At 47.0% G+C, this 71,086-nt stretch overlaps 1 protein-coding gene and 1 long non-coding RNA gene across 3 annotated transcripts; one reads left to right on the top strand and one right to left on the bottom strand.

The window, feature by feature from the left end:
- Window positions 1–5,778: 5,778 nt before the first annotated feature.
- On the bottom strand, window positions 5,779–8,367 carry LOC113925251. 2 transcript variants are annotated; one of them, XR_003520960.2, is made up of 3 exons: window positions 8,235–8,367; window positions 6,947–7,066; window positions 5,779–6,727 (listed from the first exon to the last, which is right to left on the bottom strand). It is a non-coding gene; the product is annotated as an uncharacterized LOC113925251 (long non-coding RNA). The 2 variants fall into 2 exon arrangements; XR_003520961.2 differs by lacking the exon at window positions 8,235–8,367 and adding an exon at window positions 7,788–7,911.
- PRAG1 (PEAK1 related, kinase-activating pseudokinase 1) lies at window positions 8,101–58,315 on the top strand. The gene is made up of 6 exons (XM_027599881.2): window positions 8,101–8,318; window positions 12,534–13,000; window positions 15,067–16,898; window positions 36,808–36,965; window positions 48,615–49,372; window positions 56,808–58,315. Exons 2-6 carry the CDS (start codon window positions 12,692–12,694, stop codon window positions 57,975–57,977), a joined length of 4,227 nt encoding a protein of 1,408 aa, XP_027455682.2. The 5' UTR covers window positions 8,101–8,318; window positions 12,534–12,691; the 3' UTR covers window positions 57,978–58,315.
- Window positions 58,316–71,086: the final 12,771 nt, after the last annotated feature.

Raw genomic sequence — 71,086 nt, forward strand, 5'->3', positions numbered from 1 at the left:
TTAAAAAAAAAACTTTACAGCAGATGGCAAAAGATGTGTTCTTTTTTAGATAAATAAAACAGGAAGGTGTCTTTTCTTCTACCATTGAACATTCCTTGGGAAAACTTGATTCAGAACATTGGCTTGCCTTTGTAAGTAAAAACCCCTTAGATACAGTCCATATAATGACATTCACATGGCTGGGTTTTGGCAAATGATGGCTAGGTCTCAGAGGTAATGTTACACAGAAGCCTTCCGGTAGAAGTCAACAAAAACAACGCAGAGGTCAAGACATTCAGAAGCCTACAGACCTAACAAAATGCAAAACCGAAGCTGCCTTGGGGGAGACAAGGGGGGACAAGGGGAGACAAACGTTCAGCAGTGGGATGGTTGACGGTGAAGCATGTGATGTTTTCTCATCCATGATTTATCAGGCGGCAAATAGGCCTGGAGTTTCTGTGACCTTATAGAATTATGGATCAAGGTGTTTCCTACAGGAGTTTAAAAACTGATGGTCTTTTGAATGACTAAGGCTCACTGACTTGGAGATAACATGAGATTTGGGGCACCTGGGTGACTCAGTCAGTTGGGCATCTGACTCTTGATCTCAGTTCAGGTCTTGATCTCGGGGTTGTGAGTTTGAGCCCTGTGTTGGGCTCCACGCTGGGTGTGGGAGCCTACTAAAAGAAAAAAAAAAAGAAAGAAAGAAAGAAAAAGAAAACACGAGACTTCTCAGACCTGTTTCATCTTTCAGACATAGGCAGTTCACTTACAGAAATAGAGGTGTTTCTCTCAATCTCTCTCTCAATTATATGAAATATACACAACATAAAATATGCCAGTTTTACTTTTTAAAATGTAGAGTCCTATGGCATTAAGCACATTGAAATTGCTGTCTATCATCACCATCTGTCTCCAGAACTTTTTCGTCTTCACAAAAGAAACTGCACCCATTAAACAGTAATTCCCCACTCACGCTCCCCCCATGCTCCCCCCATCCCCAGCAACAACCATTCTGTTTGCTTTCTCCACGAGCTTGACTACTCTAGGGACCTCACATAAAATGGAATCATACAGCAATTTTCCTTTTGTGACTGGCTTATCCCACTTGGCGTAACGTCCTCAAGGTTCATCCGTGGTGTAGCAGGGGTCCGTTTCCATCGTTTTTAAGGTCGCATCATATTCTGTTCTTTCTCTTTTCATAAACAACTTCATTGAGGTATAATTTACATCCCATCAAGTTCAACCCTTTTAAGTGTACAATTCAACAATTTTAGTCAGTTTTTCAAGTTGTGCAATCACAATTCACAATCCAGTTGTAGAACACTTTCATCATCAGAGTAAGATCCCCCATGCCTACTGACACTTAGTTTCCGCTCCCAGACCCCATTCCCACTCCCCGCCCCAGGCAGCCGCTCATCAACTTTCTGTCTCTATCAAGTTATTTCTCCTGGATATTTCCTATAAATGGAATCACACGTGGGTGCGTGGGTGGCTCAGTTGGTTAAGCAACTGCCTTCGGCTCAGGTGATGATCCCAGGGTCCTGGGATCGAGCCCCGCCTCGGGCTCCCTGCTCGGCGGGAAGCCTGCTTCTCTCTCTCCTACTCCCCCTGCTTGTGGTCCCTCTCTCGCTGTCTCCCTCTCTCTGTCAATTAAATAAATAAATAAAATCTTTAAAAAATAAAATAAATAAATAAATAAATGGAATCACACATTAAGTAATCTTCTGTGCCTGGCTTCTCTCAGGTAGCTTAACCTTCTTGAGGTTCATCCGTGTTGTCACGGGTATCAGGGTTTTATTGTTTTATAACTGAATAGTATTTCACTGTATGGACAGACCATGTACTTATTCATTCACCAGTGGATGGACATTTGGGCTGTTTGTATTCTTTAGCTCTTACGAATATGCTGTGCGAACATTTGTGTGCCCGTTTTTGGTGTACCTAGTTTCATTTCTCTTAGGTAGATGTCTAGGAGGGGAATTGCTGGGCTATAAGACAAAGTTTTGGTTAATTTTTTAGGAAACCATTTAGGAAAACTGTTTTCCGAACTGGCTGTACCATTAAGAGGTTTTCTTTAGGGTAACGAAGCAGATCTTTCAAATGGGTTTGTTTTTCCTTTGTGACTCTTCCTAAAGTCAAATATTCTGCTTCTTTCCAAGCCTAGCTCCGGCTCAGTCAGAAAGCCAAGCAGTGGGAGTCATGAATTAATTCCTCAAATAGTTCTCATTTTCACACCCTTAACTCACAGTGAGTCCACATTAAAACCAAACAACCTTGAAAGCTCAGAAGAACAAGGTTATGAAATGGCTCAGAAGACCCTGGGCAAGTCATGTCAGTCATTGAGGACCTCAGCATCTCCATTTGTCCCTGAAGGATTAGACCTGGATGATCTCTCCTGTCCATTAACGACAACTCTGGAATGTATGTGAACCCAGAACAATCCTTTGATGGGCTTTGAGGTACATCTTAATTCATACTGTCTGGGTGCGGAGGTAAAGAGTTTCTCAACCATGCAAATGCCAGCACAGGTAAGGAACCAGGAATTCTAACTGTGAGCCCTGAAACCAGAGAAAGAGGGAGCTAACAATGAAAGAATGACCATTGTCTTCCTAGGGCAGGTTGAACAAAGGGACATGCTGACCTTATTATAGAAAACTGGCCTTATATTCTTAGTGGACATTAATTAACATGTCTCCTGTATGTCATGCTCTTTGGAGCTGATTTCTGAAAAATCTTTATCTTCCATCTAGAAGCAATAGTGTGTATCACTCAGTGGCACATTTTCATTTTAGTAACCGTATTATTTTCCTAGGGCTGTTGTAACAAAGTACCAAACACTGGGTGGCTTAAAACAACAGAAATGTATTGTTTCAAGGTTCTGGAAGCTAGAAGTCTGAGATCAAGGTGGAGGCAAGAGCCAGGCTCTCTCTGACAGCTCTGGGGTAAAACCCTCTCTTGTCTCATCTAGCTTCTGGTGTATGCTGGCAATTGTTGGCCTTCCTGGGCTTCTAGAAGCATCGATTTAGTCCCATGGCCTCTTCTCCCATTGTGTTTTCAAACAGTCTTCTTTTTTTGGGTGTCTGTCTCTTTCCTCCTTTTTATAAGGACACCAGTCACATTGGGTTAGAGACCACCCTAATGACCTTATTTTAACTTGATTACCTCTTTGTAGACCCTACTTCCAAATAAGGTCACATTCTGAGAAGCTGGGGTTAGGACATCCATCTATTTTTGGGGGGGGAGTGCGAGAACACAATTCAACCTATAATAGTAACATTTTTTTTAAAAAATTGGGTTTGCAATAAGGTATCTATCACCAAATGCACATCTAACTGTGTTTATGCTATAAAAGGAAAAGAAGAAAGTGTTTTCCTTCTTCAACGCTTGACATCTGAGCTCTGTGGCACTTGGGCACAAAGGAAGATCATAACAATCTTGAACCCTTGGCTCTCGGTCCCATGTGGTTTGAGATTCTGACATCCAGCAGTTATTTAAATAATAGCTTTCAGTTTGGGGGAAAAATCTATTCAGTGCTTGGAATATGATACTGTAAATTATTTAGAATGTTTTATCCTGTGGAGAACTGCCTAGGACTAAAGTCGGGGGAGAGGATGGGACATTGGGAAAGGTTTTTAAAAAAGTTGGGACACAAGAATGTGGTGCCATAATCACAGGACAGGGTTAACCGATAAGATTACTTGAATTTCCACAGCTCAGAGAAGAAAGAGATAAGTTGGGCTGGCAACCGAAAGAGCCGATTATCACTTAGGGAGAAAGAAGGAGGGGAGTGGGGCTGTGTCTGCTCGCCAGACCAACCTTTGGCTGGCTCACTGAGAAGACCAGCCTCCAGCAGCACCGAGAGAACTCAGATGAGCTCCTCACGGCAAATTTTCAGAAGACCTTTTTCCTTCCCTTCTTCCCTGTCCAATCCCCTCTGGGGTGGTTTTGGGCACCTGCCCGTGGCTTCCAGAGATTCCATCCTATCTCATCTGTGGCCCGTCCTCCTCGCCCTGTTAAATGCCCTTTTCTGGACTGACAGCCCTATGGAGGAGCCCACCTTTCCCATCCCATTTCCCCCCCACCCCCCGATTTCCTTCTTCCATGGGGTCCATTGGAACTTCCTGCCGGTGTACGCAGAGTGACTAAGAGTTTAAGCTGGTCTCGGACACTCCCCGCCTCACACAATGCACTGCAGCCTGAATTCCCTTCACGTCACCTGCTCCCTAGCTCTTCTCCCTCTTCACACAGCTCTGGGTTTCAGAAAGTCTCACAGAGAGGGTCCACACTCCTTTCCTCCACGGCCTCTTCTAGATTACCGTGTTTGCCAATGCTTCACCTCTTCATATCATCTCTTCTCCAACGTCCTTCATTTCCTCTATGGTTCCACATGCCACGGCTGGCAGGATACCTTCCTTCCCCGGTTGGCTGCCAAACACACCAGACTCAAGAGACCCACAGAGTGAAGTGCCCTGACTTCCCTAGTTGTACCAGCGAAACCATTAGTCTACAAGTCTCTGGAGGCTAAAATTCTGCTGGTTATCTTTGATTCCTTCCTCTCCCCCATGGCAGCACCTACCTGGAAATTTCTGTGAGCCTCATTTTAGAAAAGGCATGCAAACCCTTTAGCACACGGGGCCTGACACAGAGCGAAGGCTCCACAATGTAAGCTATTATTTGTAAATATCTTATTGCCCTCAGTGAATTCCTAAGTAGCCAGTCCCCAGAACTCCCTCTTCATGTCTTTCCAAACCATCCATCCCGCATCCCTGTTTTCCATTCCCACTGCCACCTCCTTTATCACAGCCCCCTTACCTCCCATCTGGACCAGAGATAGAAACTCCACGCCAGTCTCCTCGTCTCTGACCTCCTCTCCCACTTCCTAATCTATCTGGGATAGAAGATCCAGGTAGGGCTGATGAAAAGCTAACTTCAATGACATCATTCAGTTGCTCAGAAAAGTCAATGCTCCCCGGTGGGCAGGTTCCCTCCTTCCTGCCAGTCCCACACTGCAGTTTCAGCCTTGTCTCCTATAGCCACACTCCAGCCAGACCAGATGGGAAATCTCTGCAAAGTCTCCCGCCTCTCCCATGACCATTCCTCTGTGGATAACATTCTCTCAGTCTGGAAAGTCCCCATTGTCCACAAATCAAAATCCTTCTTATCCTCCTAAGCCCCCCTGGCTCTGTGAAACCACTTTTTGGGTTTCCGGCTTTTCCTTCTTTGAGCCCCCACTGCCCCTGCATCATCTCCAGCTCACAGACCTATTTTCCCCACAGGACCTCATCCAGCGCTTCGTAAGTAGAAGGCGCTCAATAAATGTTTGTTGACTAAAACTGAACCCCTTTCTCCCTTTAAGAGGAGAGACACCTCTCTGTTGTTTGGGGTCTATTCTCCGACCAGGGAGAGATCAGGCATGGGATTACTTTGGTCCAATCCTCCCACTGTCCAACACCTCCAATACCCCATCTAGCCTCTTCTCAGTATATTTTAATGTGGACACTTCCTCATTCTGCCTTTTTGCCTTTCTAATTTCAAACAACTCTAGCTTACCTACCCCCAAAGCACTACCTGTCCCGGCCTTTGTCCTAATTTCCCCCCAATTTCACTGCTCTCTTAAACAGACTGGTGCTCATGGACTAAAACCCTGAAGTGACTCGCTCTTCTTCAAGGTCTGATCTGTATCAGGGAACCCGAGCGCCGCAGTTAAAAGTGTCATGAAATGGACTGGTAAGTAGCTAGAAGCAGAATGCTGTGTACACACAAATGACATTGCATGGCAGGATGCAGTTTGCAAGTTCAAGCAAGAATTGTTTATTTAAAATGCATAAGCTTACCGCAGCTTTACTGAGGAGATAACACACTTAACAGTCACTGGTGGAGAACTGCATAAGAGAATGGGTATTTTACGTGGATCTAAGTGGGTCTTTTGAAGTATTTTTTGATTCTTTTCATTAGGCAAGATGAAGCCATCTTTAAGGCCATGTCGCTGGCATAAAAAGATGCACGTGATATGCCAGCAACTACAGTATAATGCATTTATTTTGTGTGAGCACAGCAAAACACTTGGGAACATGGTTTATTTTGCAGAAAGACTAAATTAACCCTTCAATTGTCGTCCCATGCCACAGAACTGCCAATCCCGTCATACTGTTGCCTTGGCTTCTGATCATTACTTCCTCAGCCTGTCTGTGTCTTCAGGATACAGTAAGTAAAGAGAGGAAGATCAAGTGGGAACAAGAATGCCTTCTGTATGCTCGATCCTGTGAGGTGGGTGTCCCCACTCAGGCCTTACAGAGGAAGAACGGTCGCATCCAGCCTGAATCATGGGAACCAGGAACTCCTCTGATCCCGGGCGTGCGCCATCTCCCACTGTAACTAAACCGCACGCACATCCTTATGCCATTTTTGTATTTGTCCAGTGCAGACCACTTTGTATCTGTCTGCTTATCAACACCCTCCTCCCCACCCGGTCTTAGTAAAGAGAGGCCTGGCCCCTCCCGTTTTGTTGGATGCTGATGGAGGTCAGCCAGAGTTTTCCCTCCACGTTCGTTCACGTGGTTTCCTCTCACTTTAAGAAGAAAGAAAAATTGGGCTGGACTGCCAGAACTTGGGAGAGGGCAGCACGGCAGACTGGGATTGTCCACCAGTGGACCCATGCGGTTGTTGCCTCTGATCCCAGTGTTGCCACTGTTCAGCTGATGGGCCTTGGCAAATTATGTGGTCCTCTGCATGTCGGCTTTCTTCCCTATAAAATGGGGATGATGTCCCTCTCATGGGGTGGCTTGGCACAGGGTAGGTACTTAACCAATGTCAGCCCCCCTCCCCCAAATTCTATTCATAGTAAGGAGAAATCCAGACATTGGAGCATGAGGAAGTATTCCTTATATCCCTCTACCTTTGCCCTTTTCTTACACCCAAGCCAAACCTCAAAAAAAGGTCTTCTCCCTGTCTCCCCTCCACCTACCTCCTCACCCGCTCAGGCCTGTTGTCACTGCCAGAGCTCATGGAAAGCACAGGAATCTCAAGGGAAACCAGTCTTCCTCCTCTCCAGCTGGGTGGAGGCTCAGCGGCTCATCCCTGTGGACTGAAAGGCAGAGGACCTAATTGGAGTTACCTCTCTGGGGAGCAGGAGGGGCAGAGAGGAGGTGTTTTTCCAGGGTCTTCTTCCTAGACCCTTTCGCCACATTGCCCCCACCCAGGCAGGCTCAAGGTGGTGACTCTGGCGCTCGCTAACTCTCTGAGGAAACACCCAGGTCAAGGTGCGAGCCTGTCACAAGGCAGCTGGAGGAAGGGAGGGGACTGACTAGGTGGTATGCTGTCATACTCTCCGTGACAAGAGTTTTTAGCCCGGAGACTATCTCGAACTCAGTCTATCTCTGTGAGTGAGTCACTAACGGGAAACTGTAAACACAGGTGTAATATTGGCCCGCGGAGGACCGGGATGTCGGTCCGAGCGAGGTGGAAGACCAGCTCTCTCCAGTCCAACCCTTCATTCTATATCCAGAAAACTAAAGTTCCCGGGGGTGAAGCAATTTGCCTGACGCTCAGTCCCAGGATTGAGCGGGACCTGGAATCCGCCGTCGGGATTCCCAGTCCGGCTCCCTCGCGCCCCACGCTCCTCCCCCGCCACCGTAATGGACAATATCGGTGCCCACGCAGCTTTGGCGACCCGGCTTGGCTCCCGACCTCACTATTTCACTCCCGACCTCTCGCTTTCTCGCTCCCCCGCCCCAGCTCTCGGGCTTTACACGCCCCGGGGTCTCGCAGAGCCGTCTGGACGAAGGGAGGCAGGACACCTATCATACCTCTACAGACATTGTGGTCAGAGGAAGCCTGCGAGCACCGATCACCGCCCCTGGGGCGGGGGCAGGTGCGGGCTCGGCTCGCGGGTCGGAAGGCGCCCAGTCCCGGGCGAGGGGCGGGGCCTCCCCGCCGCGAGAGGCCGGGCGGGTGGGCGAGGGAGGGGAGGGGCGGGGCGGGGAGAGTTTGGAGCGCTCGGGGCGGGAGAGCCGCAGCCCGCCGGCAGGCAGCCGGAGGCGCGCGGGCCTGGGCGGGGGGACGGGGGGGGCGGGGTCGCGGGGCGGCGGCGGCGGCGGCGGCGGCGGCGGGGACTGCGGAGGTGCGGCGGGGGCCTGGGCGCGCGGCGTAACCGGAGGCGGAGGGGGAGGAGCCGCGCTCGCAGCTGCCACCCGGCCTCCCGGCCCCGGCAGAGGACACCCGCCCGCCGCCGGGCACGCACCGCGCGCACTCACTCTCCAAACAATGCTCCGAGGCGCCCGGCGGGGTGGCTGGCGGCTAGGCGGCCGACCGCGAGGCTGGGGGAGCGCGGCCCCGAGGTGAGCCCGCGCGACGCTTTCTCCAAACCCAGTCCCTTTTTGTCTTGGCGAACGTGGCCGCGGAGGGGAGCTCCGGGGGAGCGCCGCGGTCGCCGAGAGGGCGACCCCCCTGTCGGCGTCCCCCGTGGTGACAGGCGGCCACTGGCGGAGGGTGGAGCGTCCGGACCGCGTGCGCCCGGGGTTGTGCTCCAGGGTGGAGGCGCTGAGCCGGGAGCACACGGGAGCCGGAGGGGTGTTTTCGATTCCTTTGGAGAATCGCGCTTTTTTAAAACGGGGGAAACTTTCCTTCGAGTTCGGGGAGGGGAAACCGATTGTTCAGCTGGGCTTTCTGGGCTTGCTGTTCTGTTTGGGGCAGGAGACTGAAGCGCTTTGCGAGTTGCTAATGGGGAAGACTTCATTCCTGCGGCAGGAGTACTGTCAAAGGAGCAGAGAGGGAGAGGCCCGCCCGGCTACTGGGACCGGGATCCGGGGGGCGAGATGGTTTGGGGCCCCAGGGTGGCCGCCTCCTGTGTTGCCCCGAGTTAGATGGCAGCCTCTGAGCTCCCAGAGGGAACAAGATGATGCCTTTCTCGAGCCCTGGCTGAGCCCTCCGAAAGGCGTACTGTGGACACGTTCTTAACCTTTGCTTGTGCTGCTTGTGTCCCCAGCCGGACAGACGGACACACACACACACACACACACACACACACACACACACACACACACACACACACACACACACACACACACACACACACACTGAGAAAATAGAACCTCTCCACCTGTCCACTTTCAGGTCCTGTAAATGGGAATGGAGGCAGGGCCGGCTAAATGTGTTTATTTTTCTCAGGTAAAGCTCAGCCAGCGAGGGCATGGCTTTGCAGAGCTGTAAAGGGAAGCCCAAAGGTCTACGGGCCAGGAGTTTTGCAATGAGATCAGGGCAGAGTCAGGTTCCACGGACCTTATTGATCACTGGCCCAAATTATGGTAGCGGCGTTTTTTCCTTTTTCAGAGGGAAATTTGACAGGAAGCCCTGGGGAATTCTGCAGCTACTTTGTTATCAGGGGATCCTGTGGAATTCGGCTATCCTCCTTACAGGTTTAGGCTGTAGGAGGTCTAACCCATGAAAATCACATTCCTACTGTTGAGATTAGATTACATTGCATTGGAGAAGGAAAAAATAAAATGAAAAGTTGGGCGAATATCATGACACCCTCTGGGTATGTGTGTGTTGGGCGGGTGTTGGGGAGGTGTGTTGAGGTTGTCACTTTGTTCTTTCTGCCTGGGCAACCCCTACCAGTGGAGTATTGAAATCCAGACATTTTCCATATGTACTTTTCTTTTTCAGTGTTGCATTAATTTAATTTATATATATATATATAAAACAATGCATACATATATATTTATTTATTTGATGAGTGTTTTCTGGGATTCCATCCCTTCAGGGTAAGGCATTAACAACCTTTGATGCAAGTGTGAGGGGCATTTTGAGCCAAAAGGTTTAGTTTTTTGTTGTTGTTGTTGTTCAAAAGGTTTAGTTTTATGGATCTGGCCACCGTTCTTCAGATTCTTTTTAAATGGGATGGGAGTGTGTCTGACAACTTCAGTCTTGCAAATTGTAGCCACAATTCTAGTGAAGTTTGCAGAGGCAAAGCTATTTTTCATGACTTGAATCAGAAAGAATGCTGGGATCTTTTTCTAATCTTACACTGCTGCCTCCCACTGAAATGGGGGAATTTGCATAATTCTGGGGGCTGCCTCCCCTCTGAGGTAAAGGATGTGGGCAGGAAGGTACCATTCCCAGGCTGTGGAGAGTTGGCACTGGTAGGCGAAGCACTGTTGCTGCTTTGTGTGTGCCACTTGAGTTTTTCACCATCTCTCACTGAAAACAAATAGGAGATAATTCCAGGCATAGAGCTCTCTAGACAGAACTGGAAAAGCATCTTTTCTGGCTTGACGTGGTGGTAAATTCTGTTTGCTGTGACCGAGAAACCAGTTTTAACAGGGTGCAGTGAGTCAATGATGGTGGAAGGATAGCGCTTCATTCTGTTCTCTTATTCAAAGCCTTCCCCTAAAAACTTTTGCCCCTCTGAACCATCGTGTGGAGAGCTGTGCCTGCGTCAGAGAATTTCAGAGCTGGGCATGGGAGCAGAGAGAGTGTGCGTAAGCTGGTGAGGGTTCTGGAGGAGGCTTCCCATACCTCAGTCATCCAGAGCCGACCCAAAGTCCTGGGGCTGTTGTGGGCCATTGGGGACAAAGAATGGGGAGCTCTGGCACCAAGCAGACATGACAAGTTTGTGCTCTCGGTTGCCTGTTGGGGGAGGCAATGAAGGGTGGCCACCCCAGCCTGCCTCTTTGTCTGTGGTAGCCGTGAGGAAGTGGTTGGACACCCACCTCCACAGAGAGCTCAGCCTTATAAGGAGCTGCAGGAACGTGAAAGGCCCACACAGAACGGGTTTCTGAGTTTTCTTTCCCCGTCCCATCAAGGGAGCTTGGGAGCCTTTGCCTGCAGTAAAGGGGAGCCTCTCTTTCCAACAGCTCTCTAGGAAAGGACCAGCTCCCCACCTTGGGGCAGGGATGTGGACACCTGCTTTCTGAATACCAGTGTGCTTCTTCCACTCCCCCTCCCCCCCAAATTTAGCAGCAGAGCCTAAAGCTCTCTGTGGCTCAGGACTGTGGGAGGAAGGAAAATCCTTGCTATCCTCCTCTGCTTGTTGAAGCTTAGTGACCTCTTCTGGGGAACTTGGTGAGGCATGAACCTGCTACTTGGGTGTATTTAGGGGAGGAGAAGAACCTAACCCACAATCATCTTAAAGAGAGGGATGCATAAAGCCCCTACCGACAGTTGCGGAAAGACAAACACTTGTCTTTTTCTCAAGAGTGTTTATTTAGCTTCAGGATGCAGTGGCTTCACGGTGAACTTTGGAGGGAGAGGAGGTAAATTTAGCTCCGGTGCTTGTTGAATAAGCACCCCTGTCTGTGAGTGTGGGACGCCGGAAAGAGAGCACTCGCCACAAAGATGCTGGAATGGGCTCCTGGCTCACTCCACCCGGTTAGCCCTGTTGATAGTTTAGAGGGCATCAGCCGCAAAGCAAGTTCTCACTGGAGGAGAGTGGAGAGCAAACCCCAGGGCAAAGCTCCCTTTTTGATGAGAATCTGATCGCCTGAGGTTTGTAGAGATGATTTTCTCATGAACATTTTCCTTATGAGGAGGTCAGTTCATTTAAATGAGGAAAGAAGAACGAGGAGCAGCAAACAGGTGATGGGCAGCCACTCTGTATAATGAATGACGTGATGAGTTGAGGGGCTGCCAGCACAGTTGGCCTTGCCTTCTACAACCACCAAACTCCCTGTGTCTGTTGGACAGGTCTTAGTTATGTCATTGCCATTGTTTCTCCATCTCTAAAATGGGGATAACAGCTACCTGCCGGGGTGTTATTCAGGCTAATTGGTTCATATCTGCAACCCTTTGAGTTCATCTTCAACAGGTGAATTTAGTAGGTTCTCTGGGCAAACTCTCTGCTCCCTATTGGACTGTCAGAGGCAACTCTTGCAACAAGCAGACTGCCTTTACCCCCAGGGCTATCGTAGGGAAAATAATTGCGTGATGATCTCTTCCCTTTGTTGTATTTTACCCAGCCACCCTTAGACCAGAGGGTTGTGGTAACAAGGCATTTCTCTTTCTGTTTCCCTCCTTGGCCTACAGCCTTGGCTCTGGTGACCTGACTGAGCATCCGGTTGAATGGTCTATGAAGGAAGGGGAGGAGGGCGGATTCTCAAGATGCCAGACCTCCTGACACAGTTCCCCTGAGGGGCAGGCTGGCCCCACACCTCTCCCCTTTCTCATCCATCGAGTGTCCCCCTGGCCAGAAGTATGGCTTCTAGCGCTGGGCTCAGGGCCCAGGCCTACCTGCCCGCTCACACAGTCCTTGGTGAAAAGTTGTGGCTTGTCCTCTGGAAACCACCATTTTTTATTTGCTCTACTACTTTGTAGTTCTTGTCCCAAGCTCTAGATCCCTTCAGCCCTGGGGACTGAAATGCCTACTCTGCTTGGTACTCCCGTCACAGAGTTGTGTTTAGTTTTCACAGCTTCTGATAAGGCCGCACCACCGGAGAGTGACTTAAGAGCCTTAAGACAAATAGGTGAGGGCCTCCGAATGTATGGAATGCTAATCTCTACCTTTTTCTTCTTCTTTCCTCCTTCCCCCACCTACTACTCCCCCTTGAAATACTCAGCCTCTCGCTGGTAATGCGGCCATCCTCAGGTCGGGCAGCTCTCTGATGGGCCCAGTGTTCTGCTGTCCCGGGAAGCCGCTCTGCGACCCGCATCTGCCTCCCAGAAGACCACGCCGGAGAGCCGAGCGCAAGATGAACCAGCACGCCGTGGGCTCAAGATGCACCAGACCGTCCGACTGAACCCCGAGAGCCCGAAGATGTCTGCGTGCAGTGACTTTGTGGAGCACATCTGGAAGCCTGGGTCCTGCAAGAACTGCTTCTGCTTGAGGAGTGACCACCAGCTGGCGCCCGGCCACCTGCCCCCTCCGCCTCGCCTGCCCCCCAGGCCTGACAACTGCCGCCTGGAAGATGAAGGTGTGAACGGTTCGCCCTACTCCAAGCCCACCATCGCCGTGAAGCCCACCATGATGAGCCCCGACACCTCCGATGTGTGGACAGAGGCGAACCTGAGCGCCGACGTCTCGCAGGTGAGGCTGACTAACCCCGGTGGTATTTTTACAGGGGCTGCTCTTTGTTGTAACACTGGGTGGCTGGCCGGCAGCCAGGGAGGGCTGTTAGAGCATGGCTCCCCTGGGACGGCCTCCCATCAGCCTGCCCCACGACTGCTCCTTCCTGACTCCTGCCCTTCTTTCCTATCTGCCCTCCCTTCCATCTGTCCCTTCAGGCTGAGAACCATCAGTCCAGTCCCTCCAGTGGCATCAGAGATTGTCTTAATTATATATCTGGAGGCACGCAAAAATGCAGCTTTTTTTTTTTTTAAAAGGTTTTTAAAGTTTTCTCATCGATCGTTTAAAATGCACACACGAGTAGCAATGATTGCATAACAAATGCCGTGTCCACAGATCAACGCACGACCCCATCTTGCTTCCTTTTTGCCCCCAGCCCCCCCTCCCCCCCCCCGTGATTTTAAAGCAAACCCCAGACGCCGTGTTATTTCCGCCCATGTCTTTAAAAAAGTAAAGTCTTCCTAAAAAAGAGAACCACGATGTCATGATCCCACTTAACGTGTTAGCAATAATTTCTTCATATCCAGTTCCCAGCCGGGGTTCATGTTTCCAATGGTGAAGCTTGGATTTTAGCAGCTTTGGCCTGGGATCACCGGAGACAGTTAGATCCCTACAGATGAGACTGTCCCGCTCATTGCACAGGTCCCCCTTACAAAGGTATCGTTATTTGGAGGGCACGTAGAGCCTGCTGCCTCTGGACGGGGGCTAGGAAGCTGGAAGTCTAGGACATCTAAGAACTGCTTAGGACTTGTTTGACCCTTTTGCCTCTTCTAGTTTTCCTAAACCGTCATGTTGAGTGAATCAGGAAGGCTGTTTGAGCCTATGTGAAATCAGAGGTCAGTTTTAAATTAGAGGAGGCTTCACTGAGGAGAGGCATTTCCTGTGGTTCTGCTTAGCTCCATGTTCTTCCGGAACTGCTCCATTGGTCATAAGCTGGTTACACCTATGCACCAGGCTGTGCTCAGTACCTTCGGTCTTTACAGACATGAGCTAGGGACTCCCTCAGCTCGGAATCATCTTGGAAAGGAGGCAAATGCTGGCCCAACTTTGAGGCTGCTTCTAAAAGTTTTGGGGTAGGGGGAGACTCTTGAAGGGAAGGACAAGGGGACCATGACTTCAGTGATGGGAATGACCAGTCCACATCTTTTTTTTTTTTTTTGACCAGTCCACATCTTAAGATTTTACTGATTTGAGAGAGAGAGAGAGAGAGAGAGAGAGAGAGAGAGAGTGTGTGCACCAGTGGGGGAAGGGGCAGAGGAAGAAAGAGAAGACTCTGTGCTTAGCATGGAGCCCAATATGGGGCTTGATCTCAAGAAATCAAGAGTTGGATGCTTAACCAACTGAGCCACCCAGGCGTCCCATGACCAACCCACATCTTTGTCTCGGGGCTCAACTAGTCCAGCCACTTCTGCAGGCTCGGGCTGAGGTCACTGCCTGTAACTTGGAGAGGGAGTAGCTCTTTGGTACGGCTCAGGGAGCGCCAAGGGAGCTGGGGACCCAGCTCAGAAACCACCCCCCGCTCTCCTGCCCCAGCACCCACCCGAGCTGTTTTAAAAAGCCCCATGAGTTTGGTTTCTTCAGGATTGTACTGTGACATGGTTATCAAGACAACTAACAAACATAAAACAAAAATGCATCCAAACTCAACACTCTGTTTTCAAAGCTCTTAGGAGAATTTATCTCATTGGGCCATTTTGAGGGAGAAGGCAGAATATTCTTTTTTTAGATGTTTGGGTTTTTTTCCTCCCCCCCTCCCCCCACCCCCACCTCACAGACCTTAAGCCAGCCAGACCCCGGGTGGGAAATGCAGCTCAGTGTCTGGGAAGACCGCTGGCTCTGGGGGGAGGCGGGGTCCCAGCAATGATGAGAGTCTGTGGGGAGATCAGAAGGTAGGCGTGCTGCAGGGCTCCCTCCCTGCAGCATGGAAGACCGTTGACAATGTCGTGGCACTCTCCTCTCACGGTTTCTCTCTTCCTTTTTTCTCTGACAAGGTCTAATGTAAGTCTTTTAACCTTGGGGCTGTGTAGGTCATCTGGAGACGAGCCCCCGGCAAGCTCCCCCTCCCGAAGCAGGACGACGTGCCGCTAGTTTACCTGGGCAGCTTCCGTGGTGCCCAGAAGCCGGCCGGGCCCTCTGCCTCCACAGATGGCCTCGCTCGCTGCCCCCCGGCCTATGCCGTGGTGGGCCTGCACAGCCTAGAGGCCCGGGGGCAGCGGAACACTGCCTTCCACCCAGTGAGTTTCTCCAGTGAGAAGGTTGGGCGAGAAGATAAACCCATGTTTCCCTACCAAGAGCTGACCTCCGCTCAGGAGAGCTTCCGCCAGAAGGTAGCTGCCTTTGCTGGCATGACGTCCGGTTGTCACAAGGGCCCCGGGCCCTGCCCCTCTCCACAGCCCCTGCGGGAGTCCCTGCCTTCGGAGGACGACAGCGATCAGAGGTGCTCACCTTCGGGGGACAGCGAAGGGGGAGAATATTGCTCCATCCTGGACTGTTGCCCCGGGAGCCCTGTTGCCACGGCCACCTCACAGGCTGAGAGTTCTCGGGGCAGACCTGGCAGAGGGGACCGCTCACCACTGTGCTGGGAGCAGGGGGTGTGTGGGGGCCCCCCTGAGGAGGAGAAGCAGGTTCTGAGCTTCCCGAGGGAGTGCTGTAGCCAGGGCCCGGCCGAGAACCCGCCCCGCCTGGGTCCCAAGAAGCTGTCCCTTACCTCAGAGGCCGCCAGTTCTTCAGATGGCCTCTCCTGTGGGAGTGCCAGCAGTGGGGCCAGCAGCCCCTTCACCCCCCATCTTGAGAGTGATTACTGCTCCCTCGTGAAGGAGCCTGTGCCAGGGAAGCAGCAGGACTCAGGCTGCCACGTGCTGACCTCTAACAGGCGCCTTGGACTGACAGGGGAGCCCCAGCCTCCAGCCCACCCCAGGGAGGCGGTACAGCCTGAACCCATCTATGCTGAGAGCACCAAGAGGAAGAAGGCAGTTCCAGCACCTTCCAAGCCACAGGCCACAGCAGAACAGGCCGCAGCTGCTCGGGGCCAGGGCCAGGTACGGACAGCTAACGCCCGGGCTCAGAAGGCAGCGTCTGGCTGGGGCCGGGACAGGGAAGGCCCAGATATGGCTCCCCAGGTGGCAGCCACCATCACAGTCCTGGCAGCCCATCCAGAAGAGGACCACCGGACAATCTACCTGAGCAGCCCCGACTCCGCCGTGGGGGTCCAGTGGCCACACGGGCCTGTGAGCCAGGACTCTGAGGCAGGTGAAGAGGAGGCTTCAGCTGGGCAGGGGCCGAGCTCCAGAGAAAGCCACCGTCCCGACGCGAGTGAGAACACGCCCAAGGGGAAGCCTGCCATTCCCCCCAAGCTGTCCAAGAGTAGCCCCGGAGGGTCCCCGGTGTCACCCTCTGCCTCCCCACTGTCTGACCTCAGCGAGGGGAGCTCCGCTGGTGGTACGGGGCCCCAGACTTCCTCCAGGGGCCCCAATGACTCTGCTTCTTCCTGCCGGGCGAACAGCGTCGCCGCCGGTGACTCTGTCCGGTGCCACCCCCCAGCTGCCACCGCCTCAGCCTTGGACCAGAGGCGGCCCCGGTACCAGACGGGGGCCTGGAGCCGTCAGTGCCGGATAGAGGAAGAGGAGGAGGTGGAACAGGAGTTGTTGAGTCAAAGCTGGGGAAGAGAGATGGAAAACAGCACCGCAGACCCCTCCAACTCCTCCGCCTGGCACTGTCTCCGCCCCACCGACGGCTGCTCTGGGCAAAGCAGCAAAGTTGGGACCGGGATGAGCAAATCTGCCTCTTTTGCCTTTGAGTTCCCCAAGGACAGAAGTGGGGTTGAGGCATTCTCACCTCCGCCGCCGCCTCCGAAGTCACGGTGAGTATGATGGTCTGTGTGTAACTTGGGGCCCTTCCAGAAACCTTTGCTGTTGCCCTCTACCGAAAGCCCTCAGGCCCAAGCCCTGAGTCCTGCGCTCTGGGCACCAGCGTCTGCCCAAAGGCCCTTGTGCCTTTATGTAAGTTCTGGGTTGTTCGTGTTCTTGCTCAGCAAATAAGCCCACAAGCGGTGCCCTGCCCGGGATTGGCTTTTTGAAGTGACTCTTTCCAAGAAGCACTGCCAAGCTGTTCCTCTCTCCTGGTGCTCAGAGTTGTTGAAGCTGGTACTCTTTTCCTCCCCGTCTCTCTGAAGTCTACCTAGCAGGCTTTTTCGGGCAAACGCTGAGATTCGCCATTTATTTAGACACGCAAAAGAAGGCCAGGGAAGGCTGTGCTGCGGCATTTGGAGAGGCAAAGAGACGGGGAGGCCCACGGGCACCGCCAAATGTGTGCTCCAGAAACAGTTAGGCCTTGGAGCCAAGAGCAGGGTAGTAGGAGGCTCTGCACGTGGTTAGTAACCTTCAGTTGTGGGTTTTTACCGGGGGGGGGAGGGGGGGGGCGCGGTGTAGAAAGGAGTTCATTTTAGCGTATGCTGAAATCAACAGCTTTCTCCATTGCTTCACTGCTGTCTCCTGCCAGTTTAAAGTACCTTTCAAAGGCCCAAGAAAAACAAGTGCCTTTTTAAAGGTATTGCGTTGTGCCTGGAATTTAAATTCTGGGGGGTGGGGGGAGAAATTTCCCTCCCATTCCAGCAAAGTGGATTCCTGTCAGGGAAAGGAGAAACCTGCTGTGTGTTTTGTTTTTGTTTTTGTTTTTTAAGTGACAGCCTTTCCAGCAGACTTTTTCTAGTTGTGTCGTTTCCAGGGATTCTGTTTTAGCTCATGTGCCTCCGGGCTGTTGTCAGAAGCAGGGAGCTGACCACAGAGACATGCAGCTGTGACACTTGACTTTGAACATCAAGGCATCTCAGGCTGTGATGCTCTCTAACATGGGCTTTTTCCGTGACCACTGCTTTGTTCTGGTATTGCACTGGCCACCTGCCATGTGGCGTAGACATCCTCCAGATCCTCAGGTGATTTGCAGACTCCTTTTGGCTACAGTTTTTAACTTCCCAAGTGAATGAGGGATCCAGCAGCTAAGAATAGCTCCCGTTTATATGGCGCTCACTATGGGCCCATTGTGGATCTAAGGGAATTCGACCTATTAATTCATTTGATCCTCAGAACAGCCCCAGGAGGTAGGAATTACCATCCCCAATTTACAGAAGACAAAACGGAGATAGGAGGAGCTGAAGTCACCTGCCAAGGTCACAGTTTTATCTGGCTGACTCTGCTCCTAAACACATAGGGCACTTCAGCAGGTGGTATAGGAAGTGAACAAGGCATGAGAGTAAAACATGGGCATTGGCTCTATTCTGCCTCAGGCCTGGGTAGATTAGTGGGAAGCATGGGCTTTGAACTTGATCAGAAAATCAAGTTTATACTGCATCTGTTTTAGCTATGGGCTAAGTGATCTTGAGCAAGCCACTTACCATGACTGAGTCTCCCTAAAACTGGGTGGGAATAACAATGCTTTTATAACACCCTGTTGTTCAAAGACTCAAGTGAGAGGAACAGACTCCAGTAGAGGGGTTAATTATTATGCAGGCAAGGGCCCCCTGGAGCTATTGTCTGTACAGAGACACCTGCACCCTATGGGAACCTCCTGGCCCACTCCTAGGGCTACCACCTGAACACTGCCTAGTTCCTTGGGGAAGAAACTAAACCGTTCTCATGGAAGAATTAAGGGCTTGGAGGAACCCCAGTCACCACAGCAACCTGACTCAGGTAGGGTTTGCATTAGTGTCTGGGTTGATATCAGAATTTTTTGGCCCAGTTTGTTATGATAAAACCATTGGATTATATATATAGCTCAAACCAGGTGGGAATCTCAGAGGTTCTGGGTTCCAACTCTTAAAAACAAACAAACAAAAAACCAAGCAAACCAAAAAAGGTCTTATTTTCAGGACTTTTGGGGAAAAAAATCTGGGAAATAAAATTAGCTTAAGGGAACCCAGAAAAGAGCAAAGAGCACCTAGCACTATTTAAAATAAAACAAACTCATATATATTTTCATTTGGGGAAGATGTTTTAAGCATTACTGACATCTCTTGAATCATCACATCTGCCCCGTGAGGGGATGAGGGTGGGCTTGGGACCATAAGCTGACCTTTAATTCTGGAACTCAGTACTTACTGAATCCCTCTGAGGAAGGTGCCAGAAACCCACAGCCTTCGAATCCAGCAGGCCAGGGTGATGGCAAATTGGACTATTCATGGGAATGCAGCCCACAGTTGATCCAGGACCAGTACCAGTACCACACTGGTAACTATGGCAGGCTGATGTCAATTTTCCAAGATGGAAAATATTAGAAGGTCTTTGAATGACATTGAAGATTAACTCAGTTTCTTTGCACGGCCCATCTGTGTGTCCTATTTCAAAGAATCAGCCTCACCCGCAAACAAAAATAGTGACTCTTATGACGCGTATTAGGTACACTCAACGGTCTGGAGAAAGGGGTTGTGTCATGCAGGACAGTGTTACTTTTCACTTACATGCACTTAAATCCTTCTGCTTTCTTGGGCTCTTAGGGGAGAACAAAGAATCATTTTCTGGTTTGCCTAATGGTCCTGCTTTACAAAACTGACTGTGGCTTGGAGTTAAAAAAAAAAAAAATGATGTTGAGAATGACGTGGCTTTCCTATGGTGTTGTTTTGGATATTTGGCAGTAGCTTCTCTGTCTGAGATACTGTCCTTTGTAAGCTCCCATTAGGGTTCTGGAGAAGACTTCTGCTGTAATGCCATGAAGGACAGAGGCTCTCAATGCCCATTTCATACCCTTCAGAGGTGTTTAAGCGCACCCAGTGTACCTCCTGGCAGATGAGGCACGGTCTGGGGCCACCAAGGATCCGCCTACACGTTCGGGCTCACCAGCTTAGACTGACGGACCTCACCGAGTCTCTGGGTCAATTTAGTGCCCCAACTTAGGGCAGAGTTCGGAGGTGAGGGTTGACAAGTCCTGCTGGCTAGGAGGCTAAAACCTATGGGGAAACAAGTGTGGACTTCTTAGTTTCAATGTCACGTTCAAGACTTAAAGGCAGTTTCTTGAGAGCGGCAGTGCCTGGGGAAATAATTAAGATGCAGAAGAATCAAATTTATTTCTGCCTTTTATTTCATTGCAGATGCAAACCCTTTTTTAAAAGACTTCGGCTTTTGAGTGACAAGGTCGGTTGAGGGAGACTCCTCTGATTAGTGTGGACAGGAATTTCACAGAAAAACCCCAAATTAGGATGAGAGGCCTGAACTCAGAGGCGGAGTGAGAGCACTCAGGTGAATAAGAACTAAGACCGGTTTGTATGGTTTCAGTGGCCAAAGGTCTGGCCCCAGGTGAGGCTAACCAAAAGAGAAGAGTTTCCCCAAGAAAGTGAGAGAGTTTTACTTTTGAAGTCGTCACTCATGCTCATCGTCATTTTAACCCACTACTTAGTTCCATTCTCCCGATCCTCTGCAGGGATTCTGGGGAGCAGAGACTGCGTCTCTCTTTGGGCTCTTGCTCATTCTTGATTCCCCGCTCACCCTCCCCCGTCACTTCTCGGCAGACAGGTGCTGACAGGGTCACAGGTGGAGCTGTTCTGTCCACAGAAGTGGCCACTGGGCCGTTGGAATCAAGATCAAAATGACTTCATTGTGTGGTCTCTTGGTAACATGGTCTCTCAGCATGAGCCCCAAGGATGGGAGTAGAATGATCGGGATTGCTATTTATCTCCAGACTCCATATCCGACCTGAGTAAAGCTCCGGACGCTTTATTCTTGAGGCATTTTCTGCTACAGTGGATTCTGGTAGAATGGTAATTTACTAGGAAATCCTATAGTCTTGATGTGTAATGGGGCTTTAATGTGTGGCATTTTGAAATTCACAGTTTGTATTAGAAAGCACTCTATGTGCTTTGAGAATCTTCTCTATGTTTAGCCTCTTTGACAAAGCTGAAATAAGTTGGCTGTTGGTCGGATCGATCCAGGGAAGAATGAACACTGGGGATACTTCAGGCAGAGAGATTGCTCCCGCATGTACACACAGAGTTTGGCAAACAGAACAAAGCACATCAGCAATGCACGTTTATATTCTGCTCCCTGCCAGGGGCAAATTAACAGTTGGCCTCTTCCCCTGAGTTTGTGGATAGAACCTGAAAACACTGGACAGCGAATGATGCTGTCTGGACCAGGGAGAATTAAAATTGATTTCTATGTTTCTAGTCTGTAATTTAAAAAAAAATCACTGAGTTGAACAGTAGTCTATATCAAATATGTTGGATCTTCTCTCCATTTTGGAGCATACATCCACGGCGAAGGCTAGGGATTAGATTTTCTTTCTGTAATTCATCAAGCAGGCACTTTGCCTGCTTTCCATTATGCTCTGTATAAGGTGCTAAAACGTCAGTGACTGGGTTCTGCCCCTTAAGGCCCCTGAGGGTTGAGTGGGTATAAATTAAATCAGCAGATGTGTCGTATGACCACCGTGGGCTCTCCCCCTGTTTTGATTCCCTTTGATGAGATTGGTGATCATAGCAACTGGATTCTCAGCACATTCTCATTCTGTTGGGTAACACAGAGGTAAGTTCGGCTCGGTGTCCAGGAGGAACACCAGGAATGGTCCTTCCTTGAAGTGTCTTGTGACCTGATTCAAGACCAAGGTTAGTGTAGGTATATAGATAACCATTTATTTTTAGAAAGGCAGGGTGGGGTGGGGAGGCAGATGCTCCTTGAAGGTCAAGAGCACGCTTAGCCATCTGTAATAACACAGTATCCTGTTTGGTGCCTGGTACGCAATAGATGATCAAGAAATACTTGTTGAATTGTAGGCAGAGACCATGCTCGGCTTATCTCACTTTCTCCAAAAGCACTATGCTTCGCACATCAGGAAATGTTGAGAAAGGAACAAGTAGCTTTAAATTCTTGTATCCAAGTATCTTTCTGAAACCCAGGTTTCTGGATTGCCCCAGTACTCTGTTTTGGCAGTGAACACAGTATGTCTTGCACCCTGTTAAATTGGATCCATATTTGTATCTCCTCAAGAAATTGTAAATTCCTGGGAGAACAGGAACCATGTTTCATGTATTTTTCTTTGACTTTCCCATAGGCTACCTTAGCATAGTACCTGGGACACAGGAGGTATCAGTAAAGGATTATTTTTTTTTTTAAAGATTTTATTTATTTATTTGACAGAGAGAGACACAGCGAGAGAGGGAACACAAGCAGAGGGAGTGTGAGAGGGAGAGGCAGGCTGCCTGCGGAGCAGGGAGCCCGATGCGGGGCTCGATCCCAGGACCCCGGGATCATGACCTGAGCTGAAGGCAGACGCTTAACGGCTGAGCCACCCAGGCGCCCCTCAGTAAAGGATTATTGAACTAGGCGGGGGATAAAAGCCCAGAGAGAACTACAGATCTTGGCCTGATTTTTCACTGGACATCCCATTATAATTCTGAGCCTAGCCTTGCTCAATAGAACATTATATCACCTTGAGTAAAAGAAGCCGAAGTTAATAATTATTAATGTTTCAGGGTGGGCAAACACCCTATAGGCACAATGTATCCTTTCATGGATTAATTTCTTTCCAATGGTTATACATTTCAGTTTTGCAGCTGGGCTCATACTCTGCTCTCTCTCTCTCTTTTTTTTTTTTTTCCCCAAGCTGAGCAGCTGTGTGGAGCCAGCCCTCTCTTGCCACAAGAATGTTCCTTTCAGGTAGTCATCACCTAAGGACCTTTCTCCCCACCAGTGAGTCTCAAGGAATTCTAGGTGTGGTTTCACTTCTCTTGGGAAGAGATTTTTCATGCTTTCTGAGGTGGGTTGAAAAACACAAGTGCGGGCCATTTGCTCGAGCCCCCGTTGTCCATTAAGTGATCAAAGGGACTTTTTCCTAAAATGGCCAGCCTACTTTTTGGGTGTAGAACTCACCAGTTGGTGAGAAATTATCTATGTGTGGTGTGAGTCATTTGTTACTGTGTTAGGATGGTCGATGTGCTCACGAAAGGACTTCCTTTTATCAGGGTGGATAGACCAACTGCAGAGAACACTTGGCGGCCCTTTCTGCAGCTGATAACCTTCAGAGTTTAAGATCGGTCTTCATCCCCTGCACTAGAATTGCTCAGTTTCTTTATATCGACTCTTGGGCACATCCCTAAAACTGTCAGTCGTTAAAGGGTGTTTGTGCTTTTTCCGTACAAGTTGGTAAAACTCCCTGCTTCGATGAGCTTTTGTCTAATGCCTTGGATGGCTTATTCTCTGTGCTTCTCTAACGGGCTGACTCACAGAAGCAACTGTCCTTCACTGGGGGTGGAAAGGGGAACTGACAGCTTTAAGAACTCCTTCCCTTTTTACTCATCTTACTGTCCAGTACCTGTCACTGTCAGATGATCCCCTGACTTCCTGGTAGTTTGGTTTTTGGCCACTTCGTGCTCATTTATGCTTGTGCTATAAAAACTTAATCTGAAGTCTAAAACCTAGGCAAATAATGGGCGGCGTTACCATGTATGTTCCTGGGTTGTAGAACACCCTTCGGAATGGCTCCTGCTCTTCAGGGAGCTCCATATAGCAGTCAAAATGGATGCAAAAATACACCGACACTGGATAAACACAAGAATAGTTGGGCTAACTGGACATATTAGTAAGTAATATGACCTTGAAGATCAGGAAAAAAGGGAGGAAGTTTTGGAATTTTAAAACTAGTCATAGAGGGGATGTCACTTAAAATAATGCTTATTGATATGTATAGCTCAAAAGGAAGATTTTGTGACAACTTTTTCTTGAACCCTGAGGGCAATTCGGTTGCATTCTCCACACCAGTTCCAATCAATGGGAGTAGCAGCCTGAAGCTCCACGTGGAAAACGGGGAGACCATGTGCCCTCCCTGCGGGAAAGTTCACCATGATTTTTTTTTTTTTAAAGATTTTATTTATTTATTTATTTGAGAGAGAGAGAATGAGAGATAGAGAGCACGAGAGGGGGGAGGGTCAGAGGGAGAAGCAGACTCCCTGCTGAGCAGGGAGCCTGATGTGGGACTCGATCCCGGGACTCCAGGATCATGACCTGAGCCGAAGGCAGTCGCTTAACCAACTGAGCCACCCAGGCGCCCCTCACCATGATTAATTAGTACTGTCTGCAGGTCATGCCAGCAGAGAGTGTAGACTCGTGTGCCAGATATTTATCAATCTAGGTTTCGAATCTAAAATTTACCGTCTATAATGCAAAATCGTTGATCGTCAGTAACTATTCCCTATACTAATCCAAGGGCTTTATTTTTGTTTGTTTGTTTGCTTTTTAAGATTTTATTTATTTATTTGAGAGAGAGCATGAGTGGGGAGGAGAGGGAGAAGCAGATTCTTAACCTGAGCAGGGAGCCTGTTGCGGGACTCGATCCTGGGACTCCAGTATCATGACCTGAGCTGAAGGCAAACGCTCAGTCGACTGAGCCAGCCAGGCGCCCAATTCAAGGGTTTTATACCTGGGAGAGGATCTGTGTTCTGTCCAGCCCAGGCCATCCTAAGCAAACTTTGGCAGACTGTGGTCCTCTCTTTGATTATAACCTCAAAGTTCAGACTGTAAGGCCAAACGTTTTGTTTTCTCTTAATGAGTGATTATGAATATCCCATGAATTGTAACCTTTTTGGAGCTCTGTATTTGAGTAAGTAAGAGTTAACCGTTAACGTCTGTTACCCAGTAAATAATGTATGTTCACTTAGCCTTACCCTCTCTGGTTTGTAGCACTGGCTTTCAGTGCTTCCCGATGGGAGAGACGGGGAGTAGGGGCAAGAAATATGTCTCATCTTTTAGAGGGATAGTTTGAAAATGAAAATTCCATATTATAACTATATAAAGATTATAATAAAAGTTTATCATATACATTTAATATGAATATAATATAAGTATATGTTTTCATAATACATAGTACCTATAATTCTTCTGCATCTTCTGGACTGGTGCTGAGCCAGGGTGTCTGTTTCAGAGATGTTCAACTTGGGGACAGAGCATGTCGCCCGAGGAGCAAGTACAAGAAAAGCCAGGGCAAGAATACTCACTGATCTGTCACATTTACTTTGTGACCTCCCTTCAAATCTCTCAAAATGCCTTCCATATCTTCATGTCCTCTCCAAAACTTGAAACAGAAATTGTCTCTACCAGTGAATCCTAAATCCAGCCCCTTGATTCCACTTCTTATCCTACTTTCAGTGCTTGTCCATGCCTCTTATAAAAGCAGAGAAACATAATGAAAGAGACTCTTACAGTTCGGAGTCTGAAGTTTTCTTGGTCTTAGCAGTCGTTTAATCACTAAATATTGAGGACTCAGTGTAGGTGGAGCTAAGGTGAGTTATTGAGTAAAATTCAGTATAAGAATACATTATGCCCCTGCAGTCTCCATTCCTCAGTGTTTGCCTCGGAGAAACACTTGGGTCAATAAGGGAACGCATACGATGAAGATCATCACAACAGTGTTCACAGTAGAGGGTAGTTGGTGCAACCCCAGGTATTCGTGTCTAGGAAAACAGAAAAGTAAAATGTCGTGAGTATGAAATGAAGTACTTAATAGCAGTCAGACATTATGGACTGGATGTATATACAGAAACATGGATGACCCTTAAACTAGCTTTGAGTGAAATAACTAAGAAACAGAACACGATCTGTAACACAATGTAATTCTGTAAATGGAAGACACATAAAGTGACAGCATTTTTTAAAAGATAAATCCAAAGATATATATCCAAGGAAATACCCGCAAGTGGGAAATCGGGAAATGGAGAATTAGTGTAGAGATGGGGATGAAGGGAAAAGCTAAAACAATGCAGATCAGCGTGAAGGTGTATCATTAATCGAGGCAGAAGGTGATCTCACCTCTCTGCACTTGAAGTAAATAAGAACATAAAGAAAGACTGAATCATGGAGAAAGAGGACTTACGTGCAAGAAATAAGAATGGCAACTAAGAGTATCAAGAAAAATGGTGAATGTTTGAAATAGCTGCTTTGGAGAGTTGGGAGGTCAAGTGCAAGGATTGCCAGGGAGCCCCAAGGGCTAGCTGAAGGCAGGAAGCACGTATTAATTGTGGCCCCACGCTGCATGGGTTATTCACTTTCCTAGAGAAGGAGTAGGCTGCCTGGTGCAGGAGTGAAGATGGAAAGTGTTTGAACTTACCTAGTACGATATTGTGATTTATAATAAATAAACCTTTGGTCTCCATCCCTGTTTCTGGCACAGAGCTCCTAAAACCCATGGAGTTTGCTAAGTGATGAATTTCCTAGGAGCCATAAAAGCGTGTTTTATTATGTTAATGAGGTGACTTTTGAACCCACCTAAGGATGGGGGCTGGTTGCCAGGAAATCAGCCCTGTGATTAGAGGGTTGGAACTTTCAGCCCCGCCCCCGCAGCCACTGGGGAGGAGTGAGGGGCTGGAGGTTGAATCAGTCTTCTGTGGCCAGTGCTTTAGTCAGTTTTGTGCCTCTGTAATGAAGCGAACATAAAACCCCCAAAGGATGGCGTTTGGAGAGCTAAGAGGTTGGTGAACCTGGGGAGATGTGCGTGGAGTGGTGTGGTGCACCTTCCAAGGTCATGGAGGTTCTGCGCCCTTTCCCCACACCTTGCCCTGTGCGTCTCTTCCATCTGGCTGCTCCTGGGTTATATTCTGTAAGTGAAATGTTTCCGTGAATTCCGTGAGCTGCTCTAGCAAATGAATCGGACCCAAGGAAGAGGTCATTGGAACCTCCGATCTGATGCTGTCTCCGGGTCCTTAGTGTCAGAATTGAGTTGTAGAGTACGACACACCCAGCCGGTGAGAATTAGTGATGTAGGGAGCCTCCCCCCCCCCGCCCCTCTGTTGCCCACTGCCACGTTGGAATTGGGTGACCAGAACCCTTACCCAGGTTGGGGGAGGTTTCAGCCAGGACTAAAGGAGATGGGAGAGAGCAGCTAGCAGAGGGCTGAAGAAGTGACCTGGGAGTGGGAAAGAAACCTCATCCTTTTTGGGCAACAGACTGGGCCAGAGATGGGAGTAGAGAAGATCATCTAGTGGCTGTGTTACAAATAGCCTGACTCTCCCAAGCCAGGAGGGTAGGAACAACATCTAATATAGATGTTAAGCCAATAGTTGGGCTCAGAAACTGGGTCAACAAAGTGGACTTGGAGCATTTGCTGAATCAAGAGAAAGAGGGGAAGATAATTCTGAAAGCGTCGTTGCCAAAACCAGTAGTCTAGAAACAAAATGATTCTGGTCAGGCACAGACTGTATTGGTGGATGGGTTCCAAGAGGGATAGGTCAGGAGTAGAAGAGCAGTGATTCCCAAGTCGGTGAGTAAGAATTTGCTACTGCTTTGGTTTACTTAATCACCAGAGCCCTCCGTTGGGGGTGGAGAGGTGGTGTGAAGGGGGTAGGAATCATGGGAGGTTCTTTTTTGCAGAGGAGAGGCAAGCGAATACCGTAAAAGAGGTTCTTCCGTTTCTTAATTTGTGTGTAATGGAGCTAAGCAATCTGGTCAGCTGTGGAGTACGTCAGCCCTGAGCCTGGGGCTACACTACAAATGAGCAATGTCTTGAATCCTAGATTTCACACTGAGGTGTGGCTGATGGACCCATCAGTGCTTCCTGGTTACTTTAGAATAATGCGTATCTTCAAAGCATCATCCTGATGAACTTTCTTCTTTGATCTCTTTATTTTTTTATTTAAAGATTGTATTTATTTATTAGAGAGAGAGAAAGTGCACATGCGCGTGAGAGAGCACAAATGGGAAGGGGCAAAGGGAGAGGGGGAGGGAGAAGCAGACTCCCCACTGAGCACAGAGCCCAAGTCCGGGCTCCATCCCAGGACCCCAAGATCATGACCTGAGCCGAAGTCAAACACCCAGCCAGCTGAACCACCCAGGCGCCCCCTTTGAGTCCCCTTCAAGTATCATAATAAAAGTAAAATTATCAGAGTGAAATCTGTAACCCATGTGCTCTTTTCTGCTCCTATCCAGGTAGCAGAATTACTCAGTTTACTGGAGGCTGCTGAAGTCTCCCCTCTGTCTCTGTCCGTCTGTCCATCCCTCCATCCCTCCCTCCCTCCCTCCATCCATCCATCCATCCATCCATCTTTCTGTATAAGTAACACTTTCTGTGCACCTGGTGCTGTTTCTGGCACGTAGTAAACATTAACTCATTGCATCTTGCCCACAGCCCCATGAGATAAGTGTGATTGTTATCCGCATTAGGAGAAATGGGCTGGATGGGCACTGAAGCACAGATCGCTGAAGTGCCTTTTGTCAGGCACCCAGCCAGAGACCAGGGGGGCCAGGACCCAAGCCAGGCAGCAGAGCCCCCGGGTTCATGGTCTTAACCACCCCATCAAGAAGCCCTTCCTAGAGGACTCGGAAATCCATCTGGGAAGTTCTGGAAACGCTTGCATGGCTGCTCTTCCCAGAGGCTCCTGCAGGTCCTCCCACACTGTGCTGGCTTGGAGGTGGGCCGGCAGTCAGGGTACCCCTCTGTGGATTGCAGCTGCTTGGTCGTCCATTTGTTTCTCATCTTGCCATCTTTTCCTTTCCACTGGCGTGTGAACACCTGTAAGAGCTTCCTCCTTGACTTTCCAGGCCAGGACTCGGGGCCTCTTTACCTCTACTGGAGATAAAGTGTAGTAGTACATTGGTGACGGGGTCTCCCTTACCTGCTCCCAGACCCTCCTGGCCTGTCGTCAGCCTCAGCTCAAAGCTCCCCAGGCCAGGTAACTCCAAACCTCTGCCTGCCTTCCTCCGGCACCAGGCAGCCCAGAACTTCTCCAGGAACGTACACAAAAGAGTACCATGCTGCCTGGGGCCACAGATTAAGGAACTTGAATTTTCTGAGGCCTGAAAGGTGATCTTTAAAAAACATTCATAATTTCTCAATGCGAAAGTAGATCTGTATATAGTCAGGGCAAATGCCTTCAGATTTCCATTTGCCCAATTCAAGCACTTTTATCCTTCCCTACAACTAACGACCGACCTAAATGTTTGCGTGTACACGTCCCTGTCTTTAAAAATAAGTTTGGCTTTATTCCTATCTTTAAGTGGTTTCCACTGAATGCAAACTGCATTCATCGTCAGATTGAACCAAAGGGTTTTTCAGCTTGCAGAGCTATGGAAGTTACTAGCGCATTAACTGCAAATGCAAATTAATAGGCCTGCACAGTGGGGAACATTGAGGTCATCTGACTGAAAATGAAACTGATTTCCTATCTTTATACATGCTAATAAATCAGGGGGGAAATATGCCCCCAGAGTAGACTGGACTTATTAACCCTTTCAGGTGACACTAAGATACTTGGAAAATAAGTCCCTTAGCATTTTCATCAAAGAGAATCAAAGATAAAAGCAATAAAAACCTTTCAGCGTAGTTATCTGTCTTTCTCATCCCATCTCTTGAAAAAAAATTTTTTTAACTACAAGATTTGTAGAAATTCAGGATATTTTGGAACAGCTGTGTTTTGTAAATATGAAACAGGTTCAGCTATTGAATCCAGCTTTTTTGAGGGGTGTTTGCTCAGGGTTCCTGCCTTTTGCAAGTTTTGCTGGACAAGTGTAATTCTTTACCGAAAGGAAACATTTGTGCTCCCAGATGCCACCGAGTTATTGAAACAGAGGCAGATAAACTTAGTCAAGAAGTATTTAGTAATTACTGTGTGTTCCAGTATATTCTGAGTGTGACACAGCTCCTCAAACAGTTTATAATTTGGGCATGGTAACAAGCCTGTTTCACATGAAACAATTAGAATAATCTAACCAGGATTATAACCGAGTGCCCAGTGATGTGAATCAGACTCAGTTCGGTGTGCGTTCCAGAGAAGACGGGTCAGTCAGAAAAGACTGCAGTGGTTTGGGAGGGATTTGTAGGTAAGTGATATTGACCCTGGGTTTTGAGGGTGTAAAGGTTTGAAAGGGAGAGACAGTTGTTTCTTCAGAGCTAGGATGGGGAGGGGACAGTAATGCAGAGTGATTTGGGGACAATGAGAGATTAGCCCAATTGGAGCAAAGGATTTATGAGGAAAAGTAGTAATATAAAAACAAAATGGTGATACTTTTTCTTCCCAAATGAGAAGTCTAGCTATATGTTCTAGTATATAAACAGTGGGGGAAGATGTTTGAAATTGAGATTGGCAAAGAATATCTGGGGTATGTATTTCAGTCACCACAGAGAACCCAAGATCCAGTATGGTGGCCGAGGTTAAGAATACTTACAAGAGCTCTGCACGGGGCTCAACAGGGTCAACCATCATTATGAGAGCAATGTTTTAGAAAGATCTGGAGTCAGGATGCTCAACCCCCAAGGCTGCAAATCGATTCTGAAGGTATAGATTGACCCCTCCATATACTTTTTTTAGAGGAGCTTGACAAGTATTTATCTTCTGGGTCGTAGGTCTGTGGAAGCAAGGATGGCATCATCTCTATGCACTCTTGTATCCCCAACACCTAACACGGTGCTCACCACAGAGCAGGCAGTCAAAATTTATTTCTTAAAAAACCTGGGAATGCTCTTCAGGACAGACAGGATGGGGGACACACTGCAGGTAATAGAGGCATAGGATAAGTAAAAAATGAGGTGCTTTTATTCACCCAGCAAGCTCAGTGTTTCAACTTGAATCATTTAATGATTTTGACCTTAGGATGTGGCTACCTAGTAGAGAATGAGTGGGGTGAGGCTGACTGTGTCTCAGAGTGTATCTGAATTGCTGCGAGCATTGGCGCCCAGCAAGACAATCGGAGATTGAAAGCTGCAGGTCAGAGGCAGAGCCGTCCCTATTTTCCTGTGCTTTGGCAGGAAGTGCATTTTATAGAAAAGTCAGAGAGGAACTTAGGGGAAAGGAGAGCTCTGAGCAGTGAATTCACAGCTGGCTGACCAGGCACTGCCGCCACCATCACCGAAGCTGGCCCTCCTCCTCAGGGCTGCTCCATGGGACCCCGCAGTCACTGGTCCAGCCCGTCCCCGGGCTCTGGGGGGCCCTGCCGATGAGGATGGCGTGACAGGCCAGCGTCAAGGATGGTAAGGGGTTCTTATTCTTTGATTTAGGCATGACTTGACTTACTTGCATCTAAAACTAGTCTGTTTTCACTTCTCGGCAATTTAAAAAATGGGTGTAGCATCTTCTAACCTGTGTGTGCTTTCAGAGCTAGCTCAGAGGTCTTCTCCGAGTCATCACCCAACTTAGCAGTGAATTTGATCAATGTGAAGGCTTGGTGTGCAGCTGTACCCGGGTCTAGAGTCCCGAGACTGAAATTGCGCACTAGTGTTCTTTGGGTTTTCATAAGCTTCTGCTCCGGAGGCAAAAGGCTCTCAACCGAATGCGTGTGAACTAAACACAAGTCAGGGCAGTGAGAAAGAACCTTGGTCCCCGTCACACTTTACAAACTGTGCCATCTGATGAGGATCCTGGCGGCCATGCGAAGCTTGAGATGCAGTCCCCGTCACATGCTGGGGCCGGGCATCCATTAAGAATTTCGGACATTCTAAAAGCTTGGGGGTATTTTTAGATGAGGCTTGTTCCTATGAATGAGGAAGTCTGGCAGATGGCTCTTCCGCCTGGATTTTTTTTTTTTTTTTTCCCCAGCTTTCTACCAATATAGTACGGAGAAAACTGGCAGGGCTTCTTTCTCTAAGGACAATGGGGGGAAAAGCCATTCTGAAAACACTGGGCGGCAGCTGCAGAGCTCAGTCTCTAAGGACACCGGGCCTCTGGCTGCGTATTTCATCGTACTCTCCTGTGACTCTGGCTAATCAACGGGAGGCAGGGAAGGAAGTCTGAGTAAGAACAAGTCGTTTATCACGCTGCGTGAGCAAAGACATCTGTGCAGGTCCTGCTCTCCCTGCAGCTGATAAGAATGTTATTCACCACCCAGAGAGGAAAGACCGGAGTATGTGGTTTCAGCCCGTTGAAGCCACTTCCTTAAATGACATGACATCAGATTGCATCTTCTAGATGGTTGGCACCAGTTTTATGAACAGCAGATCAAACTATCATTAATGAGGGGAAAGTGCCTTTAGAAGCAATCAGTAGAGTCTTGCTGTGCATCGTTGGGTGCCCTTGGATGGTCATCTGGCCTTAGGTTTGACAGAACAATCCAGTAGGGCTCAGAAAAGTCACCTTTGGAATAGTGAGCCTTGCCCGGGGACTCTTAAGAAATCTATTGCATGCATAGATGGAACACACAAAAGCAACTTGTCAGTCTCTGCTCTGATGATAAGCTTTCCCTTTCATTATGAAATCTGAGGTAGTTTCGCTCATTCCCTACTTAAGATGGCAATTCTCTAAGAGTGCAGATAACACGGGCTTCCAAGAAAGACGATTTTTGATGCAATTTATATGAAAGAGTCATCACTCCCAAGATTTTGCTATTATGAGAAAGGGTTACCCCTTTCTTCCCCATTTACACCAGAGAATTCCGAATGTTTACTGGGCTTTTGTTACCTGGTGGGAGCCTGGGCTTCTTGAGCCCTTTTAGTAGAGAAAGAGTAATATTCCCAGAGCCGTGGAAACATGAAAATTCCCCCTGTGCTTAAATACTGAGATTTACCAAGGTCTACTTTTGGAGGCTTCCCACTCCCCTACCCATACACACATGTTCAAGCTGCTGAAGATTTATGCTGCAACCCCAAGAATAAGCTAATTTTGTCTGCATTCACTTGGTGAGTTCAAAACTGTGACTTCTCCCTCATAGTGACTAGATTCGGAAGAACTAATTTCTGAAGTCTCAGAAGAGTGGTTAGGTCTGAGAAATAACTTTTTCCGTCTATAAGGCTCTTTTGTGGTTATTACTAACCTTCACTGAATCTGCCTGTCCCATGGTGTGGCCTGGTGGAAGACCTGCTGGGTCATCCTTTCTGTCCCTTGCCTTTCAGAGGCTCTGTAGCAGGTCAAGAAGAGTGGCCATCCCTGGGCTCTTGCAGGCCCTAGTGACTTTCTGTCCTTCTAGAAATGTTTGTTTTCGATTTATCAAATATGTCAAGCCTACAGTGAAGTTCAAAGAATAATTTAACTGTCATGTGTCCTCCAAAGATTTTTCAAGTATTATTAACCTTTTGCCATTTTAGATTTTGAAAAATAAAACATTACCGGTCCAGTGGAAGATCACTTCGTATTTAGTTTGTTTCCTTTTCCCATTGTTACCCAGAGTATTCAGTATCTTGAAGGTGATGAGTATTATTTCCATTTTACTACATATATATGATAAACAAAAAAATTATAGCATCGTTGTGTATTTTTAAAAGATATTTAAACGGCATCACAGTGTACTTGAGACCTTTTCCAAGTTACTCTTTTTTTTTTTTAATTGAAGTATAGTTGGCATACAATTTTATATTAGTTTCAGGTGTACCAACATAGTGATTCAACAATTATGTACATTATGAAATGCTCGCCATGCTGTGTAGTTACCATCTGTCACCATACAAAGTTATTATAATACAATTGACTGTATTCCCTATGCTGTACTTTTCATCCCCGTGATTTATTTATTTATTTTATAACTGGAAGTTTGTACCTCTTAATCCCCTTCACATATTTCAACTCTCCCCTCACTTTCTTTCCCTCTGGCAACCACTAGTTTATTCCTTGTTTTTATGTGTCTCTTTTTCTGTTTTTTGTTTGCTCGTTTTGTTTTTTAGATTCCACATGTAAGTGGGATCATTGGGTATTTTTGTCTTTCTCTGTCTGACGAATTTCACTTAGCCTGATGCCCTCTAGGTGCATCCATGTTTTTACAAATGGCAAGTTCTCATTCTTTTTTATGACAGAGTAATATTCCATTGTATATATGTACCATCTCTTCTTTATCTGTTCATCTATCGGTGGACACTTTGGTTGCTTCCATATCTTGGCCATTGTAAATAATGCTGCAATAAACATAGGGGTGCATATTATCTTTTCAAATTAGTGGGTTTTTTTTTTCAGGTAAATACCCAGAAGTAAAATTACTGGATCATATGGTAGTTCTATTTTTAATTTTTTTGAGGACCCTCCATACTGTTTTCCACAATGGCTGCACCAGTTGGCATTCCCATCTACAGTGCATGAGGGTTCCTTTTTCTCCACATCCTCACTAACATTTGTTATTTCATATCTTGATATTAGCTATTCTGACTGGTGTGAGGTGATTATCTCATTGCAGTTTTGATTTGCAGCAACGTACTTTTAACATCAACATTTAAGAGTCATTTCAATATTAGTATATTAAAATCAAGTTCATTTATTTTGAATTCTATATCATATTCCATTATAAGACTATACCACAATGTATCCATTATTTTCTTGATGGACCCTGGACTGTTTATGATTCTGTTTTTGCTATTAGTAACACCATGAAGAGCCTTGTTCATGTATGAGAGTTTCTTTAGATCTCCACTGAATAGTACAATAGCCAGTAGCTTAAAATGTGGCTAGTCTAAATTGCATTGTGCTGTAAGTATAAAATACACACCAGACTTTGAAGACTTAGAATGAAAAAAAAATGTAAAATATCTCATTAATGATTTTGTACTCATTGCCTATTAAGATGACAATATTTGTATATATTTTATTAAATAAAAGATACTATTAAAATAATTTCACCTATAATTTGGCTACTGAAATGTTTAAAATTATATATATGACTTGCACCATAATTTTGTTGGACAAGGCTCGTCTAGATCAGGGATCAGTAATCTACCATCTACAGTGTGGTCATCTGTGTTTGTAAATAAAGTTTTATCGGAAAACATGTCCGTTCATTTACATAGAGTCTATGACTGCTTTCCTGCTCCAACAGCAGAATTGAGTAGTTGTAACAGAGACCATATGATCCATAAGCCTAAAATATCACTCATCTGGCCCTTTAAGGAAATGTTTGTTGAGTACCTATTCTAGAGCAATGATTTTTAGCCTTTTTTAAACAACGACCCACAATAAGAAATATATTTACTATCATGATCTGACAAGCACACACCTGAAACAAAAGTTTCACAAAACAGTGTTTCAAAAATCCTTACTATAATATTTCATGTGTTCTGGTCCCATAGCAGCATATTTTGTTAAAATAAACTGCTGGTAAACTGCCATGACTCACTAAATTGACTTAGCCTTTCATTCACTACTAGTGATTTGAATAACATTGCTCAAGGAATATATCCAAGGGATGTGTGTGTGTGTGTGTGTGTGTGTGTGTGTGTGTGTGTGTGTGTGTGTATTCACACGTACACTTATTTACGTGTTTTTTAGCCTTATCTGTTTATATACATTTCATTCAGTGTTTCTCTAGGTTTACGGAATGGGGAGCTTTGTCCGCTCAGCAACTCTGGTGCTGGAACTTGTCCTTTGGCAATTTTCTGGACCTGAGGAGCAAGAGATTCCAGGGGCCACTTTGGAGGGGGCTGGGTCATTGCATTGCCACAGAGCTGGCTTCTCTCCTAGACCGAGGAGTTGTCATTGCTCACAACTGCATATCTAGGCTTTATCTGCAAAAGCCGATTGATGGATCTGATGAGAATAAACATATTTTACAAAACTTTCTATGATTTTATTTTGCCAGAGGGTAAAATAAAGATAATCAACTGCCACAGCACTTCCTAAGGATCTAATATTTCCCAGAGCCCTACAATGACATTAAAATGTAAGAAATGGTATTAGTCATAACCTTGTCATCACTGTCACAACTTACATTTGACAGCTGAAAATATTTTCTAATGTGGTTCTAAGAATTGGGGGTGAGAAGGACGTGTTCCTAAAGAGTATTTCATGGTAGCTAACAAACTTTCTCTAAACTTTTCTGGTAATCAGCACAGGATGCCCAGGACTGTAAAGACCAGTGCAGGGCCTGGCAATGTTGAACACAAAGAACAATCGATAAATTCTTGACTATAAGGTCATGTGCATTAAATAAGGCAGTTCTGATGCCAAATCAATACTGCATTGTATATTTCCTACAGCAGATATTGAGATATAGATCTGCTGTAGTGGGAACAGGAATGTCATCAGGAAATATCAGTTCAGACAAATCTGGGTTACCACCAACAGGGAGAGAGAGAGCTAGATTGATTGTGGTCTGCCTCATTTTGTGGTGAAAATGTCAGGTCAGAGTGAATATTCATGTAGTCCTTGGAAAAAGGGAAGGAGAAATCAATAAGCTAACCGCTCTACCTGATAATGGCAGTGTTTTCTCCAAGGCAAGTTATTTTTCTCTTGAACTTGGTATTCTGGTCCTTGATGTATTGGTAATGATGTCTTAGAGATGCAGCGAAAGATTTCATAGAAAGCCTAAGGGCAGATTCTGTACTTCAGGAAGAAGGGTTATGTTAACATCTTTCTGAGCATTGCACTAGAAGTCTGGTTAAATTGATATAAAGTTTTCCTTAATTCCAGGGAACAACCTAGACCCTTTGAAGTTCTGTCAAGAGAATGCCAGGCAAAAAGAAATCCCACCTTTTTAGTCCTAATTTGCAATTCACTTGCCCTGTGATCTTGCAAAAGCTACCCAATCTCTGTATATCTCTATACATTGACTCTTATGATAATGTTCATGTTTTTCTTCATAGAGATGTTATATAGTAGGTGTTGTAAATGTTTTGGCCAACAGGGTCAGCATACGAAGGCGTATTTCCTCCCAAACCATGATTTTGGCATTTGTCTAAATTTTGTAGACTCACTCCTCCTAACCACACTTGAGAAATCTCCTACCATTCATGTGCATAAGGTTTCAAAAGAGGGCCCGTTCTCTCTTCTCGAAAGCGTTTTTTCAAAACTTGCTGGTACTGTTCAGGCTCCGGGAGCATAGTAGGTTCATGACCCATCACCTGGTTTTTTAACAGAAACCAAATTAATTGCTTTTATTGTTTGTTCTTACATTTTCCAGGCACCTTTTAAAGATGAACAAGAGCAGCTCTGATTTGGAGAAAGTGAGCCAGGGCTCTGCAGAGAGCCTCAGCCCTCCCTGCAGGGGTGTCCCCGTCAGCTTCACCACGGGTTCCACAGACAGCCTGGCCTCAGACTCCAGGACCTGCAGCGATGGAGGTAACAGACTTCACCTTGACGGGGAGGCTTAGATTCTCCCGGGTCTGGAAGGCCAGCCCTGGGCTCGCTGTCACGATTGGGAATGGCTGAGCTAGACCTACCGTCTTGGTCCTGCTTTGCCCATGAGGTAGACTCCACCCAGGAAGAGTTGGCATTAATCCCCTGTTGGATACATGATGAGGTGCCTCATTCTGCTCTCTTTCCACTGACACACAGTGCATCCACTGATTCCTGGGGTGATGAGCCATTTATGTATAGGTCTGTTCTCCATTTCTGTCCTCGGGATTGGTTCTCAGGGGATTAGGTACTGCCAACCACAAGTTTCCACCCTCCATGTTACTCTCTCTCTCGCTGTCTGCCATCTTGTTCGCTCCTTCATGTGTATGAGTGCACACCCATGTGCATACATGCACACACACACTTGGACACAGCAGGTGCTTATATAAATGTTTGTTGAATTAAAGCATGGAGGCTTCATGAGGCTACCATCCATCCCACTCCCTGGAGAAAGCTCTAAGGCGTACTATGTGGGTATGTCCTGATTGGGCACATTCCTGAGAAGGAACTCTTGTGTTTCTGTAGTTGTGGTGGGTAGTATTAAAATCTCTCACTGTTTCAACATTCTTTGTGCGCGTGTGTGTCTTCTCCTGCATTTCTCTTAAACTCGCTTTAACATGTTAGTTTTCAACATGTGCTAACATGACGACCTTTCTCACTCCTGTGGAAATATTTCTTCCCAGTAGGCAATTTTGGAGTCAAGGCTTCCATCGTAAAATCACAATCACCAACATATTTCGATTGGAAAGATGAGTACTGCTAAGTCTAGAGCATATGTTGTGTCAGTCTGCGGAGTGTTCTTATGGGAAACTTCTGATAGCTCAGACTTCAAAACAGGAAATCTCTTAGTCTTGATTGGGGTGGGATGTAGCAAAAGAGGGCTTGCTTTCTCTGCAGATTTTCCTGGGCTTCCATTTTTTTTCCCTTTTCCCATCAAATTGTGCAAAAATTCTGTGAGGTGGATTATTCCACAGAGAGCTGGGCTGGGCTCACAGACCTTTGGACCCTGTGCCCTGATGTGCTCTCTCAGGGATTGTGACCAATTCTGAGGGAGCAATGTACAGTGGAGCCTCACTGGCCACCAGCCAGCTCATGTTGATGAGAACTCTACCTAACTGTCTGGGCACTGGGCTAGTCAGAACCAGCAAATCATGTTTGCTTTCAGGACTCTTCAGGTCTAGCTAGGAAGACAAGCCTAAAACACGTGACACACAGGTGGCTGGTCTAAGCTAGGAGATTGGGCTTCCCAGAACATGAATGTTTATCAAGGCTTCCAGAAGAAAGAGGAATCAATGAGGGCTGAGGAAGGGTTCAGGGAAGGCGTTTGGAAAAGATGGCACTTCAGCTCATGTTTCAAGTGTGGTTACAGTTGAGGAGGTAGAGGGAGGAAAGGGCTGGGCAGGTTACGGAAACAACAAAGGAGGAGCCAAGGCACAGGGTTAGCAGGGCATGCTGGGAAAAGGGTAGGACCACCTGACACACTTCAGTGGAAGCAGGCAAGGGGAAAAGGGGACCAGAGGTTGGTGGAAAGGTAGAGGCTGGATTGTACAAAACTCTCAAAACCAATGTGCAGAAGTGGGAAATAATGGAGCCCCTGGGATTTAGGAGTACGATGGTGACACCTAACTCAGACATTTTCTAATTAAAATGAATGTATTTTCATGGTTCTGCCTTTATCACGAGCCAGTTATTCAATGGGAATGCACTTCAAAATTTGAATTCCTAGATCAACAAAAAGTGTATACCTTGTTACTAGACTTTGGGTCCTTAGAGTGAACCACTTCTACCTGCTGTTCCTGCTTATGGCTCTGTACCCCAGACCATGCTTTCTTTCTCCACCCTCCCTTTGTCACGTCTATTAGACGTTAGTCTGGAGACTATCTAGAACCACACTGGTCATGAAATGTGAGGAACCCTTCAGTCCGCTTCTCATCATTAACCAAGGTGGCTTGCTTTCGATCTATTCCTAAACAGTTATCTTTCAGTCCCATGAATTCTTACTCGCTTTTACCTCATAAAAATATTGTTGAAGTATTTATCCATCACGCCTTTTGTGACTATTTGTATCTAGTACTGAAGCTGAGACAGAGGATCTGAATAAGAGAGGTAGAATTAGTTCAAGCTAAAGCTCCTGGAGACCAGAATGTAGGGTCTACTTCTCTAATATTAAATATAAAGATATCATTAGACTATTTGGTCAGTAAGAATTCACTAATGAAAAGAAACACATTTTGCCGACTTTTTGTATCTGCCGTAGAGGCTGACCTGAGTGAGTTGAGGACAAAGTCATTCCAGAGGGTATCATAATAGTAGTTTGTGTAAATTTCTTGGAAGCTTATCAGGGTTAGTGGTTAAAGTTAGTTTTCTACTATTTGGGTTTTGTGGCAAAAAAAAAAAAAAAGTTTTACATTTTATAAGAAAAGGGGCGCCTGGGTGGCGTAGTCCGTTAAGCGTCCAACTCTTGGTTTCGGCTCAGGTCCTGATCTCAGGGTCCGGAGATGGAGCCCCACATCGGGCTCTGTGCTCAGTGCAGAGTCTGCTAAAGTTTCTCTCTCCCTCTTCCTCTCCCCCTCTCCACCAGGGACGTGTGCACCCTCGTTCTCTTTCTCTCTCTCAAATAATTAAATACATCTTTAAAAAAAATTTATAAGAAAAACAAACATAATTGAAATGTATAACTTTAAATTTTGTTTACAAAGTATCATTTTTATATCAATATTAACTTCACTTCTTTATGCTTGTATTGCATGTCATACCCCTCAAAGCACATCTGTTATCCCATTTGTCCATGTGGGCAATTCAATTGAACAGTGAGTCAACTCAGTGGAAGGAAAAATCCATGTAAGCAGTTGTTTGGTTTATGCTTGGTTTGGGAGGGACAAACTGCATGTGTCAGGACAGATCCATGAATGCTGCCAAGAGGTGATCTGTAGTGAATAGCTGTGAGGCACAGTGGTCAGCTAAATGACCCCCCACAGATCGTCAGCAGAAGACTCTCGTGCTTTAAATGGTTCCTTTTATTTTTTTTTAAGATTTTATTTATTTATTTGGCAGAGAGTCGGCGAGATAGGGAACACAAGCAGGGGGAGTGGGAGAGGGAGAAGCAGGCTTCCCGCCGAGCAGGGAGCCCGATGCGGGGCTTGATCCCAGGGCCCTGGGATCATGACCCGAGCCGAAGGCAGACGCTTAAGGACTGAGCCACCCAGGCACCCCTAAATGGTTCCTTTTAAATAGGTGAACCTGATGTCACATGAAGATCATTTTCCTCTTTGATTTAGGATAACGTTAAAATTTAGTGCCACAGTTTAACATACATCCTGGATGCCAGGTTCCCACAGTACAGGAGATTAGAAAGAGCTCTGTTAAACCGAAGCTGTTGGCACCAGCAATAGATAAGAGGTCTGGCCACACAGTGAATGTAGGTATGAATTCACATGAAGGTATGTACCAGGTCAGTGTTCGTATTTTTATGGCTAGCAGACCAGAGATATGGCCAAGTTAATGAAATATCTTGATAGTAGTCAGCTTCTTTTCCTCAGTAATTATGCCAAGAGGATTTTTTTTTTAATATTTTATTTATTTGAGAGAGAGAGAGAGAACATGCACAGGAGAGAGCACTAGTGGGGAAGGGGCAGAGGGAGAGGGAGAAGCAGACTCTCTGCTGAGCAGAGAGCCCGATGCCATGCGATGCGGGGCTCCATCCCAGGACCCTGAGATCATGACCTGAGCTGAAGGCAGCCACTTAACCCAGTGAGCCACGCAGGTGCCCTCCCTGCAAGAGGATTTTTAAAATATATACATTAGTTCAGTCATTGACTTGAGAGGTATTTGTTGAATCCAAACCTTGTGCTGGATACAATTTTAGATGTTGAACATACAACAGTGACAAGAAAAATGCCCAGTTCCTTCTTCCACATTCCAGTGGGGAGAGATGGACAAGGAGAAGGATAAAGGGCTAAAGCAGCCAGTGCGTCAGATGGCAGTGAGTACTACGGGGAAAAATCAAGCCAGGAAGTGGGCAGGGAGGGGTGGGTGGATCTGTCGAGAGAGACGGTAAGTCCACGAAGATCAGAGGTCGGTCAGGAGTGACAGCCTAACCTTCACTGAGCGTTCGTTCCTCTACTCAGGCTGTTACCTGAGACTCTGTAAGAAGAAAAGGTGGCCCTTAAAAAGGCATCTAAAACTCCCTAGCTGAACATAGTGTGTTCTATCAAACAGGCTGTCCGAGCACTTGATCCTAAATTGGTGGGGTTGGTCTAATATATTCCATTTGGTGTTCTGCTCTAACATGGTTAGGCCCACCTCATCCCCCGCCCCAATGGAGACAGACTGAGTCATGGGTTCTATTCTGGGAGATGGATTAGTGAAGGATGAAGGAGCTATCCTGAAGGAAAAGATACTCATTTTTCAGAATGTCTGTGGCCTGAGCCCTTATGATATCACAAAAGTGAAGCTTTACCTTAGTTTAAACTATTCCCTTTAAGCTGAATTTTAAAATATATATTATTACTTCAATAAAGTCAGTACATGTCTCTGATGACAATTCACATGATGGGGAAAGACATGAAATGAAAAGACACAGTCATCAGATACCCTTTAAACAATCTCCTGCCTTTGACATATTTTGAGCATATCTTTCTATATCTTCTCAGAAATTTTTATCCATATTTATTTTTTTTTAATTTTTTTTAAGATTTTATTTATTTATTTCACAGAGAGAGGGTGAGCACAAGCAGGGGGAGTGGCAGGCAGAGGGAGAGGGAGAAGCAGGCTCCCCGCCGAGTGGAGAGCCCGACGTGGGGCTGGATCCCAGGACCCTGGGGTCATAGGATGCTTAGATGCTTAACCAACCGGGCCACCCAGGCGCCCCTTTTATCTGTATTTAAAATGTCATAATCCTCAATTTGACACATTTTTATACTTAATATATCTTGAAGTCTTTCAAATCAGAACCTCTGAATTGATCTCATTTTAATGCTGCGTATTTTGTCATTGTGCGAAGTGGTTAAACCCCTCTCTTAACAATGCATGGTTAGGTGATTTTCATTACCAGTCTCCAGTAAGATCCCGTGACACACTTGAAGATAATTTGGTGAACATATCTGTAAGATAAATTCTTAGGAGTGGAATTGATATGTCAAAACATATGCATTTTAAATAGTTGTTCCGAAATTATCCTGTAAAATGTCAATTTACGCTTCCATCAACAGCATGAGAAAGTGCTTTGAACTAACTGTTAATTTTACTGTTAATTTGGAAGAAAACCCCTACATGATCCCGTGTTCTTACAGGACATGGAGAGTGCACGATTCCGGAGCCACACTGGGGTGGTGGGCATGGAATGTTTGCCATGAGCCAGTTTCCAAACTGAGACAGGGCTTCTTGTCTTTTGCATGTAAATTGCATTCACATCTTGATTATTGTTTCTTGGGATGATTAAGTGTTCCGGGGAGACTCCTCACAAATGCCACATTTTCCTGCCAGTTGTAAAATGTAATGATATGCTTCCATTTTCAGACCACGTTTACCTTCTTGAGAAAGCAAGGGTTCTTTTTGAAGGGATACTTGGCTGCTTTTTTTTTTTTTTTTTAAACACTTCGAGTTGAGCCTTTCTGATTGTGTGACCAAACAAGAGTTTGCACAGTTTTTCCTTGGAGGAAAAAGCTACACGTGAGGCTAGACCATCCCCTCCACCACCCACTTCACTGGGTCTCACGGGGTGGGAAGAGGGGGTTTGGCAGAAACCTGCCAGAGTACCATTTCTGTGTGCCATTGGCAAGGTGCCCGCATAGATGGCTTTCTTTGAATGAGGTCACAGGCCGTAGGAGAGGTTTGATCCATTTGCTTTGTTCCCTATGTCTTGCATTTAATAGGTGCTCAGGAAACATTAACTGAATGAATGGATAAATCTATTAAGCCATTTCCAGCTCTACAGTCTATATCCTCAGTAAAAAAAAAAGAAAATGATCCATGGAACACTCCCAAGTTTTTCAAACAAAAGAAAATCCAGCTTGCTTTACCTTATCTGCAGTTGGAGAATAGCCAGACCCAAAAGCTGCAAATTTGGAGCTTGGGTACTCCTGGCCCTGACCTCTGCCCTTGGCCTCCACATCTGTTCTGGCCGTCTGCTGTCAGAAGGCAGAGCTGTGTGCTGAGGGAGCCAGACGGGCTCATTCACAGAGCTCAAAACTGGACTGACCACTTCCTCCTTAGGCCTACCTCTCATCTTGGCCAAAGAGAACAATGAAGGTACCTATTAAAACCCCGCAAGAAGAGAGGACTCTATAATAAAGAAAACATCACAGTACTACGTCTGAACTTCAGGCCTGCATTTTTGCCTTGGCTTTAAGCTGTTTATCCCAACCACTGAAATCCTGATTTCTTCTCTGCTTTCTAAATATAATGGCACCAGGGCGCCTGGGTGGCTCAGTTGGTTAAGCGACTGCCTTCGGCTCAGGTCATGATCCTGGAGTCCCAGGATCGAGTCCCGCATCGGGCTCCCTGCTCAGCAGGGAGTCTGCTTCTCCCTCTGGCCCTCCCCCGTCTCACGCTCTCTCTCTCGTTCTCACTCTCTCAAAGAAACAAAATCGTAAAATAAAGAAAATTAAAAAAAAAAATAAATAAATATCATGGCACCAAGCTAGTATACCTTCCCTTGGTCTTTTTAAGATCCCACCTGGTGCCCCATATGTGATATGTAGCTTTTCCACCAGAAACACTTTCTCTTCCCTGAAACGGACACACTGTAGAGTTGCAGAGCTGTTCTAACTCTGTAGTTGGCTACTGGCTGTATATGCCGGATTAGAAGTTGGAAGAAAAACTTAGGAACAGGGGTTTGGAGCTCTCTGGACCAATTAGTATGAAAAGTCATTTAAAAACCTACCGATGATATAACTTTGATGGAGGCAAACTTCCCAGAAAACTATTTTCCATTCTCACCTTTTTTTTACACTCTTAGCTGTAAGCCAGAATTTGGAAACGGGGTGATGTAACACCAGCATAAAACCAGGATATATTTGAATTCTTCTCATTGCTGTTGAATCTGAGTCCTGAGAAGACAGGCTGTTGGCCAGAGTTTTTTCAGGACTTTTTTTTTAGGCATATTTTCCTGAACCAGTGGTTTGCCTGTGATTTCTGCAACTATTTTAGGTGTCAAGGCATATTTGTCCCCTCTCCTTTCTGGCTCTTCTAAATGCAGAGTGTGGTAGTTCTTGCAAATACAGTTGACCCTGGAAAAACATAGGGGTTGTGGCACCAACCCCCCTGCACAGTCAAAAATCCACATATAATTTTTGACTCCCCAGAAACGTTAACTACTAATAGCGTACTGTTGACCAGAAGCCTGATAACATTAAGAGTCAGCTAACACATACTTTGTATGTTGTAGGTATTATATACTGCATTCTTATAATAAAATAAGCTAGAGAAGGGAAAATCATAAGAGAAAATACATTTATAGTACTGTACTGTATTTATTTAAAAAAAATACATATAAGTGGACCCATTCATTCTGACCCCATGTTGTTCAAGGGTCAACTGTGGTAAGAATCTAGCTGCTATGTTGCCTACAGCCACATTCATGAGGAGGTTCCCCTGTGAAAGAGTGAAGAAACTGGCGGAATCAGAGTGGGTTTTTAGGGGTGCACTCTGGTCCCATAGCAAATAGGTACTGCTTGTTTCATGGTGGAGGAAGCACAGTTTCATCGAGAAGGGCCACACGTTGACATGTCTTTCGGAGTAGCCCCGGGAATGCTACCAGCTGAGCTGTTATGTGGTCCTGAGGTGCCTGGGGGCTCTCAGGGTGAAGTATGGTCTTCTCACTAGCTGTGGTTCCAAATCTGGAGAAAAACTTTAAGAAACTGTAAGGAAAGAAATTAATGAAGAAGTTAAGAAATCGAAAGAAATGGAAAGAAAGGAAGAAAGAAAGAAAAAAAAAAGGAAGGAAGGAAGGAAGAAAGAACGAGAAAGAAAGAAAAAAAGGGAGGAAGGAAGAAAGAAAAAGAAAGGAAGAAACCTTAAGAAGGATGCCTCATGTTGGAAGGTGGTTGTGCCTGTTACAGAATTAGGCTTTTTTTTTTTTTACCTCAAAATCACCATCTGTGTACATAATACCCAATTATATGGGTAAGGTGCACATTTTGGGGGAGCCTCGTTCCCTGGATGAGGTTTGGGTAGCTATAGCCCTGCCCTGCTGGGGATGAGTGTGGTCGGGGAGCATTCGGAGCCAGTGCCGTCCTCTGATTAGGACACGCTTTGTTGGGTGACAGATCCATAGCATCTCAGAAACAAAGAAAAATGAACCATTTTCCACTGAATACCCGGTACTCCTTGCCAGATTTACCTATAGATCTGATCAAAGCCGCTAACACAGTTCCCACAGGAGAGTAAGGGAACACCCAGAGGGTAAGGGAGAAAATCACTTCCTTCCAACTGCCTGAACACACAAGCTATTTTTGGTGTGAAAGCAGAACCTTTTGATTCTCCGGGGTAATCTAGGGAATAAGAAGTGTTACAGGATTTTTTTTTTTTTTTTTTTTTTAAGATTCCTGCTATCCTTACAGATTGAAAAGTTAAGGGAACTAGAGGTAGAGGAACCGTGGAAGGAAGAGAGCCCTCTGTCTAGAGGTATTTTATTTCAGGGGCAGCTTTGAGACAAAATGCATGTTGGGAGGGGTTGAAAATGGAGCGAGTGGTCAAAATTATAGACTATTCCTGCCGGAAGGGACCTTCACCGTGATGCCATCTGGTCAGTTTTTAAAGGAGGGAACTCAGCCGGGTGAGGGCAACAGCGAGCTCGGGGCTGGTCCTGCTCTCTGCCCTCAGACCACCATCGAGGCAGAAAAGGCCATCACAGGGTGTCACTGTGACGGAGAGCAAGGAAGGCAAACCCCTAAGGATGGGGAACTAGCACAAGGCTTAGCGCAGCGGCTAGCCCAGAAACTGACTTGTCAGACACACCCCGGCCAGCGGGACTGGGGACCAGAAGGATCCTCACCATAGGCTGGCTGTCCCTGTCACTGGAGACACTGATTAAAGCATTGGCCAGAGACTCTGATCACACTCCCCTGCCCCCCCCCTCGTCCCCCCTCCTGTCTGTTGATAACAAGTGGAGAATCAGACCCTTCGACACATTCCGCCGTGCCGAATGCAGAAAGGCCAGGAGATGGACCTGTTTCCCCCTGGCTGCCCTCTTGCTCATCCCCTGGGTACTTGGTGGCTGAGATTTAGTGTCCTTTGAGAGCCCCAGGTATAAGGGGTCTTGCTCTTCCGTTTTTCAGCCCAGGAGCTGGTGAGGGATGCTCCCCCTGCTCTCTCAGCCTCTGCTAGAGGGAGGCACAGAGAGGAAGTGAATGTACAGCCCTAGCCTTCAGCTGCCCCCATTGCTGACTATACACCTGAGAGGAGAAAAGGTTCCTCCCGGAGAGTGTGATCCCTGGGGGACCCGTGGACCCCAGGGTTCCAGAACCTGCTGAGATCAGCTGCGATCAGGATCTCCCATCTTCTGGCTGCCTGGCTCTTGCTTGCCCCCCTTCTGACTGGGAGGGGAGAATACACGGGTGTGTAGAGTTGGCTGGCCTGACCGTGCTACTGCTGCTTGGTTTATAATCAGCCTGGCCTCCCGGAAGGGTATAAATCACTCATTCAGCCTTGCTGGCAGGCGCCCCACCTGTCATTAGCAACGCAGGGTGAGGTGGGAAGGATAACTGTGATCTTGAGAAGCCACTGGGCAGCAAGAGTGCTTGCCTAGTGCAGACGTGGGAACGTGAGAGGCACTGTGCTTTCTCCGGGGTCTGGGAAGAGAGATAGTAGAACCAGGGAAGGCGTTGGTGTGGGGCCCGACCTCCTCGCTGTGCCACACAGGCTTCTCCCTGCACGATCATGTTGGTTCCCGGCTCCTGTGTTCATCAAGCTGCATGCATCTACCTTACCGTGCTGTGAGCTTTGCGTTTGGGGTTGTCCTGGACAGGAGGCCTCTGCTGTCAGCTCCCTGACTCTGCTCCCGTCAGTGAAGCTGAGGCACAGACGTCCGTGCCCGCTCTGCCCCAGACAAGGGGAGCCCTGATGATGTGCACATGCCCCTTGCTCCCCGAGAGGGACCCTCCTCCCTATGGGGTATCCCAAGTAAGGAGACCCAGTGTTGATCCGAGGGGCCTGGTACCCATGCTTGTCCCTCGGGGGGCCCCTTCTGTCCCCACTTTGGTTAAAGAAAGCAGAGGGGGCCTCAGTGTGGGCAGAGAAAGTTGTTAACTCTGCGGGAGCAGCCCTAGAAAGATCATGTGCATTGACACAGAACTCACAGTTTGCTTCCTTGGGGGTCTTTTGCTGCGTGCCTGGGGCCCATGTTGGCTGTAGCTCTTGCCTTCCGGTCATTCTGCTGAGGTGGGGAGAGGTGTAGAGACACTGCATGCCCCGCCCTTAGGATGACACAGCTTGGGGAACTCCATGAGGGGCGCATGTCCCCGTGCCTCTGTCCTTGAATGTAAGACCCATAGTTCTCTCACTTTTTAACCTTCGGGATACTGGGAGGCATTTTACGACCTATGAATACTTCAGTTATTGCCCTCAAAGCTGCTAGCAAAAGAGTGGGGACATCCCCCAGTCAGTTCTGAGAGTGAAGGAAATTAGAGGACTATTTCAGTTTGCCCTTTCCCGTGCCCAGTGGCTCTGCCTTTTTTCCTGCCTATTTTTACCTGAACTCCTGTTTCATTGTGAAACCTCCATTTTCTATGCTGATATAAAGCGTGAAGTCCAGTCTTCATCCTGTCTAGACTGGCCCTCCAGCTCACCGTCTGTGATGCTTCTGAACATCCCCATGCTCTGGGGGTGGGGAAGGGGGCTGAGGCCGTGATGGAGTCTCCCCCACCCTGCCCCGCATCAGGGTCAGCATCCATGTGCCCCATTCTGGGAACTGGGGTCTAGGAAAGACTCGCTTTCCCTTGAGATCTGTTTCTTCATTTACAAAGTCACGTACCTCCGCCTTCTAAGTAATTTCTGGGTCTGCCCTGCCCCCCAAGGCACCAGGGTGTTTGTCAAAACTCATAGCAGTACACACTGAAAAGGGGGAGTTTTGCTCTAGGTAAATTGTATCCTCTATTAACCTGACTTTTAAAAAATCCATTCAAAGCACACATTCAGGTTTGCCGTTGCCGTTGCAGGCATTGCTTGCAAAATGTTGGAAACAACCTAAGTGCCCATCACGAGAGGATCGGTTAAATAAATTATACTTGCATGGATAGTATATTATGGGATCGCTGTTAAAAAGAATTGGATAGATCTGTACGTCTGATGTGAAATATCATCTTTGTGTAAATGTATGCTATGCATTTGTTTGGGTTGTTTGGCAAATCTCCAGAAGGATCCCTGGAAATTGCCAGCCGCAGTTTCCTCCGACGAAGGGGAGTTTGCTAAGGGACAGGGGAAGAGGAAGACTTCATTGGCACCGTATACCTTTCTTGCATTGTGAATTTTGTTCGTTGTGCATCTGTTGTCTCTAGAAAATGGATACAAATAAAATGAATTGCTTTGACCGCGGGCCCCCGGAACTGATTGGCATTGGCCTCTAGTCTGATTGTTGCTATTTCTCAATTTCAGGCCCTCCATCTGAGCCAGCGCACTCACCCACAAGCAGTGGGAAGAAGCTCTTTGCTCCTGTTCCGTTCCCTTCGGGCTCCACTGAGGATGTGTCCCCCAGCGGCTCCCCACAGCCCCCGCCTCTCCCCCAGAAGAAGTTAGTTAGCCGGGCAGCCTCTTCACCCGACGGCTTCTTCTGGACCCAGGGCTCCCCCAAGCCAAGAACAGCAAGTCCCAAGCTGAACCTCAGCCACTCGGAAACCAATGTCTGTGCCCACGAAGAGCCCCACTTCAGCTACTCCTCGAGCCCCAGGAGCCGCCATCATCATATCTTCTCCTCTTCTGAACCCCTGGAGAAAGCTTTCAAAGGCAACAGCCACTGGGTGCCAGTGCCAGGGCTGGCGGGCAGCAAGAGCGGGTGCGGGAGCCCCAGCCTCCAGTGCAAAGGGGTCCCCTCGGCCTCGTCCTCCCAGCTGAGCGTGTCCAGCCAGGCATCCACCAGCAGCACCCAGCTTCAGCTCCACAGCCTGCTGAGCAGCATCAGCAGCAAGGAGGGCACCTATGCCAAGCTCGGGGGGCTCTATGCCCAGTCCCTGGTCCGCCTCGTGGCCAAGTGCGAGGACCTCTTCATGGGCGGCCAAAAAAAGGAGCTGCACTTCAATGAGAATAACTGGTCGCTCTTCAAACTGACCTGTAACAAGCCCTGTTGTGACTCGGGGGATGCCATCTATTACTGTGCCACCTGCTCCGAGGACCCCGGCAGCACCTACGCTGTGAAAGTAGGTACCTCCCCGCCCTTCCCCCACCCCCTCCCCCGCCCCCCGCTTCCATTCTGCACTGCAGCCAGCTGGCCCCAGCTGTGACCGGGCTGTAGGCACAGGCTTGAAGCCTGAGCTTCCTGCTAACACTTAGTGCTCACCAATTTCTCCCTCAGCCCGGCCCGGGACACATTGCGGTTAGATCTGTAGTGTGAATGTGACATTCATCCTCTGCGTTCAGGAGTGAACCTATGTCATCGAGTTGGAAAACAAGTTGACTTAAATTTAAGGCAGCAGAGAGTTCATTCATTTATTCATCACATTTTTACAGAGGGCCTACTGCATGCCAGGTATTTTGTAAAGATCTGAGTTGATAAGAGGTGAACATAAGGTTCCTATGGAGCTTATAATCTAGGAAGGGAGATAGCCAATGAAGATACTGTTCTGCACATGTTAGAGCTGGAGAGAGCTAGGCCTAAGCATCATCTTGAGCAATGAGAGTAATTGCATCGATTAAGCATTTGCTATGCAATAGGCCTCTCGGGTGTATTTACTCCATGACCTCACAGTGTCACAGTGCAGATAGGTTTTACAGATGGGGAATCAGAAGCGCAAAATGATTAAGTAATCTGCCTACAGCCAGCTGGTGGCTGAGATGGCTGCGAATGCTGCTTTGTTTTGCCTGCAACACCTCTGCTACCATCCTGTCAGTTAAGAAAAAGGAAGTTCTGAGAAGTTAAGTGACTAGCCCAAGGTAACACAGCTCCTGAATCTTTGCCACCAGATCAGGGCTGTTGCTACCACCCCCCACTCCCCATTGCTCTCTCAAGATGTGGCTCTCAGCAAGCTGGCCAAGCCGTCTGCACCCATCTGGCCACTCTGGTCTCTGACACACACTGTGGTCCTTCCAGGCGGCCCCTTCTCTCATCTTCTTTGGCATCCCTTGAATACCTGGTGGTTCAGTAGCTCTTCTATAAATGCAAGCTTTTGTGGGGAGCGAGGAAGCAAATGCTGAACTCTCCAGATATTCTTTTATTTCCAGTTAGAAAGAAATGCAAATAGTGAACTAACATGAAATGGTTTGGGGAGGAAGGTAGCTTCCTGCCTGCCAGTGGAGGTGTTTTTTTTTTTAAATATTATGATTATTGGCCAAGGGAAATGGCAGTAACTTTTACTTTGAGCTTTTTCTCTAAAGAACTTGGTGACACCACCATAAAAGATGGGTAACTGCTGATTTATACATTCAGGGGCTATGTATAATTATTTGCTGCCTTCCTAGGAAAAGACAGGATGGTGGGGGCTGTGCAGCTACAAGGAGGATCCAGCCGGTGGTCCAGAAATCAAGGCCCCCAAAGGCAAGGCGGGTATGGCTGAGATGGCAGGCGCTAGACGGAGGCAAATGCCAAGGTCCTTTGGGAGAGTCTGTGCCTTTCTTGAGTGTCATCATCTCTCTATCTAAACCCAGCAGCTACATTCTTGATGAGCGATCCTGCCCTGCCACACTCCCCAACCCCAGTTAAAAGCAAAAGAGAAACAATCCCAGTGTTTCTCTTCCTGTTAGGATGGTGCCGTATCCAGTCGAGGGGAAGTGAGTGCACACTCCAGTGAGCCGAACAGGAGAAGCCTGGGTATCACGGTCAGCCCAGATCCCAGCCAGTGAAAGGGCCATACATGTGAGCTCCTGGAAGGCTGAGGCCAGGAGGTGCCTGGAGGGGGTGCTTCACTCTTGCTAGCCCCAGGGAACCTGAGGAGGTGATCTGTGAGCCACCTCTCCATCCCCTCCCTGGGGTCAAAGGGCATCACCCCCTGTCACCCGGCTCCTGAGGCTGAGCACTTGGGCTCAGTCACTGCCTCTCCATTTTGAGGAGGGAAGAACCTGGCGGAAGAGGCTTACTCCCTCTTGCCACGGGCTGGAACGTGACGTGACCCTGCTGCCAGAACCCAGGGGCTGCCTGGCACAACTTCTGTCACTGGATCAGAACCTCGGGGCAAAGGGGTCTGGCTTTTATATATTTTTTTTAATAAGTTCATTTTCATTTTATTTTTTTTAAGACTTTATTTATTTGACAGAGAGTGAGAGAGAGCACAAGCAGGGGCAGTGGCAGGCAGAGGGAGAGGGAGAAGCAGGCTTCCCGCTGAGCAGAGAGCCTGATGCGGGGTTCGATCCCAGGACCCTGGGATCATGACCAGAGCTGAAGGCAGATGCTTAACCAACTGAGCCACCCAGGCTCCCCACGGTTTTTATATTTCTAAGTGCTTGTCATGTGCAGCTCAGATCTGGGACCTCCTAAAATAATGCGGAGTTAGCCACGTTCTCTGCAGAACATCCACCTTTCCCAGAGGAGGTAAAAAACAAGCGTCCCTCCTCATTTCATTAGGAATGTGAACCAGAAGGAGATGGGAAGATAGGCCCTGGCCCTCTAAGGAAGACAGTCCCTGGGTGTCCTTATTTGACTTTGCCAGAGACTTGGCAGCTCAAGGACTATCTCTGTCATGTACGGAAAGGAAATTCGGAGAAGAGCTTCAAATATTCAGAGTCTAGGGAACAAGGGTATCAATCTGCAAGTGCGCCTGGCCTGGTAATTGTGGGGTGGGGGCTTTTGGAACATCCTTTCCCACGTGCAGCTGGTCCACTTCATTAGCGCTGCAGTCTAGACGGAATACAGTCATCTGGAAGCCGAGGGATGGAGCGGTCCCCCTCCTCCCGTGCTGCCGCCCTGTCGCGGGCCTCGCTTCATCTGTGCCTGGGAAGAGGGAGCCTTGCTGGCGAGTCCCCATTAGCCAAAGCAGGCTCGCACCTGCTCCCACTAAACACTGGGCCCTCCTGTTTATGGGCTCAGTGCCCTGCAGCCGCCAGGAGATTAAAGCCAGCTCTTGAAGCCCTGCTCCGGGCATACGTGGTAGGGGGAAAAAGAAAAAAATCATCAGCTATGTGCGCGTTTTCAGAGCTGCTTTATTCCTCAGTCAGCTCCAACCCTAGTTGGGTAATTAGGGACCTGTGTTAAGCCAGCTGGGCCTTCTTTATTTAACAAACGTGAACTCGCCCAGATTTTTAACCACGAATGAGGCTGTGGCTCCGAAGTTTAAAGAGAGACTTGGCTCAGCCAAACGTTTGAAATTTGAGCTGAACCAAAGGTTTGTGTGGTCTTGCACCAAAACCCGAGCACAAACTCCCTGATAATGAGGTAGAGGGGGTGAGGGTGGAGAAGAAGCCACCCTGCCCCTGTGCCCCTTCCTCTACCCACCCCCACCATGCAGCACCCTAAAAACGATCTCAGCGGGAGCCAGCCCAGGCCCCACCCACCTTTGCTGACTCTCAGATGCAGGGCACGAGGAAGCTGTGACTGCTAGCAGAGGACCAGCTCGCTGATTTTGAAATGCATCCAGCCCAGTTGCCATTTACTCTGCTCCTTCATTTACATGTCTGTGCAAACTGTCAGTGGTGTTTGCTGGGCCCAGGTTTTTGATAGCCTTGAGAAAAGGGATCCTCGGAAACACTTCCCAGGCCCTGGCCAGCTGTACCATCCAGGTCGGTACAGTAACCGCCAGCCGGCTCTGGATGGCCTCACCACAGGGCTCCAGCCAGACCTGCAGAACAATCACCATAGCAGCCTTGTCCAGTGAGTGCTCACCGTGGGCTGGTCACAGGGCTGAGAGCCACACCTGCCTTGTGTCATGGACTGCTCACGGTGACCCCAGGGGGAGAAGGCACCTATCACTGCCCCGATTGCAGAGGAGAAACCAGACTGAGACACGTCAGGTCGATCCTCATTCTTTGTGGACTCTGTATTTTGGAATTCACTCACTAAAATTTATTTGTAACCCCAAATCATTTTCTGTGGTCACTGCCCGCACAGAGTAGGGGGAGATTTGAGTCACCTGAGGTACGACTTCCCAGCCCAGGTGCGACGAGATGAGTCTCTGGCTTCCTGTCTCAGCACTCATCTGTGAACATGTGTCCTTGTTGTGGTCTCTTGATTGCTTCATTCTTCCCACGTTTGTGTTTGTGTGGATGATTTCACCGTTGAAAATGACCAGGCTGAGCGCTCTCTGGTATTCCTGGGTGCCAGAAGGTTGCGATGTCCCTCTGGGTGGGTGTTAGGAAAGCTTCATTCGGGCCTGAGTTACAGTGCTGTCGGCCATGAGTTCTGGGTTAGCGAATCAACAGTATCTGGTGCGAAGGTGTCTTCACAAAACGAGGTTCTGTACTGGCCCCGTTGGTAAAAATGTCATGACCAGATGCTGGTAAGAACTCTGCCTTCTATTTCCCTTCGAAGCAGTGGGTCAGTATTCACTCGTAACGGGTTCGTGGCTACTTAATAGAACATAACTACTGCAAATCACAATCGATTGTAACTTGCCAGTGTTTGCAGAGTTCGGAGTTAAGCCAAGGTCTTTTTCACTCCCAAGCCCATACTTTTGACCCCCGGAACACATCTCACTGGTACAATCTTGGACAAATAATTTAACCCCTCGGAGCCTCTGTTTCCTCTTCTGTAGCAGCCTCTACCTCCCCCTTCCTCATCGGGTTGTCTGAGATGTACTGAGACACTGTGTGAAAAATGCTTGGTAGGCACAGTGCCTCACACATGCAAGTTAGGCAGGTGTCTGTGGTGGCCAAGCAGCTCTCACGGGAGGAGAGTGACCTTGACCTCAGCAGCACTTTGCCCTCGTAGCCCCAGATGGCACGGCAGACAGGTCTGTACACAGTGGCTGGGATCGAGATGCAAGACCACTTTTCGAGGACTGCCGATTCCTTTTTTTTTTTAAGATTTTTAAAATTTATTTGAGAGAGAGAGAGAAAGGGTGCAGGTGCCCCTCCCTTCCTTTAATACTGTTTCAGAAGACTGCCATTTAAAAACCAAATACAGGGCGCCTGGGTGGCTCAGTTGGTTAAGCAACTGCCTTCGGCTCAGGTCATGATCCTGGAGTCCCGGGATGGAGTCCCGCATCGGGCTCCCTGCTCGGCGGGGAGTCTGCTTCTCTCTCTGACCCTCCCCCCTCTCATGTGCTTTCTCTCTCTCTCACTCTTTCTCTCAAATAAATAAATAAAATCTTTAAAAAAAGATAAAATAAAATAAAAACCAAATACAGGGGTGCCTGGGTGGCTCAAATGGTTAAGCATCTGTGCCTTCAGCTCAGGTTATGATCCCGGGGTCCTGGGATCGAGCCCCACATCAAGCTCCTGGCTCAGCGGGGAGCCTGCTTCTCCCTCTCCCTCTGCCTCTCCCCCTGCTCATGTTCTCTCTCTCTGTATCTCTGTGTCTCAAATGAATAAATAAAATCTTTAAAAAAAATTAAAAAACCAAATACAGTTGGATGGGCTAGAAAGAGGAGTCTGCAACAATGCCCCTCAGATATGTGTTCCATAATCATTTCTGTTAGTGTAATAGGGAGCAGTGTCTGGGAGAAAATGTGCTGCCATTTTATTTCTGTTTTACTTCTGTAATAGAGAGATGACTAAATTAATGTGTAACCTCCCTCCTTACCCCCCTCCCCATGATCGTTTTTAAAAGTTTCCTCAGAGGCTGGACTCTCCTGCTGAGAAGGCTTGTATTGCAGCAATCTAAATAAATCTCCGTGAAAAGATGCTTGCAATAGAACTCCTGAAAATGTCCCCTGTTAGCAGGTGGCGCCTCACAAACACTGCTGTAATCCCTCACGGGTAGCAATGCAGCAGTCCAAAGGCTTATTCTGGGTTGTTTGCAGGATGATATGTTATAGGTAGAGGCGAGGGGCCCTTCTCTGCAGGATTGCACACCGACCCTTACCTTTCTGTAAAGCGTGGCCAAGGCTGCACTGTATCCTTTGGAGAGAGGAGACCACAGACCATCTTCTGTCCCTTTCATGTAATTACTGGGAAATCGAGGCCTGACCGAGGGCCATTATGTCTGGCTCAAGACTCTCCAGTTGTGGCAGCCAGAAGAGGGTTAGCGTTGCTCGAGATGCTTGGAGCGGAGGGGGGGGGGGCGGGGGGGGCTGCTGGTGCTGTCATTAGTACAAGGGGATGTTCGAGAGGCAGGAAGGAGGTGGTCATTGGGGATTCCCCAGAGGAGTTTGAGATCACCTGCTTGTTTATTCCTACCTTCAGTTTCGAGGGTGCCTTGGGCTCTTTGGCATCCCTAACACTGGAGACCTTTCTGTTTTCTTTCGGCTCTGTGACTCACCCTCGGAGGATATCGCGTGTGGCTTCCCTCTAGCAGTGCCAATTAATTGGCTGGCCCTGCAGGCCATGGCATCTAGAAACTGGGGCAGCCTGAGGGAACTTGGCCATATCCTCAAGGGGCCTGCCTCTGTCTCTCAGATTCCCTAAGAAGGGAGCACCCCCATGGTCAGAAGGGATGGGGAGTCAGGCTGACAGCCTGTGTAAACTCCTGTCTGGCTTCCTGAGAATTTGTCCAGCCCACACTGTGGGCAGACGGATGTCTTCCTACTGATCCCCAGGTGCCACCCTGCATGTCGTTCTGCAGGAACCCCACTCCTGCTGGGTTATGTAGTAATTTTATGTCTAACTTTTTAAAAAAAGATTCATTTAATAATTTTAGAGAGTGAGCAAGTGGGGGTGAGAGGTAGGGAGAGGGTGGGCAGAGGGAGAGAAAGAATTGCAAGCAGACTCCCTGCTGAGCATGGAGCCCAACTTGAGGCTCCATCCCAGGACTCTGAGATCACATCCTGAGCTGAAATCAAGAGTCAGCCGCTTTAACCAATTGAGCCACTCAGGCACTCCCTATGTTTAACTTTTAAAGAAATTGCCAAACTGTGTTCCAAAATGATGGCACCATTTTCCACTCCATCAGCAATGTGTGAGGGTTCCCATATCTCTACATTCTTCCAGACACTTGTTATTGTCTGTCATTCTTATTATAGATGTTCTAGTGGGCGTCAACTAGAACCTCACTGTGGTTTTGATTTGCATCTCCCTAATGGCTACTGATACGGAGCATCTCTTCAGGTGCCTATGGCCATTTATATATGTCTTTGGTAAAATGCCTATTAATATCTTTTGCTCACTTTTGATTGGGTAGCTTATCACCTAATTATTGAGTTATAAGAGTTTTCTGTTCAATTTTATTAAAAAAAACATTTATCAGCTATGTACTTTGAGTTTTCTCCAGCCTATGACTTGTCTTTTCCTTTTCTTAATGGTATCTTTAGAAGCATAAAAGCAGAATTTTGACCATTATCTACTTTTTTCTTCTGCGGACTATGCTTCTGGTATGGTATCTGGCAGCTCTTTGCCCAACCCAGAGTCTCAAAGATTCCTGTGTTTTCTTTGAAAGTGTGCATTTTTGGCTTATACACCTAAGTCAGTGTGATCCATTTTGAGGTAATTTGTGTGTATGGTGTAAGGGTTTCAGTTCACCTTTTTGCAAATGGATACCCAAATGTCCCAACACCATTGGTTGAACAGGATGATGGAGTCCACTCTTGACCTGACTTTGCCTTTTCCCCACAGATCTGCAAAACCCCTGAGCCCAAGACAGCCTCCTACTGCAGCCCTTCTGTGCCCGTGCATTTCAACATCCAGCAGGACTGTGGCCACTTTGTTGCCTCGGTGCCCTCCAGCATGCTCACCTCTCCGGACGCACCCAAGGACCCTCTGCCTGCACTGCCCTCACACCCCCCTGCCCAGGAGCAGGACTGCGTGGTGGTCATCACCCCGGAGGTGCCCCACCAGACCGCCTCTGACTTTGTGCGGGACTCAGCCACCAGCCATCAGTCCGAACCGGAGGCTTACGAGCGGCGCGTGTGCTTCCTGCTTCTGCAGCTCTGCAACGGGCTAGAGCATCTGAAGGAGCACGGGATCATCCACCGGGACCTGTGCCTGGAGAACCTGCTGCTGGTGCATTGCTCCCCGCAGGCCTCCCCCGGCCCCGCCTCTGCCACCCCCACGCCCCCTGTCTCCTCTGCCACCTCCAGTGCCCCCGCCCCTGCTGCATCCCCTTCCCCTGCTGCCGCTCCCCCCGCCAGTGTCACTCCCAGTCCCTCAGCTGCCCCCGCCTGCCAGGAAGGGCCCAGGGAGAAGTACCTGCCCCGGCTCATCATCAGCAACTTCCTGAAGGCCAAGCAGAAGCCAGGCGGCACCGCCAACCTGCAGCAGAAAAAGAGCCAGGCCCGGCTGGCCCCCGAGATCGTGTCTGCCTCCCAGTACCGCAAGTTCGATGAGTTCCAAACGGGCATCCTCATTTACGAGCTGCTCCACCAGCCCAACCCCTTCGAGGTGCGTGCGCAGCTGCGGGAACGGGACTACAGGCAGGAAGACCTGCCCCCGCTGCCCGCCCTGTCCCTCTATTCGCCAGGCCTGCAGCAGCTCGCCCACCTGCTGCTGGAGGCCGACCCCATCAAGCGCATCCGCATCGGCGAGGCCAAGCGGGTGCTGCAGTGCCTGCTGTGGGGGCCGCGGCGGGAGCTGGTGGAGCCGCCGGGAACGTCGGAGGAGGTGCTGTGCGGTACACTGCACAACTGGATCGACATGAAGCGCGCCCTGATGATGATGAAGTTTGCCGAGAGGGCGGTGGACCGCAGGCGCGGCGTGGAGCTGGAGGACTGGCTGTGCTGCCAGTATCTGGCGTCCGCGGAGCCGGGGGCCCTCTTACAATCGCTGAAGCTCCTGCAGCTTCTGTGAGCCCAGCCCCCGGCCCCGCCCTGGAGCGGCCTGCTTCCCTGCCTGACCCCAGATTCCCCTCCCCCCCCCCCCTCCGCGCGCCCAACCTTGCCTAGGACACGCCCGCCTCCCCCTGGGAAATGGTACAAACGACTGTCATATTTGGATGTAATATATATAAAAAATATCTAAATATGAGAGACTGCGGCTGTCATTGCCCACTCCGGCCTCCCCTCGTCTCCAGGTCCCCCCAGTTTCCTCCTGCAATCATGTCGACTTCTGGCTCGTCGCCAGGGCCTGGGGACAGTTCTGCCAACAGAGCGAAGCCTGCATTCTGGCTTCGCTGCCTCCTCATGGGATCACTTCACCATCTGGTCAAATGGCTATTTAAAAAAAAAAACAAAACCTAAATTTAAAAAAAAAATTGGGGGTTGAGTCATTAGCAAAACTCTTTTATCGCCAAGTGCCCGGGTGTGTTAATATCTTGGTGGGTTAAATTGCACCTAAGCTTCTGAGCCATGGCTTCAAGACCACTTGAGGGGTCCGTATCTCACATTTGTGAGACAGAGCAGCAAGCGACTCAGCCCTGGGCGTGTGGCCACCAGTTAACCTTCCCTGCTCCCTTCCCCACCCAGCAGCCTCTTAGAACCGGACCCAACTGTGAGCCCAGCAGAGGTTCCGAATTCAACCCCACTGCTCCAGATCCGTTTCCAGTGTGCTAAAGCTGGTTGCCGTTTGTATGGGTCAGAGTCCTGGCGGAAGCGGAATCCACCCCAGATGGTTCAGATGAAGAAAATTTAACGGGGTCACTTAGAAAGGCGTGGGCAGGGTTAAGAGCAAAAAGGATAGATGATGAGGCAAAAGTGTGGAGCTGAGGTGGGAGAACTAGCTATTCACCCTCCATTTCCCACTTGTCATCCCCAGGCCAAGCCCAAGGGGGGCTGCGGGGATGGAGTCCGCAGGAATGGCCTCCTTGGGGCAGGGAATGGGGAAGGATGGGCGGGGCAGGCAGCATGCTGCCTCTTGCCTGGACTGTGCTAGAGAACAGCAATACCAGAATAAAACAGAGGTGTTCCCGCTCCCAGACCAGTAGTTTCTCTGCTGTCCTAAGCTTCCGGTTTCCATTTGTAAAACATGTATTCAACACGCTTACTGGCACCTACTACCCACTGCAGTCAGTATTTGTCACTATGCCTTTAAAGCACATGGAGAGACTTAGGAAGCACCGGATCTTTTCTCTACAAACTAGACACAAAAAATGTTACTAATTACTCATTTGAAGGAGGACAGCCCCCGAGACCCTCGGATTTCTACCTAAATGGTAATCTTCCACCTTGCGAGCTAATTAATTTCTAAAACCTTGTTAATAACTATGGACAATTGTAAAACAAATGCAAAGATCTTAACGGATGTCCTAGAAATCTGGGAATGTGGTGAGCAACCAGGACAGGGAAATCTCGCGGGTCCCCTTCTGCATATTAATTTCACTCCTTTCGGACTACAGGTAAATATGCCCCCATTTCCCTGTGACAGCTGTGAAGAGAGAGCCCGCGCAGCACACTTGCCTTGTCAATTGCTGTTTGAGCATTGAGGAAAGAACTGAATAAGCCCGCTTCCAACTCTATTTGGACAAGAGAAAAGAGCCTTCGAACGTGGAAATCATAGTTCTTCATAGGACCTGTCTGTTTCGGGGGCGATATTTTGTCAGTGGTTTATTCCTGGGAATTTTCCGGCCACACCCTCCGCCCTCGATTTGCTGTCCTTTGCTTTCTGGTCTTTTCTCACTTCAAGTAAACAAGCAAACAATGGGGAGGGAGGAAACATTCTGCCAAGGGAATGCAGCGCCAGTTGGAAACGCATGTCTCAAGGCACATTTTAAATCTCTGAATGAATGTCACCTTTTATATATGCCACCCACTTCAGGGGAAAAAAAATAATTGAGATTGTAGAAAAGGTTTTAAAACCAAATTATTCCAAAAGTAAAGGTGAGAAGAAATGATCGCAAAATAGTCCAATTGAGAAGAATGATAACAAACATCAAACTTACTTCTGAGTTGTCCACCAACGTAGAAAAAGCAGAAAACAGGGGCTTGCAGAATTCTTTGTGGAATTTCAGGGGACAGTTCAGTTCGTCATGAGGACCAGGCCTTTTCCCAGTGTGCGCTTCTGAAGGGAATTTGTTAAGGATTTCCTTGTTTAAAGACACTGGATAATGTCCCCAGGAGCAGTGTTTGTTTTTTGGTGGTGGTTTTTTTTTTTTAAAGACATTTTCCTAGATAGGGCAATTTCTCATATTCACTATTGGTGAAATCCAAGTGGGTAACATTCAAGCCTATTTCCATCGAGGTGATTATACAGGGTGCTTGCCACCCATTCATTTCCGTGGGTTGTTGGCCTTTTCCATAAATGGTAAATCATGTGACTACATATTTTCGGTTGGGCAAATAGCTTTAGCCACTCTAAACTCAGGGGCTCAATATAATTGGGTGGTTTTTTTTGTTTTGTTTTGTTTTTTGTTTTTTGCCTCAAAATACACCTGCAATGCACAGCTTTATCTCCCAGAAAGCTCAAGCACTAAGTAGATAACATCCAGAAACATTATTTTGTTCCACAGGGCTGAGGTTCAGAACAAGCAGGGACTTTGGTATAATGCCGGGCTCCTAACCCTTGGCTATTCAATACTCCTGGCATCTGTGGACTTACCGTCTCCTATTTACTTGGCTTGAGACCCAACTACTGGCATTTAAATCTCCAAATTTGTTTTTCTCTCCAGCTCTGAGTCAGGTCGCCCCCAAATCCTTTTCACATTTGTAATCTTTGTTGTTAATGGGGCCTTTCCCGTTTTCATGCCAAGATGTGGAATCTTTTTTCTTCTCAGTTCTTTCCTGTAGGCGTTATGAAGCCGTACTTCTAAATTGTTATATCCTTGCCAGAAGCAAGATATGCACTTCAGGGGATTATTTATTTATCATAACACATGGCTCAGATCTAAAAAGACAGGGCTCTGGGGAGCTGTAGTTACCAGTCTGTGTAACACTTTCTGGTTTTCAAGAGCTCGGGGCTGGAGAAAATTCTTTTGTGATACGCACTTGCACACAAACAATTATAATAATTTTGAAGAGGGAAGACACATGTTACTTTAATGACTGCTCTGAAATCCATTCTTTAAATATACAGCTAATAAATGAGGCAGGCCTTTCCCACTCCACTGACTATCTATAAATCTTTGAAGATCTCAGGATAAGTTTATTAATCTCATTAAAAGTAGTAGATTTGTCACGTAAAATCTGCTTGGCATATTTAATAGAGGGCAATGTGAATGGAATTGATTCATCAGAAACCAAAACTTAACCTGACTGATGTAATCGCTAAAAATAGAAAACAAGAATAAAATCATTGGGGCAAGTTCCATGGGGTGAATATCTTAACAAATTACTCTTCTCTTTTCCAGTACTAATTAATTCGGGTTAAGGGACAGCCAAGGAGACCTACTCCAGACTAAAGATGTTTTGGAAGGACTTGCACTCTAGAAGATTATTCAGGAGGTAGCCAGATGGGTTCCAGAGCCTCAAGAAAGGAGTCCAAATTAACCCCAAAATGATGTCATTTATTTAGAGAGAACTGGGGTCCAGCCAGAACTTCCATGATCGATTTGGAACCTTCCTGAGTCCTGGATGCTCAGTCTTCTCTGATCCATATCTTTCCTCCCAGAGCTTGACGACACCTGTTCCAGCTTTCTGGAGTGGGGAAGGCAAAGTCAAGCTTACTCAGGAGCTTTCTGCAGGCCAACAAACCAGCTTGGTACTGAATTATACCAGTGGGAATTTGAACATACAGTTTTATCATACGTTATAAAATGCTGGGTTCAAATCTTTATAGATCCTTTACCAGAAATAAGTATAGCTATTTCAAAAACAAACAAAAAACAACAACAAAAACCACTGTCCTGAACACTGGATGTGCTTAGACCATGAAAACATTTATGTTCCATATTGGGACTTCTTAAAGGTTATTCTTCAGACTTCTGACTTACTGCCTTATCAGGGATAATCAGGTATGAAAATAGATTGACAGAACGAAGCATGGAGATGTAAGGAGGGAAGGGAAGACAGGAAATGAGAAAGCAAGATTCAGAGACAAACCACCTGCTTTACTACTTTCCTGGCACGATCCCCAATAATTTCCCACAACCCCAGAAGGGGATTCATGAGTCTTAGCCTGCTCAAGCTGCCACAAAAAAGTACCAAAAACGGGGTGGCTTATAAACAACAGAAATTTATTTGTCATAGTTCTGGAAACTAAGAAGATCAAGATCAAGGTGCCAATAGATCTGGATCTGGTGAGGATCCACTTCCCAGTCAGTGAGGGGGACACAGAAGGTCCCTGCTGTGTCCTCACTTGGTGGAGAGGGCAAAGGAGCTCACAGGGCACTAATCCCACTGATGGGGAGGTTTTCACCCTCATGACCTAAGCACCTCCCAAAGGCCCCACCACCTAATCCATCACCTTGAGAATTAGATTTCAATGTATGAATTTTGGGGGAACGAACATTCAGTCTAGGGTATCACTCTTTTTTTTTAAGATTTTATTTATTTATTTGAGAGAGAGAATGAGAGAGAGAGAGAGCACATGAGAGGGGAGAGGGCCAGAGGGAGAAGCAGACTCCCCGCTGAGCAGGGAGCCCGATGCGGGACTTGATCCCGGGACTCCAGGATCATGACCTGAGCCGAAGGCAGTCGCCTAACCAACTGAGCCACCCAGGCGCCCTAGGGTATCACTCTTATCAGCCCTTTCCTGGAATCATCCAGACATGATCTATTCTATTCTAGTCCTAAAGATCTCCAGGGATGTGGAGGCTCTATAGAACTCTAGGTGGTATAGAGTTCAGTTTCAGTTTGTAACAGATTCCTTAAAAAGTCAGAAAGACTTTAAGAACTGTACCTTTTATTCATGTCCTTTCTTTACTGACCAATCCCATCACCATTATGATGGAGACAATTTTCTATTTTCCTAAAGAAGTAACAGAGATTTCCTCTCCCCTACCCCTCCCTCTTACTGGTTTCATTTCTTTTGAGTACCTAAAACATCACAGGCACTAAAACCCAAACTACTCAAAAAAATATACTCAGAGAAATATCCCTCCCCCAAACCCAGTCCCCTTCTCCCAACCTTTCCCCTGGCTTCTGCCTATCAGCTATAGTAACCAAAGTCACTAATTTCTTCTCTATCTTTCTTGTGTTTCTTTTGCACAAATGAGTAGATATAAGACTATTTCTTCTTTCTTACACAAATGTTAGTATACCAGAGAGAAGAACACTTTGCTTTTCTCTCCTAGCAGTGTGTCAACAAAAACTTTCATCTTTTTTTTAAAGATTTATTAATTTATTTTAGAGGGTGGGGGCAGGGGCAGAGGGAGTTGGAGAGAGATACGGAGAATCCTCAAGCAGACTCCGTGCTGGGTGTGGAGCCCAACATAGGGCTCCATCCCAGGACTCTGAGATCACGACCTGAGCCAAAATCAAGAGCCGGCCGCTTCACCAACTGAGCCACCCAGGCACCCCTCAACAAAAACTTTCTTAAAGCAAGGAAGTGACTTGATCGATCTCTTGATTGACTCAGAGAATTAACACAGTTTTATCACACCCCAAGGTGGTAAAAGCATCATTTGCACTGCTTGGAGAGCATTAATTCGCCAACCTTTTAATGATCCCTTACTGGTATTGCCCCGTGTCTTAGGACAACCCATTTTATTTTCCTTGGTAGATTATGGACTACTTTTCCTCCCAGATGGAAACCCTGAGACTTGGCCCAAACTGCAGTCAGCTTACGCCTCTGTGGAGTGACTCTGCTAGTCCTTGCCCTTGGAACCTAACGCTTCTTTGATAAACTCTGCGTTGATCCCTTAGGCCAAACCCAACCTAGAGACGATGGCCAGGTCTTCGAGGAAAATACTTCCGGGATAATCTCCCAGAAAGTGTTTAAAAAAGGAAGAGATTATGTGACTCTCCGAGGCTTGGCTTTTCGGGGACTCCAGTGTAGTCCTCCCTTTCCCTGACTTCAGAGCACTGCAATGTAAGCAACATGGACTCCACTCATAGAAATCGGTTCTGGAACTTGGAGTTAACTCTTGCACAAAAGAAGCCTGATGCTGTTGGTCTTGGCAGAGTCCAATATGAGTCATGCGCTGTTTCAAGTACCTGATTAAATATGGGTAGAATGAAGGAACTTGCTGGGCGTTTTGTCCCGTGGAAAGGTTTCTTGGGATGGCGAGGGTTGGGGGAGGGGCGTGGGGGTGTGGAAGGCACACAAGGGTGCAGAGCAGAGAGGGCCTTCCTCGGCCAGTGCCGACTGCACCCCTGCAGCTGGGTTTGGCAGCCTCCTCCAGCCATGAATCACACGTTTGATAGCAGCCCCCATGCTGCAGACAGGCTGGGCGTGTGCCCGCTGCTGCGCCCTGGCTCATCACCAAACAGGCCCCTTTGTTTCAACTCTGAAAAGGCAGTGGCCCACTGGAGAAAGCACTGGAATGAAGAAAACCAAGGGCGTTGTTACATGGGGACTGCAGCTCTTGTAGGATAACCATTTCTAAACAACACCCAACCCATGAGTGTTCCTGAAAAGGACTTTCACAGGGGTGCATGCAAGCATCCAGGATCAGGTTGCCAGGAGGCTGGGATTATCACCTTCCAGGGGACAAGCTTTGTAAGGTCTGGAATGTCTCCTTGGTGGTACCTCTAAAGTTACCTTGAAGGGAAAGAAAGGATGTAGGAGAGAGACACTTGATATTCCTGGAGTGATGTTATTAAGAGCATGCCACAAGCCCTGAGAACCCTATGGCTTGGCTCTGCTGTGTGTCTGTAAATGGACACCACGTTGTGTAGCGAACAAAAATTGGCCACGTAATCCAGGTGCTTTGTCTAGTTTTGACTCTCTGCCCCTGAAGTCTGAGCACCAAGAAAGGAAAGCCTTAATGGGCAAACTTTTTTTTTTTTTTTGTAGTTTCAGGTATAGAATTTAGTGATTAATCACTCAAATATAACACCCAATGCTCATCACAACAGGTACCCTCCTTAATACCCATCCCCCATCCAGTCCCTCTCCCCCCTCTCAGCCCACCTCCCCTCCAGCAATCCTCAATTTGTTCTCTATCGTTAAGAGTCTGTTTTCTGGTTTGCCTCTCTTCTTTCCCCCATGTTCATCTGTTTTGTTTCTTAAATTCCGCATATGCGTGAAATCATATGGTATTTGTGTTTTGCTACCTGACTTATTTTGCTTAGCATAATACTCTCTAACTCCATCCACATCATTGCAAATGGCAAGATTTCCTTCTTTTTTATGGCTGAGTAATATTCCATTATACACACACACACACACACACACACACACACACGCACACACACGTATATACCACATCTTCTTTATCCATTCATCAGTCAATGGACATTTGGGCTCTTTCCATAATTTGACTATTGTTGATAATGCTGCTGTAAACATCTGGGTGCATGTATCCCTTCAAATCAGTGTTTTTGTATCCTTGGGGTAAATACATAGTGGTGCAATTGCTGGATCATAGGGTAGTTCTACTTTTAACTTTTTGAGGACCCTCCATACTGTTTTCCAGAGTGGCTGCACCAGCTTGCCTTCCCACCGACAGTCCTCGCCAACACCTGTTGTTTCCTGTGTTGTTGATTTTAGCCATTCTGACAGGTGTGAGGTGATGTCTCATTGTAGTTTTGATTTGCATTTCTGGGATGATGAATGATATTGAGCATCTTTTCATGTGTCTGTTAGCCATCTGTATGTGTTCTTTGGAAAAATGTCTATTTGTGTCTTCTGCCCGTTTCTTAACTGGATTATTCGATTTTTGGGTATGAGTTTTATAAGTTCTCTATATGTTTTGGATACTAACCCTTTATCAGATATGTCATTTGAAAAATATCTTTTCCCATTCCATTGGTTGCCTTTTAGTTTTGTTGATTGTTTCCTTCACTGTGTAGAAGCTTTTTATCTTGATGAAGTCCCAATAGTTTATTTTTGTTTATTTCCCTTGCCTCAGGAGACCTAGCCAGTAAGAAGTTGCTATGGGCTGATGTCAGAGGTTTCTGCCTGTGTTCTCCTTTAGGATTTTGATGGTTTTCTGTCTCACCTTTAGGTCTTTCATCCATTTTGAATTTATTTTTGTGTATGGTGTAAGAAAGTGGTCCAGTTTGATTCTTTTGCATGTTGCTGTCCAGTTTTCCCAACAACATTTGTTGAAGAGACTGTCTTTTCTCCATTGGATATTATTTCCTGCCTTCTTGAAGATTAGTTGACCATAGGATTGTGGGTTCATTTCTAGGTTTTCCGTTCTGTTACATTGATCTATGTATATATTTTTGTGCCAGTACCATACTGTTTTGATCATTACAGCTTTGCAATATAACTTGAAGTCTGGAATTGTGATGCCTTCAGCTTTGCTTTTCTTTTTCAAGATTGCTTTGGCTACTTGGTGTCTTTTGTGGTTCTAAACAAATTTTAAGATTGTTTGTTCTAGCTCTGTGAAAATTGCTGGTGGCATTTTGATAGGGACTGTATTAAATTTGTAGATTGCTTTGGGTAGTATAGACAATTTAACAATATTTGTTCTTCTAATCCATGAACATGGAATGTTTTTCCATTTCTTTGTGTCATCTTCAATTTCTTTCATCAGTGTTTTATAGTTTTCAGAGTACAGATCCTTTACCTCTTTGGTTAGGTATATTCCTAGGTATCTTATGGTTTTTGGTGCAATTGTAAATGGGATTGATTCCTTGATTTCTCTTTCTGCTGCTTCAATATGGATATATAGAAATGCAACAGATTTCTGTATGTTGATTTTGTATTCTGTGAATTTACTGAATTCATGTATCAGTTCCAGCAATTTCGTGGTGGACTCTGTTGGAGTAAATAGAGTATACTAGAGTATACTAGAGTATACTAGAGTACAGAGTATCATGTCATCTGCAAAGAGTGAAAGTTTGACTTCTTTCTTGCCAATTTGGATGTCTTTTATTTCTTTCCGTTGTCTGATTGCTGTGGCTAGGACATCCAGTACTGTGTTAAATAATAGTGCTGAGAGTGACATTCCTGTCTTGTTCCTGACTGTAGAGGAAAAGTTCTCAGTTTTTCCCTATTGGGGATGATATTAGCTGTGGATCTTTCATATATGGCCTTTATGATGTTGAGGTAGTTTCCCTCGATCCCTACTTTGTTGAAGGCTTTCATCAAGAATGGAGGTTGTACTTTGTTAAATACTTTCTTTTTTCATCAATTGAGAGGATCATATGGTTCTTATTCTTTCTTTTATTAATGTGATGTATCACGTTGATTGATTTGTGAATATTGAAGCGCCCTTGCAGCTCAGGAATCAATCCCACTTGATCATGGTGAATGATTCTTTTAATGTGCTTTTGGATTTGGTTTGTTAGTATTTTGTTGAGAATTTTTGCATCCATGTTCATCAGGGTTTTGGCCTGTAGTTCTCTTTTTTAAGTGGAGTCTTTGTCTGGTTTTGGAATCAGGGTAATGCTGGGCTCATAGAATGAGTTTGGAAGTTTTCTTTCCATTTATATTTTTGAATAGTTTAAGAAGAATAGATATTAACATTTCTTTAAATGTTTGGTAGAATTCTCCTGGGAAGCCATCTGGCCCTGGACTTTTGTTTGTTGGGAGATTTTTGATTACTGATTCAATTTCTTTGCTGGTTATTGGTCTGTTCAAGTTTTCTATTTCTTCCTGCTTTAGTTTTGGTAGGTTATATGTTTCTAGGAATTTATCCATTTCTTCCAGATTGTCCAGTTTGTTGGCATATGGTTTTTCACAATATTCTCTTATAATTGTTTGTATTTCTGTAGTGTTGGTTGTTATTTCTCCTCTCTCATTTGTGATTTTATTTATTTGGGTCCTTTCTTTCTTTTTGATAAGTCTAGTGATGGGGTTTATCAATTTCATTAATTTTTTTCAAAGAACCAGCTTCTGTTTTCATTGATCTGTTCTACTGTTTTTTTTTTAATTTCTATATCATTTATTTCTGCTCTAATCTTTATTATTTCCCATTTTCAGCTGTCTTGAGGCTTCAGTTGTTGTTCTTTTTCTAACTCCTTTAGGTGTAAGGTTGGGTTGTGTATTTGAGATTTTTCTTGCTTCCTGAGCTAGGCCTGTGTTGCTATATACTCCCCTCTTAGGACTGCTTTTGCTGCATCCCAAAGGTTTTAGACCACTGTGTTTCATTTTCATTTATTTACTTGTATTTTTTAATTTCTTCTTTAATTTCCTGGTTGACCCATTCATTTTTTGTAGTATGTTCCTTAACCTCCATGTATTTGTGGTCTTTCCAAATTTTTTCTTGTGGTCAACTTTTAAGTTTCACAGCATTGTGGTCATAAAAGATGCGTGGTGTGATCTCAATTTTTTGTACTTGTTGAGGTCTGATTTGTGACCTAGCGTGTGATCTCTTCTGGAGAACGTTTCATGTGTACTTGAAAAGAATGTGTATTCTGCTCCTTTAGGGTGGAATGTTCTGAAAAATTCTGTTAAGTCCTGGTCTCGTGTGTCATTCAAAGCCATTGGTTCCTTGTATATTTTCTGCTTAGAAGATCTCTCCATTGATGTGAGTGGGGTATGTTAAAGTACCCTACTATTATTGCATTACTATTGATTAGTTCCTTTAAGTTTGTTATTAATTGTTTTATATATTTGGGTGCTCCCAAGTAGAGGGCATAAATATTTATAATTGTTAGATCTTCTTGTTGGACAGTCCCCTTTATAACAATATAGTACCCTTCATTTCTTGTTACGGTCTTTGGTTTAAAATCTAGTTTGTCTGATACAAGAATTGCTACTCTGGCTTTCTTTTGACATAATGGGCAACCTTTCTTTTATATACTCCCTGGTTTGGCAGCTAATGAAAATATCAGAAAACAACAAATGACATAATAATAGTCTTTTTGTTTGCCTGACTTCTCTGTTCCAAAGGACTTAAAGTCCTGGTATTTGAAATAGTACTTTACCTTCTTTCACAACATTTCTCTGATATACGTAGGAATCCAGAGAGGTGACCAATATTTTAAGAGAATATTGAGGTCTGGAAAGATGAATTAATAGATGAAGTGTAAACCCAGGACTAGTGTCTAGGCTGCATGCCTTCCATTCTCCACCAAGTATCACTCTACCATGTGGGTGGTCAGGTGTCCCCTGATAATCAATATCCTGGCTGTCCTTCAGTGTTCAACTCAAGTCTTAGCCTGCCCATGAAAGTTAGTGTCCCTTTCTCCTCTGTGCTCACTCACTTCTAGGTCATTCTCGATCCAGTACTCTTGACCCACTACTGATCAGTTTTGGGGAGATGAGTACTGTATATTTATCTTGTTATAATAAGAGTGGCAGTGTAGTGTATTCTTCCTCACTAAGTAGACTGTGAGCCCCATGAGGGCAGTGACCATGTCTGAAACCACTTTGTTTCCCCATTCCTTATCTCCTTATGTTGTATACATTAGGTCCTTAATAACTGTGTCAATAACATTTATGATGATGCATGGTTTACAGTTGATGACTATGACCACCACTTTGGAAAGATGGCGCCTCACAAATCACACAGGGCTCTACAGTTGATAAAGCACTTTAACACAGCTTACACCTTACACCACCCCTCCAGGGTCATAAATATCCCCAAGCACAGAGCATGACAATGAGCTTCAGAGAGACTAAGTGATTTGCTAGAGAGTCCTTATAACTGGTGAGTGGTGGGACTCAGACTGGAACCAGGTCATCTGTCTTCAAGCCCAGAGGTCTCCCCCTCCACAACACAGCCACCCCAGGGTTTCTGAAGGACCGTGCTCTTGCCTTTGCACGGGGACCCCCACAGTCTCTGTCTTCCACATCAAAGCTTCTCTGTTTGTCCTATGTTGGGCAGCTTCCACTGCAATAGTGACTGCGTAGTGCTCCATTATTAATTTCAAAAGTTAAACTCAAAGGAACATTTTATATATTTTAGGCATGTCATGCAAACACCATCCATCTCTCTGAAATGTGTGGTGATGAGGTGGGTAGTAACAGATGCACACACGTTTTATTAGAACCATTTTCCACTTAATTACCCTAGATGCACTCCCAAAGTAATGATGCCTCCTGCAGAACCCCCCACCCCCACCCCAAGGGAGCACATTCTCTCTTGGACCATCTGCTCTTCCCCAAGCCACTGGCTCTGCGAAACCACCGGCTCCCAGTTCGCGGAAGCTTCATGGGGCCTGTCAGTTGGGCACATGGGGGTTGTCTTAGGTGACTGCCCAGTTGAGCCCCTCCCAGGCCCTGCACCAGGCCCTGCTTCTGGGCCCCGAGGCAGCATGCCTGCGTTGAAATAGCTGTGACTCCATGGTCACCTTCCTGAGCTCTCTCCCTCCCTCAGGCTTGTCAGCCTGGTGCCCAACCTCAAGCAGGACAGCTGGACAAAGGAAGTAGTACAAATTTTTTGTTTGGTTGGTTGGTTTGGTTTTTTGTTTATTTTTGGTTTTGTTTTGTTTTGTTTTGTTTTTTTGCCAGACCATTATAAGACACCAAATTCCATTTTCTGCACCAAACTGAGGCTACACAGGCAGAAAAGGAGCAAGAATCTTCAAATTTCCCAAGCTGCTGATTTTTCACTCTGTACTGTTTGTTTGTTTGTTTTTTGTCTTAAGGCTAAGTCTGAATATTTGTATGATGCCAGCTGGGTGGGACATCTCTGGTTTGTAATGAGGCTGTCCCAACATTTCCAGCAATTCAACCTCTTCAGTGGGGCTCTGGATAGTGGGGCTCAGTGCTGAAAGGCATGGTGAACACACTGTGATCTTAGGTCTCTGTGCAGCACATTTACTAAGTGACTTGCAGTAGAGAACTCCCTACACCAGAAGTCCCTGTACATGGGACTCCCTCTATGAGAAGCACATTTTCCTTTAATGGTTAGGCAAAAATTTGGATGAAATTTTATGAGAACCACCTAAATCCATAAGTGGACATAAGTTTACGAATCACTGCAATGTTTGTCAGTGATTTTACAGGAACGTTGTTGAGAGAAAAATTTCGTTATACGGGGCCCTGCACTCTAAGTTTCCCCAGATTTGGATGAGCTTTAAGAC

The sequence above is a fragment of the Zalophus californianus genome, chromosome 2 (genome assembly GCF_009762305.2).
Source record: "Zalophus californianus isolate mZalCal1 chromosome 2, mZalCal1.pri.v2, whole genome shotgun sequence".
NCBI classification, from domain to species: Eukaryota; Metazoa; Chordata; class Mammalia; order Carnivora; family Otariidae; genus Zalophus; species Zalophus californianus.

What these genes read in the sequence shown, in the direction of transcription:
- PRAG1 (XM_027599881.2), top strand. Translation starts at nt 12,692, where the DNA reads ATGCACCAGACCGTCCGACTGAACCCCGAGAGCCCGAAGATGTCTGCG. An exon ending in CCGCCGCCTCCGAAGTCACG is followed by an intron (nt 16,899 to 36,807) that starts GTGAGTATGATG and finishes TACATTTTCCAG; the next exon opens with GCACCTTTTAAAGATGAACA. An exon ending in CAGGACCTGCAGCGATGGAG is followed by an intron (nt 36,966 to 48,614) that starts GTAACAGACTTC and finishes TCTCAATTTCAG; the next exon opens with GCCCTCCATCTGAGCCAGCG.